The following is a 66,064-nucleotide window of genomic DNA, read 5'->3' as shown; positions in this document are numbered from 1 at the left end:
GGAAGGGCTTCTTGTAAAAGGTGGAATTTTAGCTGAGACTTGAAGGAAGCCAGGAAAACTGGAGGTAGAGATGAGGAAGAGCATTCTGGGTGTGGGGGACAGCCAATGAGAATGCAGAGTTGGGAGCACAGCAGGGACCGTGCTGTACTCTGATTATTCTTGGTCTATGTCATCACCTTTAATATTCAAAATTGAACACAAAGGCCTAAAATTAAGCTTAAAAAAATTAAAACCCTTCTTATTTTTTTTTTCAAGGCCTATCAGGCCAGCAGTTGGGATAAGGCAGAAGACTTTTGAAGAATTTGTTGAGAAACAATTTGAAATTGATTCTCAAAGAGCAGAAAACCAACTCCAGCAATGCAAGCGACTGGTACAGTATATTGTACACACACTGCTAATGTGTGTTTGTATGTTTTTTTTTTAGTGTATTAACTGGATACTTTTTTAAGTTTTAATTTAATTTAATTTTTTTTTTTTTTGCGGGGCAATTGGGGTTAAGTGACTTGCCTAGGGTCACACAGCTAGTAAGTGTCAAGTGTCTGGTCTGAGACCAGATTTGGACTCAGATCCTCCTGACTCCAGGGCTGGTCCTCTATCCATTGCGCTGCCCCATAACTGGATATATTTTAAAAATAGACTATAAATTTCTCAACAGCATTATGGTTCTTATTCATAACGGGAAATGGATGTATCAGAGTGGGAATAAACTATAAATGAATGAATCAGAAGCATTTATTAAATGCTTAGCGAGGTGGCTTAATGGATAGAGTGCTGGGCCTGAAGTCAGGAAGACCTGAGTTCAAAATCAGCTTCAGAGACTCACTAGCTGTGTGACCCTGGACAAACTGCTTAACCTCAGTTTGCCTAATCCAGGAGAGGAGGAAGTGGCGAACCACTCAAGTATGTTTGCCAAGAAAAATCCCATCTAGGGTCACAAAGAGGCCAACATTACAGAACAACTGACCGAGTTATAAACACTGTGCTAAGTACCAGAGATACAAATGCCAAGATGGTCCCTACCCTCAGGGGGCTTATATATTCTAATAAGGGATCCAACACATATAAAGGAGTGATGCCCAGGGACGAATATTTATTTGGAAAGCTACCAAAATGGTGAGTGGAGGCAGAGGGGAGTAGATTGACACACCCTTTCCAGAAACACTGATAGAAGTGATACGATGTTGGTTCCAGAGCTGGAAAGAGGGTTGGGGGTGAAAGGGGATATAGGAGAAATCTAGGAGTAAAACGCAGCATGGCTGGGGCCAGGTGTAGATGTAGTGGATAACTAAGGCAATTCTCAGGAATTGGCATAGTGGATAACTCAGGCAATTCTCAGGGAAGGGGAAATGGGAAGGTCGAGGAGTCCAGGTCAAGAGTTCTAGGCATGAAAAGGTTAAGTCTTCTGGGGCTTGGTTTCTGGCCCAGGGGACACTGACATTGATGCAGGGTATGGTTTCAATTTTAATGAAAATTTATTTGCCCATATCGTGCCTCTTCTTTTTACTGCCTAATCTTTCTGCCTCTTAAGTTGTGGATGGATCCCAGCACTTTATCTCAATTATTTTCTCGTATCACTTTACACTCAGTCCCTCAAGGAGCTAATCTATTCTCAAGGCTTCCCTGGTCACTTGACATCTATTCCAGTACCTCCAACAACCTAAAGGGAATCTCTACTTTCAATATTGTTGTTATCTCAAAATCATTATGCCCACAACCTAACTCATTATTTTCTCCCTAAATTGGTCTCAATGTCTGCCAATGACCAACTCATTTGTTTGAGAGCTTTGTGCTATGCTTTGAGGAAGATGGAAAGTTTAGATACGATGTCTCTGCCTTCAAGGAGTTTGTAGTCAAGAACAAGTGGGAGAAATGAATACAGATGTCTTTAATACACATGACTGGTACATTAGACAATTACAAAAATCTTGATTTGGTGACCAAGGTCATATATAACTAGGAAAAATGTGATCTCTCCCTTATAAAAATTCTCTTTGCACATACCTGTCTTGACTCCTAGCTTAATACTTAGATGTTATCTGATTATTTCACATTCATGAACTAACTGTTTCTTGAGAGCGGAGACTATGTCTTATATTTCTTTGTATTTCACAAAGTACTGAAGACAGGGCTGGATATATAATGGTGGATAAATTAATAAATAGATAGTAGATTAATTGATTCCCAAAGAATTACAATGTCAGTAAAATATACAACACCACAATCATGTTGAATATAATTTAATCTTTCCTTGATGAGCCCAAAGGCACAGAATTGAGCAACCTTTCAGGATCATTGTTATAAATATCAATCCTTACTACACTGCAAATATAAAGAAAAGACTGGTGAATTTAAGAACTCCAGTTAATAGAGTGACATATAACTGAGAGTCTACTATGAAAGGCTATATGTAGAAATTTTATACTAATGAGTCCTGGAAATAATTATGGAGTGAATAAAATGTAAATAATTTGGAAAGTGAGGAGAAAAAATCATCCAGGTGAGGCCCAGATACCACACCAAATGATATAATGGATCTGAACATTTTCAGTGTGATTATGCCTCTGCTATATATGTGTACATGAAAATATAGTAAAGTGTTATAATTTACAGGTATACTCTTAGTCAAACTAGTAAGCAATTCTCACTGAAAAAAATCCCTAATAGGCATCTCCAAACCTCCAGTGTTACTGGACTCATTGAATGGGACAATCAGATTTCATATACTATCTGAGAGCTTCCAAATGAAGAAATTTAGAGGCAAAACTCAGACTGATTCACTCATTCAAAGTTAGAAGCATACTTATGTATATAGAGGTATGGGTTCACTGGCTATTAGAACACACAGATACATAGTAAATCTCAGCTGTGTTCTATAAATTATTCCCCATAAAACTATAAAATTTTTTAGTTGAAGGGCGTTTTAGAGAGAGATAATCTATTTCACCCCTTCCCTTCCCCCATAGATGAGATACCTAAGTTCCTGAGAAATGTTGGAATAAACATTTTTTTGATTTAATTTTCATGTTTAATTTTGCCAAGTTCAGGGCTCTTTCAATGTCATGATACAGCCCAAATCCTGGCTTTATCATTGCACAATGACAAGTTTTGTCCAAAAAGGCTAATATATGAAATTTTAGTGTGGGGACACAGTCATGTGATTTAGTCCGATGCCCTCCAAGATAACGTAAACAGACCCACTATGTCTCCTTTGGCTGCGGGTACTTGTGCAGTGCGGCTATCCACAGAAGATGTCCTTGTTTAGCAATCACAGGGGGGAATAAATGAATTCAATAAAAAGCTTCTATGGATTTAAAGCCTCAGAGGGAAGTAATTAAATTTAATAGACTCTATGAAGATATACAGTGTTCTCTTTGCTGAACTGTTTTTCCAGTTTTCTTCATCACATCTGCACTTTCAAAGTAGATTAGCCTTTTATGCTTCATGTTCTCTTTTGTTCTCATTGCTGTAAGATTAAAAATTTTAAACCCTCTATTAACTTAACATTTTAGATGTTATCTACTCCATAGTCAAGAATCTAAAAAGTATATTTTCCCATTTCAGCTCTAACTCTGAATTCCTTGGTTCCTAGAACATACAGCAATTTTTATTCGTTTTAAAAATTAAACCTCAGTTGCTGTTTTTACCATAAATATTCACTGAAAAATTGCAGCCTAATTATCTTTATTGTGAAAAAAATTGGCATAAATTTTGCATTAATGTTCATGTTAATATTGCTTTAGAATAGAAAATCTTTTGTCAAGTGGATGAACTGATTGTAAATTCAGTGTAGTTCTTCCCTTAGTGAACTAAATTAACAAGTGAGATTCACCCGTAGTTAATGAAATATTTAAGTTCCTGCCCTCCACCCAAAAAAGCCCCAAATAACCTTTAGTTGTAAAGCTAATGTTGTTTATCCAGGGCTCTGCTCATCACTGCTTGTGGTACTCAAATTGAAGGTTTTTCCTACGTCCCCATGCTACTTGAATCATCACTTTATTAACTACTTAACTGTGTGACTCAATGAGGTTGGCAAAGGGAAACTCTATGCTCTTTTAAAAATTAGGTGCGTAAAAATGTGACATTTTATGTCATTAAAATATGTTGGACTTGAAAGCACACCCTCCAGTGTTTTTTATTTTAATCTCTGTGCTTACAATTTTTATTGTCATCGATTAGGTAGCAATTGTGCCTTCGGTTAGAGAGTACAAACTGAATGATGGGTCTCTCCTCTGGACATTAATGATTCAGGTATCAAAGAATCACAGAATTTTAGAGTTTGAAGGGATCTTAGCAGCTAACCCATGCTCCAAAGAATCCTCACTATAGCATACCTGATAAGAGGTCATCTAGCCTTTGCTTGAAGGCCTCTCATAAGGGTGAGCTAATTACCTTCATTCCAAATCCTGATGTGCGAAACATGATTAAACCAAGGATCCAGACACATAATTGGGCTAATTCCGGAAAATAAACTCATCATCATACTACTAATAAAGAGTAAAGACTGTACAGTGTAGTATGTGAATCCTCCACTGAATTCTAACCATGTGCCTCATCTTGGTGATCTCATGTACTATGCCGGTGGAGAGTAAGTTCTGGTCTGGTCTTACTAAACTGAAAAGCCTTTGTTTATACATCTGAGATGTTTTTTTAATCCAAAAGCAGAGATCATTAATAGAACATTATTTACCAGTTGGTCATAAAAAGGATTCAATGAAATGAAATCTTGGATCTTTTGAAGTATTTAGACAGAATAATTACATTCATTAATTTAATGAATTTATGGGAGTATATTTTGATGGGAATACATTTAATTAGGTTAATTATCTATGAAACAAAGAAAAAGATCTCTATGGTAGGATACAAAAGAAATAGAATTACTTAGACATAATGTAGTTCTAAATGCTATTTGCCCCAAATCTCTGGTTGCTTCGATCTTGATGTTTTCTAAGAATTTTTACTTTTTATATGTTCTTACCCACCAAGCTTCTAGAAATTGAAAAACTATCCTGGATCTTTCTTTTCTCATTTCTGATTTCCATAATCTTTTGTAGCTTTGGGTAAATCCTTCAGGCTGTGATTATCTAGTTGTTTGAAGGTCATCAGCTCCTTATTTTTGCAAAGTTGAATTGTTTATTAGGGCAGGGTAATACTTGGGGAGATTAACCTAGGATTAATATGGGTAACAAACAAGTCATATTATCCATATGGATAAAGTAAACAGTTGCGAATAGTCAGAAACAGAGTATTTCTTTTGTCCAGCACACATATCATTTTGGAAGTGTTCTTTTTAAAAGAGAATTTAAAATTACTAAACCTGAAGAAGGAAAATTCTTTGCTGCCACTTTTAAAAGAACAATATATAATTATCTGTCAGTTTCAGAGATTATAATGAAAGTAATTATGCATTTGCTTTGTTTTCACCTGCAGAACTCATGCCAGTCAAGGACATCTCTGAGAAAGTCATTTTTGAAATGCGGGGAAGGCATTGCAAGACATGAACAGAATAATAAGAGCCTTTTCAGAAAGAACCCCAAACAACCCAGCAATCAAATGACCAGGCAGATTAGCTTGGGCTGCCAGCCTCATTTCAGTTTGCCTCAATCACAGGACTGGGGAAAACAAAAGCAAGAAAACCATCCTTCACTGGAATGCCAAGCAAACACCCACATGGTCACCTTGAGTAAAGAGAAAGAGACAGCTGCCATCCCTTCTCAGGAGGAAGTAAAAGAGCCCATCGAAAGTTCCAAATCCAAAGAGAATAATCAACAGCTACAGGAAAGAAATGGCGGACATGTAAAGACAGAGACCACTCTTATACCAGGGGTGAATTGGCCTGATTTCATGCAACAGTATCATGGCCAAGAAAGTGAGTCAAAGTCTCAGACAGATGAGAAGAATGAGCCTCAGTTTCTTGATTGTCAAAATCATTTAGATAATAGAGAAGAACCCACATATAATCAGATTCAGCAACACTTTGACATACTGAGTCCACCTCCGATGCTGGAAAAGACTCCAGTAACTCCTGGGAATTCTGGTCTCCAGGACATTGTACAGAATCAGGAGAAACAAGCAGATAGGACTAATGAGAGCTATGTTCCACCAAAAGTGTGTTTTGTTTCCTGTCAGCCAAATGAAAAGCTTGTATCTTCTAGAGCTACCCCAGGGCACAGAACAAGAGCCAGTCCTGAATTTAAGAAAGTTAATGACAGAATAGTGAAGAATGTCCATCAGTTAAATAAGGGCACAGGAAAAGAAAAAAAGTATATGCTGGACTCTCACAAAAGAAAGCAGCAAGACAAAAGAGGGATAGTCAGCTTGGGGAATGATGAGTCACCATCTTCAGATAAGAAAAGCTCATTTTCTGACTCCACAACTTGTTACTGTGTATGTCCAAAAAGTGAGGATCTTCCAAATGTACACTATGCTAACCAAAATCTGGACCTTTCTGAACCTGACTATGCTAATGATGAGCCCAGTGGATCAGAGGAGATGGCCTTGAGAAGATCTAGCAAATTCTTTGTCAAGAAAAAGAGGTCTCAGAAGCTGTTAGGACTGAAAGATGACTCCTCCAGGGCTGGCAGCAGTGAATCAAGTACTGAAACTATTGAACTAAGAGGGAGCTGGACTCAGTCCTCTTTTCAGACGTCTCATGACCACCATGTTGGGCCAACAAGGCCCAAGAAAGAGCTGAAGCCCAAAAGTACCACCAGGAGCATCCAGATTCCAGACATGCAGCCACCAGCTTGTGAGCTTGTAACCAGTTTATTCCCTGTTTTGAAGGACAAAGTAAACTCACCTGAGCAAGAACCATATGAAACCTTCCATGAAGGTACATTAGGTAGAGTGTCAGTGTAATCATTGCATATATATTGGATTTTGCAGATTTGGTTATATTGCATTTCATCAGTGAATTTTCAGTAGGGAAGTAAGGTGGTAAAGTGAAAAATGGTGCTGGATATAGAATTAGAAGTCTAGGCTCTGCTCTTTGCTACCTGAATGGCTTTAGGCAAATCACTTCAGTTCTCTGGATCTCACTTTTCTTTTTTAATCTTTAAAATTGGGGCATTTGGATTAATCCTTTCCAACTCCAAGTACAAATTACGTACCATGAATGAATGACTGAACACATGAGTGAATGAATAAAAAAGCACTTATTAAGTCAACTAGCATGTATTTTTTAAAATAGTATTTTATTTTTCTCCAATTACATGTAAAGACAATTTTTAACATTCATTTTTATAAGATTTTTAATTCCAAATTTTTCTGCTACCCTCTTTCCCTTCCCTCCTCCCTAAAACTATAAGCAATCTGATATAGGTTATATATGTACAATCATGTAAAACATATTTCCATATTAGTCATGTTGTGAAAGAAGAAACAGAACAAAAGGAAAAAAAAACTGAAAAAATTAAGTAAAAATATCATGCTTTGGTCTGCATTCAGATTCCATCAGTTCTTTCTCTGGATGTGGATAGAATTTCGGAATTTTCTTAGATCATTGTACTGCTGAGAAGAGCTAAGTCAATCACATGAACTAGCATTTATTAAACATCTTCTGTGTGCCAGGGACTGTGCTAAGCAATGGGGATACGAAGAAAGGCTAAAGACAGTCCCTCTTCTCAAGGAGATGACAGCCTTAAAGGGGAGGCAACATGAAAACCATTATGTTCAGACAAGATATATACAGGATAAATTGGAGATAATCAACAGAGGGAAAGCACTCAGATTAAGGGACTTAAGCTGAGACTTGAAAGAAGCCAGGGAAACAAGAAAGCATTGATTATAAGACAGTTTAACAGCTAAGTGGAGGATGAACTGGAGGAGGGAGACTTGAGGCAGGGAAATTAACAGGCTATTGCAATAATCTAGTCATGAGGTAACAAGGGCTTGCATCAGGTGTCAGAGGAAAGAAGGGGATGTAAATGAGATGTGTTAAGGTAAAATTGACAGTATGGGAGAATTGTTTAGATATGGGAAGCTTGTAAGTGGGAATAAGTTTGGATGGAAAGATAAAGAGCTATTTTGTATGTGTTGAATTTATCATGCATATGGAACATCCAGTTTGAAATGTTAAATAATCAGTTGTTGATGTAGGATGAGAGCTCAAACTAGAGACTAGGGCTGGGTGCGTAGCTCCCAGTGTCATCTGAAGAGAGATGTTAATTAAACAAGTTGGATCTAATAAGATCACCAAATAAATGAGTGTAGAGAGAAAAGAGAAGTGGATCCAGGACAGAGCCTTGAGGGATACCAATTAGTAAGCATGACATAAATAAAGATCCAGTAAAGGGGAATGAGAAGGGATGGTAGGGTAGGTAATAGTGCCAAATGCTACAGAGAGGGCAAGAAGGATGAAAACTATGAAAAGACCATTAGATGTAACAATTTAAAAGATGTTTGGAGAGAGCATTTTCAGTTGAACGATAAGACCAGAAATCAGATTGTAGAGAGTTTGCAGAGAGTGGTGAAGAAGTAATGACACTAAGTGTAGAAAGCTTTTTCAAGGAATTTGGTTGAGTAGGAGGGGACACATATAATGGGTGGGGATTTTGTGGGGTAGTGGTTTTTTTTTAAGGGTAGGAGTATTTTGAATATGTTGGTAGGTTGGGAAGAACCAGTAGATAGGGAAAGATTGAAGATTACAAGGAGAGAAGGTATGGTAATGGAGGCCATCTTCTGGAAAAGATGGGAGTGGAAAGGACTGAAGGTACATAGGAGGTGGTTGACGAGAAGATGGAACTTGGCAAAGGGAAAGATCATGTCTTCATCAGAGAATGGAATAAAAGCAGAGATAGTGGGAAATGATGTTGGAAAGAATGTGAAGTGAGTTAAGATGTATCTGGAGACAAATAACCTCATTTTTTTTCAACGAAGTATAAGGTAAAGTCATCGACTGGGAAGGTAGGGGTGGGGTGCAAGGGTTGAGTAGAACCAAAAAGGTGGTGTAGAATAACTGACTGGTAATGAGTTGGGCAGATAATTGATTAGGGAAGAGTAGAAGGATTGCCTTGTTGCACTGAGGTCCCAACTGAAACGAGAAAGTATAAATTTGTAGTGGATTTATTCATGATTTTATGATTTATTTCTACTTTGTTAAGTAGCCCATGAAGCAAAGGAGACAGATGGTGGGAATAATCCAGGGTTGGGGTTTGTCAAGATATGAGTGGTGAGAAGACAAGGGAACAAGGGATTTAAGAGTAAAGGATAGAGTACAATTGAACTAGTTAACCAAAAGGCCAAGCTTGAGAAAGGAACAGAATGTAACCAGAACAGGAGTAATGGCCTGGCAAAGTACTGAGGGTTAATGACTAAGCATTGATCAAGTACCTATGATGTGGCCAGGTACCAAGCATATATAGACAAAAACCCAAACAGTCCTTTTCTTTTAGGAAATTATATTTTACCATATTATACCAGACTATACACAGATAAGTAAATGCAAATGGATTGAAATAGGGTCTCTTCATTTACAGGTGGATTGTGTTGTAAATGATAACAGTCACCTTGTGACTCATGGTATCTCTGAGTTTACCCAGCACTATTTGCTTTCAAATAAGACCCTACCATGTGGGCACTATGTCTCTTTCCAGGTCACATTGTACATACTCATTTTAAAATTTGCTTTGGAAAACTATCAGAAAAGGCTAGGTTTATTTGGGGCTGAAATTGAGACAGCTGAGCAGAAATAAGTTGGTTTTACTCATCTGCATCCTATTCCTTAATATTAATTGATTTAATTGAGGAACTCATAAGATTTTTGGGCTATTAATATTTCAGCTTAAAACAGGGATTCTTAACCTGGGGACCATGAACTTTAAAAATTAATAATTGATATTTTAATATAATTGGATTCCTTTGTGATACTATGTATTTTATTTTATGTATTTAAAAACATTATCCTAAGAAGGGGCACAGAGGCTTCACTGGACTGCCAAAAAGGTCCATGGCATATAAAAAGGTTAAGATCCCTAGCCAAGCCTAAAGGAGGAAACAGGTAGAATGGAAGTTCACCTATTAAGACTATTTGATACTCTTTAATGTCTGCCATAATTGAAATTAAGTTTTTATTAATGTGAACTTTTCTTTTTAATAGACGCTAAAAAAAGACCCACAGGGAAATTACAGGAACTTGAAGAAGAGATTGATGAGCTCCATGGAGAAAACCCTCTGCTTTCCCAGGTGAAAGCAAAGCAAGAGAAAGTAATACAATTTCTCAGGTAAATTAATTTTCCCTTTGAACACTAAAAGCTCAGAAAGCTCAGATACCAGATGCCCAAGTTTCATGTACCTCTCATTTACTGCAGCTCTGTATCTCTGCTGATCACTGCCATCAGAGGAAAAGCTGTGTGTCTTTAGGTACAGTTTTCTGTGTGACTCTCTCTTGGATGACTTCTTTAATGTGGAACATAAAAACCTGGGGGTTTGCCCTTGTGGTATCATTTTTAAGGACACTGGAGTTTTATGATATATGGGCATAGCAGAGGGATTGACGTGTGATTTATTGGTATGGGGAACTCTAGGATGAGGGAATTTATCCCTGGGAACTGGACAGGGGAATATATTCTCCAAGGAGGAAAGGTTGCTGAGTGATGGAGGGCAAGGGCAAGGTCTGGGAGTGTGTGGCATAGTGAGAAGTAAGGAGTGTTCATCCTCCTCCTCCTCCTCCTCCTCCTCCTCCTCCTCCTCCTCCTAAACAAACATGATGACAAGTATGAGAGATGTATACAATACTAGAGAGAACAGTCAAGGATGCAGTATCTTCTGGGGTGAGGCATGTTTCCCTGGGTTCAGGAAGATGGAAGGAGTATGAGAGTTCTAATATGAAGGACTGTTGGTTAACAATAGGACAGAATTCCAAAGAGTACAGTAAAAGGGAAATGCACTGGCAAATGGGAGTAGTAGGGCTAGGTGGAGTGGAAACATGGAGATGGGTGGCGCTTGAAAGAGAAGGGAGTTTTCACCTAGGCAGCCTTTGACTCTGAATTCCAGATTCTGAGAGGAGGAGCGAATGTGCTAGTCATAGGAAAATAGATTGCCACCTCCTTCCTAGTAGCCATGCATGGTATCTGTAGTCCAGGCTCCATTTTCTGAGAGTTGGGATCGGATGGTGGACTCTGGTCCTCAGATCTTCCATATAGCCTGGTTGCCTAATCTCCAAGAAGGATTCTGATTGGATCTTCACTGATTATGGTCAGCTATGTCACAATTAGTTTACTTGCCCTCCCTAGTCAGCAAGGGCAGCTGTGACCTAGGTATTAGGAGAACTGAGTTATACTGTAAAAGCAAACTATTTATTTTACATTTAATATAAACCCATTTCTTGTTTGTGGGTCTACACTCTCCTTTTTCTCTATTGCCAGTGTAGGCAGCTACATACAATTGATTCTGCTTTATCTTTCTGTAAGGTGGTTTACCGTGATCTTACAAAATAATCAAATTGCATCTTTTCGAACATCTTTAAGGATTTCCATTTGAGAGGCTTACTATTTTGTAATTTCTCTAAAGGAGGTAAAGAAAGGGGAGGGGTGTGGCCCTTTAAGACAAAGAGTCGATTTAGAACTTGGCTCTAGAACTTGGCTCCCTTTACTCAATTACAGAATGTTAAAGCTGGAAGGGACCTTAGAGATTGTCTGTCCAACCTCCTCTGATAGGACCAGGCACTCAGGAAGCTGGAAGAAACTGTTTGAAGAGATAGTGACAAGACGGGCTGTGAAGAAAATGCCAGAAATGTTAGTACAAGTATAGGAAACACTACCCTGGTGATTCTTGGGGACACACAGAGAGAGAGTGAGCATAATCAGTGTATTAGAAAAAGGGATTGGGAAAAGGCAAATAGAGTCGTGAGGAGTGAGGGGTTTAGGTTTATTCTGAAGGAAACTGATGTAACTAAAGCAAAGACAATTATAGAATCATAAAATAAGACTTTAATATGTTTAGATCTATTTGATTATTTCATACTAAAAATTCTCTCTTTAGAATTTCTTCTAATTAGCTTGTTAATCCATCAGTTCATTTATGATTTCTTATTAATATACATAATTCAAAGTTCATTACAAATCGCTTTCTTGAGGATAAGCAACATGTTGTACCGGATAAAGATTTGGCCTCAGAGGAGAAAGAACTGGGTTCAATCCCAGTTCTGACACAGATTGGCTTTCAGGCACTAGGCAAGTCTTCTCAGTGGCCCAGGTAACTATAAAATGACAAGTTGCCCAAGAAGGCACAGATCTTTATGGGTGCAAGAAGTTCCTCCTTGGGAGCTCTTAAAACTGAAGAAATCACAGATCTGTTTTTTAAAAGCTTATTAAAAATTAGGCTTAAGAATAAATGAATAATATCCTCTCTTTGATTAAACAATATCAGGAAATCTGAATCATGAGAGTTATTACCGATGAATTCAGGTTTCTCTACTGCAGCTCCCCTGTCCTTGACTTGCCTTGAGCCTCCGGTAGTTGTGACCACTGGGTGGCAGTATTGGGATGGAAACTTGTAATAGTTTCTCAGTTTATCTGGTTTAGAAATGTCACCCAACCAAAAAATGAGATTATTTTCAACAGCATTTTTTGTGTCCTCATATTTCTGTAGATTGACAGAAATGTGCCTAGCATTGCATAGACTGGTATTCCTCTGAAAGGCTGATTTCTTTCTGAGTCTTGAAAATCTGTCTGGGAATGAATTAAAATATTCTTAGGTAAGAACACTTTTGTACATGGCCAACAAAATAACAGCAAGAAAATGCCATTCAGATTTTCAGAGTTGTTTCAGTCTTCCTTTCAAGCTGTTCGGTGATATATTTGGAGTCCATTCAGATGCATCTTTCTTACCATCCAGCCTAATAACATGTGCCCTCAAAGGTTGCCACTTTCCCTGTTAGTTTGATGGAGTGGCATTTAAAAGTGAAATTTTGTCCTTGGAGTGAGGTTGAGTCAGTAAGTGGAAAAGGCCAGTCAGAGGAAATTTAGTGAGTAATAACATTGGACAAAGAAGAAGGAGACCTGATATTCTTTTCTGATAACTGATAACCATGTAACCTTCAGCAAGTCATAATTACTTCAAGGTCTCAGTTTCCTCATCTGCAAAATGGATCAGATGATTTCATGGTGTCCCTTCAAGCTCTAAGATTCTGTAATTTTCTGAGTTAGTGTTTACAAGAGCCATTTAATTCAGTGTTAATTGATTAACTCTAGGGAACTTTTATATTAAAAAAAGAACCTTAAGATCTTTTTTAATCATGCTGATTAGACAATAGGCTATAAATTCTTTAAAAACTTTAGAAAAGAAAGAAAAAGGAACAGTTCAACGATGTCAGAAGAACCATAGATACAGCAATACAATGCTTTAACTTTTGCGAAGTGCTTTACATACATTGTTGGTGTCTTATGATAATACTCTGAGACAGTTACTACATTATTATTTTCATTTTATAGACGAGGGGAAATTTCTTTGAGAGGTCAAGTGATTTACTGAAGAATATGCAGTTTAGTGTCAAGCACTGTGTTTGAACTCAGGTCTAGGATGACTCCAAATCTAGCAGTCTCTTCACTCTATTGCACCCTGGTGATTTTTTACTACAACAATTTTCTGGATTATTGAAATACTCAGGATCTGTTGAAAATGAGATGATGGCATATGTGGACCTATTCCATTTATTTTCCATTCAGTGGTTTCCAAATAAAGTAATTTTAGACGACAGGTAACTTGAGAACTTGTCCATCTTTCCTTGCATAATGATGGTTAGAGAGAGTAGAGAACTTTGTCCTTGGTTATTCAGGGTCTTCTTATAATCATAAGGTATATGGATAGACATATTCATATGGGCATGGCTATAGATATAGACATAGATATAGATATGTATCATGAGGCAAATAAACCTGTGATGTGTGTGATCCTGAACTTTCCTCTTGACTAGAGCACACATAAATCACTTCAAGGCAGAAAAGGTCAAAGAGGTGAGCTTTTCAGATGAACATTACAAAGAAGAAGATTCCCGAGCACAGCTTACAAAGGCAAACCTGGAAAAATGGACAAAGACCTCTGGAATCTCTAAAAAGGATGATGATACAAAGGAGAGGTTGGTGAGTTGAGCTCCATGATGTATGGGGAAGAGCAACAAACAAAATTATCTCTATTACAACCTTCACTTACCACCCACGCACAGTATTGGCACAATTTCTTTCTTTCTTTCTTTTTTTTTTTTTTGCTTTGTGTCATTGTATATTATTACCAAGATTCTCCTGAATTAAGTCTGACTCCATCTTTGCTTTCTCCAGTATTTATCATATTGGAAAATACCTTTGTGACACTTCAACACTGGATTTCAATGTTTAATTTATTTACTCCCTTGATACGATGATGGATAAGTTCTTGAGTTAGCTCTTACTTCAATTTACTGTATCTGGAATGCTTAGAGTGGTACAACAGATTGAATAGATATAAACATGAACCTTTTCAGTCATTTTATTTTGTTAAAATTTTGAACAGATATGAGTTGTACTTTGTAACACTTAGCTTTCTTTTTATCTTTTCATTTCCCCATTCTCTATATTTCATCACTATCATTGCTGACTTATTTTCTAGCTTTTCATCATTCCAATACCAGTTGAGCATGGGAAAAAGGAGTGAACTCAGCTGATATAGTCAGGCAAGAAGCTCTCTGAGCTGCTTCTGAAATATGGCTTATTGATCAACTCTTCCTGACCTGGAGCAACCCCAGCATTCTACCATGAATCAACCCAGAGTCCTTACACTCACCATGACAGACAAAGGAGGAAACTTATCTGTCTGACACCTCCTGCTTTTAAGACTGGTCTCTCTGTCTTTCTGCTCACTACTTGGTGTCTATTCACCAATAGGTGAATTTGATTGGTGATGGATAGGCTTGATTTCTGAAGCCTGAGTCTTTCACATACTACTATTAACTATAGGGGAATGGGTGAGGGAGTAAAACATTCAATCAGTGTACATATATCTCACTCCTGCTTTTCCCCCACAGCCTCATCAGGATGGAAATGTCTCAGAGAAGTCTCCAGACAAAGATACACGTATGATTCCTAGTACCATCCTCACATTTAAGCACATTATGTTTTGCTTTGACAGGTCCATTTTTATCATTTCCTAGACTTCTGGGGTCTGTATGTCACTTGGTCACTTGAATATCCACTTCTTATTTTATTTTGTTTTGAGTATGAGGATAATGATTTAGAGATCACAAAACCAAATTAATGCCCCTGACATCTTTGATCTATGTCTGGTGACCAGATGGAAGCATTGGGACATCAGGATAATTAATGATTTTTTCCTATAATAGGCTCTTTGACTCTCCCCATAACAAAGCTTGTTAGTGTCAACTGGCTATTTTAATCTCAGGCAACTGTAAGAAATATACCACAGTAGAAATTTAAATGCTCCATAAGTGTATTTAGTGTGCTGCTTACACACTAAATTCATTTCACTGCATGCCAAAGTCAACATCTTCTTTCTTCCTCCTTTAGAAAGGGACCTTAAAAATAAGGCACTAAGAAGCATGTAGTATCAGAGCCAAAAGGGACATTATTTCTGCTCCATCATTAAATAAATGTGAAATCAGAGGGATTACTTCCCCCTTCAAGGTCAAACGGCACACCAGGAATTGAACCTGGGTCTCACGGTTCCTAGTACACTCATCCTTCAGCTATGCCAGGCTGTGGCATGCAGTGCCTGGGATGGCAGAAAGGTGATTTGCTGTTTCTTCCCTGAATAACAAACAGATCTTAAAGAAACAAATCAATAGGCTACAAGAGCAGTTCAAGATAAATGAATCCCGGTGGTCCATGGCTCATATCAAACTCCAGAACCAGATAGAATTCCTAATGAAACAGAACCTGGAGCTCCAAGATGAACTTCGAACTTCGGAACATCAGTGGCTGGAAATCGCCAAGAAATCACTGGCTTTACATTCTGCAAGAAAGAAATCAGAATCTCTGGTACCTAAGGACACATTTTTGTTATTCATAATAAATAAGCATTATTCATCAAGGGGATGACTTTTTTCCCTCAGTGCCTATGGCATCTCCTCCCTCTTATCCTGTCAGGGACACCTTTAAAACATAGCAAGAGAACTCACCTTATTCAAATCAACTCCATGTTATACACAGAAGTGTCAAGGTTAGGGTCTCCCAAGGAGCCTCTTGTCAAAAAGCATAATCTCTCTACTGGCTTACACCCTTTCCATTTGTTATTTGACATAATCTATGGAAAGGCCACATGTAAGTTAAATATAAACTATTTTGTTATAAATCAAATTGGCAGTAGGATGTCATTTTAATGTGGGACAGTAATCATTCATGGTTTTAAGTAAACTATTCTCCTAAAATACTTTAGCCATTATGTATCTCCATGGATAGTGGTGTATATTCAAATAAGAATATACTAAAAGAGGATGAAAAAGATATGGCCATTATTTCTAGGATTGGCTGTCCTACTAAGTCAATTATATAACAAGTATACAGTCAGTATAGCAAACACAAGTGACCTTTTGTGGTCTAAAAGAGTTAATTCATGCAATTTCCAAACGGGCTTAACCTCTAGAGGAATCTGCTCTCATATATCTTGTTAAGTATAGATTAAAAAAAGGAGAGGTGGTGGGATGGGGTGGGGTGGTGGTAAGGGAATGCTTTGCATTTTACATGGAAAATTCTAATCACAGCCACATAAATGAAAAAACGGAATTTACCTCTGTTACTGTGCTTGTAACCATCTGAAATCTTTCCCTTGACATTTTGTTTTTGATTAACCATTCTTTAGGCATCAGAACCAATTCTTAAAGGATCTTCAAGCCTGTCAAAGAATGAGGGAACACCAATGCACTCTAGTCCAAAGAGTTGCGTAGGCCAGAGATTATCATCTGAAAAATGTACTTCTCTAGAGGTGATTACTAATGTTTATGCTCTTGGAAAGGAAATTCATGTGACAAATACATGACATGCATTTTTTTTTGTTTGTAGATTTTTTTTAGTCTGTCACTTCTTCTGTGTGACCGCTAAACATCCCTCCTTAACTCTTTACTGAAGCGATACTCTTTTAAAACACACTCACATAAATACCTACCCCCACCCAACCAAATCACCCAAATATACAAAAAAACCAGAAAAATCCCCCAAACCATGATATTTAATTAGTATTGACTCACCCTCTCTAAAGATTTGGGTTAAAAAGTAGATTATCATTGGAATGTATTTTTTTTTCTGGACCAGACCTGTAATTTCATAGTTATGGGGAATTCTCAATGAGGGGACTCTATCCACCATTGCAGATGGGCACATGATATGTAACTTGTAGTCTCAAAAAGTTGCATGGCCTACTGAGAAGTTAAATTTTTCAGTTCTGTCAGAGGCAGGATTTGAACCTAGGACTCTTTTAGAGGCCAGGACATGGAATCAGGAAGACTTAGAATCAAATCCTGCTTCACTATATATCTTCTATGACTCCAGTTATTTACATGTTGTCTCCCCTAATTAGATTATGAGCTCCTTGAAGATAAGGACTGTTTTTTTGCTTTTCTTTGTATCCCTAGGGCTTAAACACAGTGCCTGGCACATAATAAGCACTTGATAAATGCTTATTGACTGAATAGTGAACTTTTCCTCAAAGTAGTTATCAGGATCCCTAATTTCAAAGATGATACTGGGTTGTTGTTGTTTTTTTCAGTTTTAGAGAAAAGAAGATTTACATTGGGGCCAGGGGTCCAAAGAAAGAATTGTATTATTCTAGTTGTCACGGTCACTAGCATAATTCACTTACCAATGTTATGAGGGGAGGAGGAAGACATACACGGTTATTGTTAATATAAAAATCCATGATTATTTGTTTTTAGCCAGAAAGCAACAAAATAGAAAGAATGGAATCTAAGAAAGCAACATCAAGAGAACAGAGAGAAAAATCTATTTCCAGAAGCCTTCGAGTCAGAAGTCCTCCACCTATTGGAAAGAGATCTGACCTAGAACGAAGAATCCCACCATCTGATCCAGAAATGGTAAAAACAAACAAACAAACAAACAAAAAACAAACAAGAACAAAAACAAAAACAAAAAACAGGCACTTAGAATCATAGACTATTCCAGTAACATTTTAAGTTTCATATTGAACAAAAATTGTACTGAGGTAACAAGATCACTATTAGTTTACTGTTTTGGAGAAGTATCACGGTTTACTCAAAACAATCCATTTTCTATGTTCCCATCTATGGTTCAATTTTAGTTTCGATCTAACTTTTAAGAGCTAAACAATGAACTAATTATGTGTGACATTTTTCATTTCTTGTTTTAATGTGCTCTGTTTTGGTCAACTCTCATTCATTCACTAAAAAAAAAGTATTACTGCATTTTCACATTGTCCACCTCCCCCGACCCCCACCTCAGCACCTAGCACAGTGCTGATTACAGAGTAGACACTCAGAAATATGCATTAGCTCACGGATTACCAATGACCTCCTGGTTGCCCAGTCACCTGTTTCTACTCCTGATTCTTCTTGACTTCTCTACAGCATTTACCACTGTTGAATACCCTTTCCTCTTGGATCTTCCCTTATCTTTGCTCTTTCTCCGTCTCCTTTGCTGATCCCTGACCTGCCCCCTAATTTGGGGCATACCCCAAAGCTCTGTATTGGGTCCTCTTCTTTTCTCTTCTCCAACCTCTCATCAGCCTGGGTTATTGTAAGAGTCTCCTAATTGGTCTCCCATTGTCTAGCACTGAAACTGAAGGCAGGAAGAACTGAGTTCAAATTCAGCCTAAGACACACTACAAAGCAAGAATAACAATATAACCTGCCTTCCAAGGTTGTTGTGAGGAAAAAATGAGATAACACTTGCAGAGTGTTTTTCAAACCTTGAAGTGCTTCATTATTATTATTATTATTACTCCTGTTCATCCTCTATACAGCCACAATAGAGATTTTCCTAAAGTGCAGATTTTACTCTATGACACTCCCCTCACCCTCACACTCAATCAACTTCTATGGCTCCCTATTACCTCTAGGATTAAATATAAACTCCTCCAGCATTTAAAGCCCTTCACAGCCTGACCCCATTTCCCCTTTCCAGTCATAGTAACTGTATAGTAACTGCACATAGTAACTGTACCCCCACCCACCCACCCATGGTCCAACCAAATTGGCCTCCTTGGTTCCTTGTATATTTAATCTACCATCTCTTTACCTTTGTGCAGATTCCCTGCCATGCCTGGAACAGACTCTCTTCTCATGAACACTGCTTATATTACCTAGCTCCCCTCAAAGCTTAGCTCAAGTACCATCTCCTACATGAGGCTTTTCTTGATCTTTCAGCTGCTTCCCCTCCTCCTTCTCCTCCAAAATACTTTGTATTTAATTTGCATATATTTTATATGCATTTACTTATGTACATGTTTTCCTTAATGGCATGCAAACTTCTCAAGGACAGTGACTATTCCATGTTTCTCTTTGGATATCCCGCACTTACCACAGTGCCTGCTACACAATAAACATTTAATAAATGCCTATTGATTTATTGATCCATCTCTACTTGAGCTCTTAGGACAAATATTTAAAATATATCATTTTTATATTTTAATTATTGCCACATTTCCATGTTATCCCCATGGCACCTATCACAATACTGATTACAGTGTGCCAAGGATGGGGAACCTGTGGCCTAGGCCTCAAGGCCACATGTGGCCCTCTAGGTCCTCAAGGGCAGCCCTTTGACTGAATCCAAACTTCACAGAACAAATCTCCTCAATAAAAGGATTTGTTCTGTGAAACTTGGACTCAGTCAAAAGGCAACCCCCAAGGCCCCAGGTTCCCCACCCCTGGTATAGGCTCTGTGTCATGGTAACTCATGAGTTACTATGGATTACTATAACAATAAATGACTAATAGCTTTCTGGTGAATTAAAAAACAATAATTTTATATCCCCATGGTGTCTGGTACATAGTAGGTGCTTCAGAAATGTCAGTTGACTAACTGACTGGTGAATGTCATTTTTAAAAGAAGTCTATCTATTGGTACCTTAAGCCTGACACATATCTATATCTCATAGAGTAAACAATATTATCAAGTTCTTTTCAAATTAAAATAAATTTTTATTCTAAAGTTAACAAACACCAAGTAAAAAAAGCATTTCCATTTACAAGATTGGAACAGAAAAGTGGATTGTATATGAAATCCATTGCTTTAAAATCTCCTTATGTTAAGGATGTTATAAATTCAATGTGTAACTTTTAAAGCTGTCCTCCTCATAATAGTTTCTAGTTCACTGGGTATTGCTGCACCTTCAGGTCATCCATCGATTTCCAAGAAATCTGCAAAAAGCAAGTTCAAGAAAATCACCAGTGCCGATTTCCCCACTTGTCATGTATAATGAAAGCTTGGCAGCTTATGAAAATGGTAAGAGCTGTCAGAAGGATGCTTTCTGTCCCGTTTGAGTAACTCCCTAAAATGTGTTTTATTTTTGTTTTGGGGGGGCATATCTATCCCATGTATATGGTCATCTTGACCATATTTATTATTTATCATGATCATCTTAGGGAAAATACTCCCTCTCCTTGGTAGCCAGCATTTTTTTTTAAAAGGACTTTGTTATAACTTTGTGATTGTGATATCGTGTGGGACAATCTCACTGTCCTTTTGTAATCAAACTTATTTCCCTTCTAGACAGGTCTCCACTGACCTCTGGGAATTATGAAGATACACTCTTCCTTCGGGTTTGGAATGATGATCACAGGTCATCTGCCTTTCATCAGAATAAAAACACTCAGGTAGGCAAGGTCAGGCTCACTCCATAAATCTAGGCAGGCACAGTCATATCATGTCAATGCAGAGGTTTGCTCTTGGGCTAGAACACCTCTAAGATTTAAGCTCTAAATAAATGTTTCCAAGATCAGTAGATTTTCTAGGGGTGAGAGGTGAATGCCACCCTTTACATATCCTTTGGAGAACTAAAAAACAAAACAATCAAGTTAACCGATAGGCCACTGGGTAAATGTCCCCATTACCTTTTGGGCTCAGTCAGATGTTCCAGGAATAGATAAACTTAGTCATTTTCTAATTCTCAATTGTTTGACAATCAAGAAAGAGTTGAAAAAACAGACTATTTACATATATTAAAATTCTAAAATATTTTTTACCTTTCCCCTCAAGAAGTATGTTACTACGAATGAAACTTTCAATTTATGATTTTAGATCAAATTTGACAATGAAATCTGTGTAACAGAAGGATTTCCAAGACCCCAAGATTGGTCCACTTATTTCAAGCTGTATATCACATAATCAGAGAGGTGGAAGGAACTTTAGAAATAATGCAGTCCGGTCCCCTATCCAGTGAAGGAAACTGGCCAACCACATACCTGACAAGCGGTTGCTGGCATTTGCTCACACACTTATTGGGATCGTGAATCCGTTACTTCATGAGGTTGCACATTTAATTTCTGGAAGACTATAATTATTAGAAAATATTTCTGTATATTGAATGAAATCTGTCTCTATATAACTAAAACCTAGCTCTGAGCTCTGAAAGTACATAGGTTAAATCTAATTGTTCTTCGGTATGATGGCCTTTTAAATATTTGAAGGCTGGTCATACCTCCCATCCTCAGATCTTTTCTTTTTAATTAATCACATGCTTTATTAGAAACAACCTATTAAATATCATTGTGAATACTTGTCACTGCTTAGTAACTTCAAATTCAAATAAACTTGAAAAGCAGCATAGCATAGTGAAAGAGAGCTGGCTTTAGATCTAGGAAGACCTGGGGTCAAGTCTTGCCTCTGACACCTATGACTATGTGACCCAGACAAGTGACTTAACCTCTCAATGTTCTAGGCACCTTGCTAAGATGATCACTTACAGAAAAGGTACTGACCTGCCTTGGTAGAGGGATGTTCCTTATCTGGGACTTCCCTATGCCACTGAAATCACAGGTTTAGCCTCTTTCCCTATCAAATTTAATACACTCATGCAGTGGGAATATATCCTGAAAGTACTGTCAACCACAAAAAAACAGGGTTTTTTTGCCAACAATTTTTATAATACTGTTTTATGCAGTTGTGAAACAAAATAAAATAAAGCCAAAATATCCTGAATAGAGAAATGATCAATGGGTACATCTTCAGATTTTTCAGTTGTTTTTCCTACTATATAGTTTGGGGACTCTTCACAATCCTGATCACCATGATGTGGCTGGATCCAGTTTTCAGGTAGTTTGGTATCCAGAACAATAGTCTAGCTGCAGTCGAACAGTTTACAATGATTGTATCTCTTCCCTTGTTTCATGCTTCTGTTAATACATCCTGAAATTTCATTAACACTTTTGGTAGCCATATCACACTGTTGTACCACATTGAGTTTATAGTCTAAAAAAACAACTCCAAAAGCAGACTGTGGTTTTTTTCTCCCATGACAACTTAGTTGGGCCCTCTCCTGTCTTTTGCTTGTTGAGTTTTTGAACCCAGGCAAAGGACTTTCTTTGCTTTCCATGTTTCTTTGTTTTCTAAGATTCAGCCCATTATTCCATTCCATTGGGGTCTTTTGGATATGGATTCTGACACCCCTCCAACTTTATGTCACCTACAAATTTAATAAACATACTTTCTACACATTTATTAAAGTCATTAATAAAAATGTTATGAAGGACAGGATTAAGGTTAGAGTCACAGACTCATAGACTTGGGGAAAGAACTTTGGAGTTGACTGAGTCTAACCCGTACGCAAATGGGAATCCCCTCTAAAACATCCATGAGAAGTGGTCACCTGGCCATGCCTTACAGATGTCCAGGGACAGGCAATCCACTGATGCCTGAGGCAGCCCTTTCCATTTTTCAATAGCTCTAACTATTAGGAAGATTTTCCTTATGTGGAGCTAAAATTCGATTTTCTGCAACTCCCACCTCTTTCTTCTACTTCTAATCTCCATCGACTGACTGTATAACTTTTCAAATAAGTCTTCTCTTCTCCAGGAGAAATATTCACAGTTCCTCCAACTTATCCTTATATAGCATAGGTTCTAATCCTCTTGCAATTCTGGATGTTCCTGCTCTGGGTGCACTCTAGTTTGTCGGTGTCTTTCCTACCATGTTGTACCTAGAATCCAGAGTATTGTAGACGTGGTCTGACTGGGATGGAATGCAGTGGGATTACCAACTCTTTCATTCTGGATATGATGCTCTTATTAACCCATCCCAAGATCTCATGTTTCATTCATACTGGGTTGGCAATCCTATAAAACCTTCAGATCTTTACTCCAACTGTTAATGATCTATGTTGCCCCCATCTTGTATTTGTGCAGGTATTTTTGAGCCCAAGCATGGAACTTGACATTTATTCCTATTAAATTTCATTTATTAGCTTCCATCTATTATTATAGCATATTGCGATTTTTTAATCCTGTCTCTGTCATCTGATAGTTCAGCTTTCTCTCTTGGCTTTGTACCATCTACATATTTGATAATCATGCCATCTGTGCTTTCATAAAAGCCACTGATAAAAATGATGAACAGAGCAGGGTCCTGGGCAGATCTCTGAGACACTCCCCTGGAGATTTCTCTCCAAACCAACACTGACTCATTATTACTGCTCCGGCTTCAGTCCTTCAACCTGTTCCAAATTCACCCATCCATACATATGCTATATTATCACCTAGCCAACATCTTTCTATATCCTACACCAAAGTACTAGAGGCAAAGTTGTCAAATAGTTTATTAAAATAAGGTTCATTTAGTTATGACATTTCTCTGATATACCAGTCTGATAATTTTGTCAAAACAAAGGAATAAGGTTAATCTAGAATTGTGTTCTTCATGAAGCTCTATGTGATCACTGCTTCTGTTTCCAAATCATCCCTTTACCAATATGTTCTAGCATTTTGCCAGCAATTGAAGTCAAGCTCACTAGCCCATAATTTCTGGAATCCTGCTCAATGTTTTTTTAAATTGGAACAACATTTGCTCATCTTCAGACTTGAAGTATCTATTTTGTTCGCTTTTTTAAAAAAATGACATAGTGTTTTAGTAATCCTTTCTGGGCTGTAGTTTGTCCAGGCCTGGTTAATAATAGATTAATTATGATAATAGGTTGATAGATTAATAATAGTTGATAAAGTCCTCTCTTACTATAGTCCTGGTTATCCTGATTTTCAGCTGGTTCAGTGGCCAGAGTGCTGGGACTGGAGTCAGGAAAACCTGAGTCCATAAAGCTCCTCAGACAGTTGCTAGCTATGCGAATCTGGGCAGTTGCTTAACCTCTCTCAGCTGCTCATCTGTAAAGTGAGGGGATTGAGCTGGGTAGCCCATAAGGCCTCTTCTAGTTCTGCATCTATGATCCTGTGAACCATTTTTATTTATACTTAGCATTCTGAAGACTGTTTTCTTTAGTAGAGAAAACAAAATCAAAATAACTGCTGGATAGCTCTGCTTCCTGCAGCAAGCCAGCAGGGCCCTTCCTCCCAGATGGATAGGAATCCAGCAGTCAACATCGATTTGCATAGTTATGAATCCCTTTCATTGTGCAAGGGAACTGATTTTACTTTTCTCCATTTTGTTCAGAAGGGTAGGTTTTTTTTTCTTTTCAGAAGGACTACGTTGACAAACAATGCTTCCCCTGATCTATCATCTGATAAGGGAAGGCATTGGACTTGTGATTCCATGAGAATGAGGAATTCCCTGGTAAGGAAACTCCCCCTGCCAAGGCAGGTTGGTACCTTCTCTACAACCTGTAGTCTTGGAAAGTTGCCTAGAGCATCTAGAGGTTAAGTGACTTGCCCATGGTCACATAGCCAGTATGTGTCAGAGTCAGAACTTTAACCCCACATCTTCCTGGTGCTGAAGCTGGCCCTTTATTCACTATGCCACACTGCCTCTCTAATAGTCCTATCACAGAAGGAAATGAAATGAGTCCAGCATTTCCTTTTCTTTGTGAACAGAATAGGTTGCTTCCTCTTGGACCCCAATACCCTTTCTAAGTCTCTCCAAACAGGCACCTCAAGATTTCATTTATTTATTTCTTTCCTACTACAGGGCATCTACTGCTTCCTACTATAGTGAAGTATCTTCCTCTTAGAAAACTTGAGCCGTCTCTCCCTTATCACATAAAGTGATAAAACAAGAAAAAATGTTTAGAAAAGTGGGGTGGTGGGTGAAGACAGATGGATCCACAGAGTTAGCACTTAACTGAATTCTTGTTCACTGATTGATTGGGTTGGGGTTAGGAGATGGGAGGCTTTCTCCTGGTTCTGCCTTTCGCTAGCTGCGTAACTTTGGACAAATCCCTTATTACCTTTGGGTCTTAGTTTCATTATTAGTAAAAAGAGGGCTTTTGATCAAGTGATTTCCAAGCTTCCAACTCTAAGAGGATATGATTAATATGTGGAACCAACAGTTTCATAACATATTCTAAAATTTCACAGACATCAACATGAAGGTTGTTTGTGTATAATTTATAAAATTCACTTCCCTTTGCCTTTTGAATATTGGGACATCATTTTTCTACCCATCTCTATTTTTCTAATATGTTTCTCTTCTAGTTATTCAAAGATTACCAACAACAGCTAAGAGATAACACCTGAAAGTTATATAAGTACTATATTGGAAGGATATAGGATTTTTTCAGTTGTTTGTTTTTTTTTTGTTTTGTTTTTGGCAAAGATACTAGAGTGATTTGCCATTTCCTTCTCTAGCTCGTTTTAAAGATGAAGAAGCTGAGGTTAACAAGGTTAGGTGACTTTCCCAGGGCCACACAGCTACTAAGTGTCTGAGGTCAGACATGAACTCAGGTCTTTCTGACTCCAGGCCTGGTGCTCCATGCACTGAGGCACCTAGCTGTTCCTCAGGTTATACACCTATTCCTAAACATCAGGTGATCATTTCTTTTATAATGTGGAGTATGTTAACTGGTGTGGAATTCTCCCCAGTTCAGACCTAAAAGAAATGAATAAACGAGAGAGTAAAAGTCTTGATTTAAAAAAAAAAAGTCACAGAGGACTAGGGTAGGGACCTGTGATTTCATTGCTAATGAATACTCTAGATAAGAAAATTCCTTCTATCAAGGCAGGCCAGCCCCTTCCCTGTAACTTTAATACTGTCAGAGAGTAGTTTGGGGCATTGAGGGGTTAAGGGCTTTGCTCAGGATTCCATCACCAGCATGTGTCAGAGGCAGGCCTTAAACTCAGATCATCCTAGCTTCAAGGCTAGATCCCCATCAACTATGTAGATTTGCCTCAAAAAATGTAAGAAATTAAATGATTACAGCACACTAGAAACATAGTACATGGTCTTGAGTGCCAAATCGGTTACCAATTATGGGCCGGCACCATCTCCCAATGTATTATTTCACCTGTTATTTCCTCTCCTGCAGATGCCGTGAGGCCGCCCTTCATATACTTTATTTTTTTGTTTTTGAGAGGCAATCAGGGTTAAGTGACTAAGGTCACACAGCTAGTAAGTGCGTGAGGTTGGATTTGAACTCAGGCCCTCCTGACTCCAGTGCTGGCGCACTATCCACTGCTCCATCTAGCTGCCCTCCCCCCCCCCAACTTCATATACTTTAGAGGAAAGGGTAGGAGGGAGGGAGAAAAATTTGGAACTCAATATTTTGTAAAAATGAGTGTTAAAAATTGTCTTTACATATAATTGGAAAAATAAAATGCTATTTTAAAACAAAAAAAACATATCCAAAGCACCGCTAATATACTTCCTCAGGGTATTCATGCTCTATAATAAATGAAATAATAAATGAATATTAGTTGCCACTCAATTCCTCTCCCTTCCCTAAAAAACAACAAAAAAAACCCTATGATGGTTTTTGCCTGTTATCACTCTCTATGCCTGTTGAGAAGCATTTTTGTCAAATATTAAGAGGTGATGGGAGGTTGACTGTATTATATCATAGTAACTATCATCGAGGCTCCATCATCCTATAGCAAATGGCTGCAATGTTTTATAGAGTTATTCTTCCAAGTTGGCAACATCCAGAAAATTATTGCTGTCTATGAAAAGTAAGAAAAATGAAGAGGAAATACAAAAAGAAACAAAGCACCCAGATGGCAAGGTAGGAAACTGGAACCACCATTCCTCATCTGTTTGTGTGTGCGTGCGTGCGTGCGTGCGTGCATGTGTGTATGTGTTGTCATTCTACTTCATTCAGGTTGTCATGAGGACAGAAATTCAGAGCCAGCAAGTGTCTTCCAGCAGAAAAAAGGTTCCAGCATCATTACCTGCTCGCCTTTCTGTTACCAGAAAATCAGGCAGTCCCTTTTTTCAACAGGAAAACAATTTTCTTTTCTTTCTGCATTTACTTAATCTGCATTACTTGGTTCTAATTCTGCCCTCTCCACCACAATCACCCACATTCTCTACTGATCATTTAGAAGAGGATTTCAGTACCTGAAATAAAGTCCAATTTAATACTCTTGGATGCTGGAATCTCTCTCTCTCTCTCTCTCTCTCTCTCTCTCTCTCTCTCTCTCTCTGTCTGTCTCTCTCTCTCTCCCTCCCTCTCCTTCTCCCTCCCCCCCCATCTCATTTTTTCTCCCAACAAAGGGACAGACAGTTCATACAGCAGGAGCAGGGTATCTACACTGCTCCATATGCACTGGTGACTTCAGTGAGGGAACTCACTCTTAGCATAATAATTTTTCACATTTCTATAGCTAGCTGTTTGGAGTCTAAAACTCTTCCTCTTCACATCTGCCCTGTGAGAGGAAGTAGTAGCTAACATTCTCTAGCCCAGTGTTCATTCTTTCAATATTCTTGATCTTTAGCCTCTTGTCCGAACTTACAATGGCACAGCTCCAGTACTGGAAGGGAGCCTAGAGGTTCAATACAAATCCTGCCCTCCTCTCCCTTCTCATTTTATAGAAGAAGAAGCTGAGGTTCATGAAGGATAAATGACTTGTCCAAGATCACAAAATACTAAGTGGCAGTGGCACTCAGGTCTTCTGACTCCAAAACTAGTCTTTCCACTGTACCAAGCTTCCCTATAAAACAGAGGTTCTTAGGTTGTGTGTGGTCAATGTACTTATTTAAAAAAAATATTCTGATAACTGCAATTCAATGTAATTTTAAAAATCTTACATAGTTTAGTTTATGCTTTAAAATACTATTCTGAGAAGGGAGTCTTTTGACATCACTAGACTGCCAAAAGGACATAAAAATGGTTAAGAAATCTTTCTCTAGGTCACTGCTTCCATGCTATTTCCCATCCGTACTCCTCCCACTCTCCCCAGTTCCCCTGAGTCACCTCACCTGCTCTTCTCCTTACCTGCTATGACTTACTGTCTGTAGGTCTCCCCCTTTCCCATTGCTTTACATCTCCTAGATCATTTCCCTTTACTCCTCAACCCTGCCCCCACTTCTCCATCATTCTGTAGAAGAGAGATTAAGCTGTTTACTTGTTTCAGAGAATCTGAGAAATGGGTCACTGCCCTTATTTTATGCGGCCCTCATGTACCATAAGGGAGAAGTTATTAACGTCCGCTCAGAATCAACACTGGTTGAGCCCGTTCATCTTTGACAGAGATGAATACTGATAATTAAAAAACAATTTCTCTAGAACAGCACTAAACTAAATGTTGCTTAATGTATTTGGCATTCAGTTTGGGTTATTGGGGAGGGGACAGAAGGGAGGAGGAAGAAAGGAGGATTGGTCAGGATCCCAAGGTGATCATTTGTGAAACCATTGGGTTGGCCAGCAGGTGGTGCAAGTGGGCAAGTTTTGTTCCAAGACTGGTGGCTGACTTTTGGAGCAATTCGTAAGATTTTTATTTTATTATTTTTTTATTTTTTTGACTCCTTGTACATTTTCTCAGTTTCTACCAGAATTAACTTCTAAATTGCTAAATTGAAACTCAGGGAATCACATGATATACAGTGGAATTTAATTACCATGAACATGTCTCATCTCTGAGTTGGTCATTATGGGCCAGTGTAGCATAATTGGCATTAACTCTGAGTGGACCCTAGTCTGAGTCCTACTAATGATGTGTGTGACCTTGGTTGGGCAAAGGACCTAACCTCCACGAGTCTCAGTTTCCTCATATGTAAAATAGGAATACTAGTACTTCATATTACCTACCCCTGCAGAGCTGTTATGGAGAAAATATTTTGTTGGACTTCAAAATAATATATTGGTGTGACTTATTGTTATACTTCTAAAATTTGAAGTGACTTGAACTTGTGCATTAGTTCTAGTGACTATAATATTCTTTTCTTTCTATCTAAATTTCTTCTTGATGTGCAAAGATACCCTTAAGTAAAATCCTACAATAGGGAATTTGTTGTGATTGCTAAGTCAAACTCTGTGACTATTGTCCAGCGTAAATTCCTAGTATAACCCTAACTGCAGTTGAAGGCCCAGAGCAATGCTTGTATTTGTTTAATGTGATTAGTTTAACTTTGGACCAAAAAAAAGAAAAAGAGTACCAAAAGTAGCAAAAGAAAAATACATAAAGAGAAAGAAAAGATGGTCAGGGCAATATATGATGGTGGACCTTCCAACACCTTGACTTTCCAGTTCATCATTCTCCTGTGACTTCCATTTTGATTCTACTTCAGTGACCTACAAGAATTATTGATCACCTCTTAAACGCTGGTTTAATTGGAAACTGCTCTAAGATCCTGAACCCTGAAATTCCCCTTTCTGATTGTCATTTTGTGTCCTTGTGAAGTAACATGGTATAGTTGCTAGAATGCTGACATTGTAATCAGGAAGACCTGAGTTCAAATCCTGCCTCTGACTTTCAAGCTGACAAGTACTTCTGGGGGCCTGAAACATTGTAGAATCATTCTATCAATCTTTGATCAACTTTCTATCATATTCTTTCTTCCCACTTTATCTTTCACACGTCCAAAGCCATCTCTGTCATAATGCATCCTACCCTTCTTGCCAATTCTAATCTCTTCCCTTGATACTATTGCCTCAGTTTCCTCCAGGACCTTCCTCCATCATTCATTCTTATTCTGTCTCTCACTCCATCTCTCTTTGTCTCTCTCTGTCTCTCTTTCTGTCTCGCTCTGTGTATGTGTCTTCTGTCTGTCTGTCTGTCTCTCTTTCTTTCTTTCCTCCCTTCCTTCCTTCTTTGTTTCTTTCTTTGTTTCTTTGTCTTTCTTTGTCTCTGTCTCTGTCTCTCTGTCCTTCTGTCTCTCTTCCCCTCCTCTCTCTCTCCCCTCCTTCCCTCATTTTCTCCTCCTCTTCTCTTTCCCTCTACTTTTCTCTCCCTTCTTTTCCTTCACTCCTTCCTCACCACCTACTATAGATTCTCATATTCTTAGGCAACCTTCCTTTGAACTTGTTTTCCTTTGTGTTATTGTTCAAGATTTTTCCTCCTTTTCACTACTAAACCAGGTTGTCTGCCTCCATGTTCAGTGCTCTTTCCAGTAAGTCCCACTGGCCACACTGACTCAGGGCCTTTATTTCTGCATGAACACCTCCCATCCCCGGCTGTCTGGCTCCTCTTCTCACCACTCTGGTGAAGCTTCTTTCTCCAAGATTATCTGTCACTCTTTAATTTTCAAATCTAATAGCTTTTTCAGTCACTGGATAAAGGGTTTAGAGCTGGAAGGGACTTTGAAGGGTTATCTAGTCCAACCCCCTAATTTTATAGATGAGCAAACTAAGTTTAAATCCTTTTCCCCATGATTTTGCTGAAACATTTGACACTGCGGGTTCTGTCTTTCCTGACTCTATTTATGCAACACTCCTTTTACCTGGTATCCTCCTTCTGATCTGATCATTTCTCTTCCAGATCTATCCCTGGCTCATCTTCTTTCTCCTTTCCACGAGGCAAGGATATCCCCAGGGCTCTGTCTTCCACCCTCTCCCTACTCTCTATCTTTGCAGCCTTATCTGCTCTCATGGCATCACTATGAATTCAGATGACTCACAAACACACATATACACACACATGCACACACCTGTATATACAAATATACACACATGTATATGTACATGTTCACATCCTTAATACTTCAAGGACCCATGATGTCATCAGTGTAGGTACTCCTTTTGCTGCCACAAAAATCACAACCTCACTATAACAATAAAGGGTTGACAAGAGTTTCTGTGCCTAGGAAATTCATCACCCTATGGCCAATCTCGTGGTGAATCTCTCCAAATTGGTTTGGCTGATCATAAGACAATGGGCTTGTCCCTGAAACCATGTAATTTGGTGGGACCTACCTACACACATACACGCACATGTCGAGAGGATAAGTATATGTGTATATTTATATATACATATCTATACATCTATATATGACAGTGTTGTATAATAAATAGAGTGATACACTTGGAATTAGAAAGACCTGGTTTCAAATCCCATTTTTGACATTTATTACCTGTGTGACCTTGGGTCAATTATTTAAATTATCTGAGCCAGAGGTGACAATTAAGTTCCAGATGTAGATCTGTATCAGAGGAGGGAGTTCCCATACCAAGGACATCATGGGTCCTTGGCATGTATGAGTATGTCTGTGTGTATGCACACATGTACACACACACATATATATATATAAAACACATACGTATGTAGACACATATGTTTACCTTAAAGCCAATAGGTCCAGAATTAAGCTTATTATTTTCCCTGTAAAACTTAGCCTCTTCCCAACTTCTCCCTTTCTATTGATGGTAGTACAATTTTCCTAGTCACCTAGGTTTGAAACTTCAGTTATCTTTGACTCTCCCTCTCTAGCCCCTCCTTCCCCAAACTTCCAAATACTTAAATCCGATTCACTTGCAAGTCACGGCATCACCTTCCTGATGTCATGGTCCTCTTCAAGAATGAAGGACAAAACAACCATTAGTTGCCAAGTTCTACTGATTCTTCCTTTTAAATAGCTCTTGAATTTATCATTTTCTCTCCATCATACTATGGGAAAGGGAAGGAAGGAGGAGAAAATAAGCATTTTTATAGTGTCTGCTCTGTGCCAGGCACTGTGCCACGTGCTTCACAAATATTATCTCAGTTGATCCTCTCAACCTGGGAAGTAGGTGCTATTGTGAGTCCCATTTTACATTTGAGGAAATTGAAGCAAACAATCAGAAGTTTTAAGTGACTTGCCAAGGGTCACACAATTAGTAAGTGTTTGAAGCCAGATTTGAACTCAGGTCTTCCTCACTCCAGACCCAACATTCCATCCACTGCATTACCAGCTTCATCCCATCCTGGCACCACCTGAGTTCAATTCTTTATTATCTCTTGCCTGAACTATAAAAACAATCAAATGTTTAACTGGTCTTCCAGCCTGTACTTCTATATGAACAATATGCACACACACAGACACATAATTACAAATGAAGTATAATATAGTTATAGAAAGATACAATCACCATCTGCCATTTAAGATTTTTCACTGTCTGGTTTCAGCCTGCTCTTCCTGCCTCATTTCGTGCTACTTTCCACTATATAACAATCATATATGTTCTCACCATATTGGACTGTTAGCTGTTCCTCGATTTCTTTCTTTTGAAGTCTTCTTCCTTCAAGGCTTAGTCACTTCCTCCATGAAGCTTCCCCTGATCCTTCATCTCCACCATCAGGAAATTTTCTCTTCACCCAGTTTTTCTTGCAGTACTTTACTTGTATCTCTCCTTTGTCCTTACCATATTCTCCTTTGTATCACATCAAATTGTTTGTTGTAACACCCCCCCCCTCCAATAGCATATAAGCACCTTTAAGCAAGGAACTAGGTTTTTCGTCTTTGTATCTCCAATGCTTGGCACAGTGCCTTGAATATTGAGTAGGGTACTTAATAAGTGTTGATTTGGCTTGAATTGGTTCACCAGAATTCAATGATCACACATTTTCTAGGTTACATAGAAACCAGAACGGACAAATATCTTGTGGGGAAAAAACCCCCATAAAAAATTAGTCAGACATACTGACCTTTTCTCATTGTGTGTCAGCCACATTTAGTGATACATGTTTTGAATTAATGCATTTAATGAGTATGTCCTTGGTGTTACATATTCATGCTGCTATCACACAGCTACTAAGTTCTGACAGTACTATGCATGTAGTAGGTACTTGGCAAATGTTTGTTGAATAAATTAATGGGTGAGTCAAGTTGCAAAAGCCTCCTCCTGCACTGGTTTCCATGTGTCAGCTTTCTTTTTTCCCCACAAAGGTGGAATGGAAATTTTCAGATGGACGGAAAACAATCGCTTTCCCCAATGGTACCAAGAAGGAGATCAGTGCTGATAAGAAAACAACTATTGTGACGTTTCCAAATGGAGACCTGCAGAAGTTCATGCCTGAGCAGAGAGTGGTATGTAAATGTTTTTGTTTTTTAATGATCTTTTCAAAACTTGAGGAAAAACAAACAAACTCTATACATAGTCTAGCTAGGTAGCGTTGTAGACAGAGTGTCAGGCCTGAAGTCAGGAAGACTCATCTTCATGAGTTCAAACTCAACCTTAGACACTAGCTGTGTGACCCTGGCAAGTCACTTAACCCTGTTTGCCTCAGTTTCTTCATCTGTAAAATGAACTGAAGAAGGAAGTGGTAAACCACTCCATTAAATTTGCTAAGAAAACCCCAAATGGGGTCACAGAGAGTTGCATGTGACTGAAAATGACTGAACAACAACAAATACATAGACCAATTCTTTTCTCAAACTTCAGTTTGGTTTCTAACTCTCTTTTTGAATATGCTTTTCTTTTTTCTTCTAAGGATGTCCCTGTTTTCCAGTCCCTCAGGTTTTTTTCATTTCTACTTGTTCTACCCTTCAGCTGATTGGCTGATCTCTTCCCTTTTCTAGCAGGGAGGGCTAAAGGTTAACGCAAGATTCACCTGGTGCAAGACTTTGGGAAGATGTACTGTGTTGTATGCAATAGATTTGGAGTCAAAGGACCTAGTTGCAAATGCTGACCTTGCCACTCATTACCTTTGCAATCTTGGGCAGGTCATCTTTGTGAGTTCCAGTTTCCTCTCTGTATAACAGAGCCATTAAAACTTACATTTACTACTTATCTTACTAGGGTATTATGAGGACCAAATGAAATAATCACGGAAAGCATGATGTCAACATGAAGCATTAAATTATTATGATTACTTGTATAGCTTCTGAAATCTAAGCTCTGGCTTTTTGGTTTTTCATTCATGCCACAGGACCGGAAAATGTAGGGAAGTATTAGGAAGAAAGACCAGTGAGATATGAAGCCAAAAACGCTATTTCATTTCAGGAGAGCTTAAAATCACCCTCTTATTTATTTATTTGTTTATTGTGCATCTTGAACAAGACATTTCCTCTTTCTCTACCTTAGCTGCTTCATCTTAAAATGAGGGGGTTGGACTATGAAATTACCTCCAAGCTCCCTTTCAGATTTAACAATGTCCATTGCCCATACCAGTTTGAAACTACCATGGTTGACTGATTACATCCTTGTTGTCTTTTCCCTTTTAAATGTGATCAATTCATACTATCCTCTTCATTTGGTATATTTTTGAAGAAAAAATCTTGTGATTAGTTGAAGTCACTCATGAGCACTAGCAGAGAAAAAAAATGGAAATGACCAAAAAAGGGGCTATGAGTGACATTGCAGTGAGATTTAGTGTTAACGACTTCTCTCTGACATGTTATAGCACTTTTTATCATATAATCATCATATTTCATCATCATCATCATCAAATAAACTACCTTTATTAGAAATTCAAATATGAGAAATTCTCTTTGTATCTCTACAATGATCATTTCAATTCGTGTGCAGGTGTTGTCTAATTAGAATGCAATTAGAATCCTGTTGGCAATGACTTAATAGGGAAAAGAATCATCATTTCTCCCTATCCCAATGAGGTTTGTAGGCTGGTTGAACTGGATTTAATTTTTATTTCATTTTTGAATCAGGAAGAGATGCTATGTGTTTGTACTTCTTATTTCTTACTGTACTAGACTCAGGGATGGGGAACCTGCAGCCTCGTGGCCACATGTGACTTTTTGGGTTCTCAAGTGCAGCCCTTTGACTGAATCCAAACTTCACAGAACAAATCCCCTTAGTAAAAGGATTTGTTCTGTAAAACTTGGATTCAGTTAAAGAGCCCCATCCAAGGACCTAGAAGGCCACATGTGGCCTCAAGACCTCAGGTTCCCCACCCCTGGTCTAACCTGATGGTTTCTGGCCTTAGGAATCTCGCTCCATCTCTTGGTGCTTTCCTTCAGAAAAGAGGAGCCTGGTTCTGAAAGATGTGCATAAGTTCAGACACATTTTGAAAGAGTGTCAGGCTCTGCCTTGTTCTAGTTTCATTTGAGTTGCCCAGGAACCATAATCAGGAACCATGAACTTCTATAGCTTCATCAACTTGACTGGCAAGGTCTGGATTGGTCACTCAAGTGCCATGTTTGGAGCTTCTTTTCCTATCATGCACATCTCTAGGGAATGATGGTCAAAACTTAGAGGTGCCAGGATCATGGATTGAGAGCTGGAAAGAACCTTGGAAGCCACTGAGACCAACCCATTCATCTTACAGATAAGGAAACTGAGGCCAGCAGAGCTTAAGTCACCTGAGCAGGGTCAAACATCTGGTAAATATCTGAGGCAGCATTCAATCTTGTCCCTTTCTGAACTCCACGTCCAGTTTTCTATCCATCATGCCGGCTGAGACAGCACCTAGTCCTGTCTTCAAATTTTACAGATGAGGAGATCAAGATTGAGAAAGCTGCAGCAACTTGTTTATGGTCACACAGCTAGTTATAGGAGGAGCCAGGACTATCACTCAAGACTTGGGACTTCCAGTTTATTATAGGATGCTGTTTCCTCTCTTTAGACCTGGTTGCCTGCATGGAGATTATAATGGGAACCTGCAGGGAAAGCATTTGTCCCTTTGAATGGATGAAGCCCAGAATTAAAACAAATACTCTCAAAACCTTCTTGTAACACATGTGTTGTACTTTCAGCTTTATTATTATGCAGATGCTCAAACAACCCACACCACTTATCCTGATGGTCTGGAAGTGCTACAATTTCCTAATAAGCAGATTGGTAAGTGATAGACTGACCCTTGAGGTCAAGGTTACTTTATTAATATATTTTTTCTTAGATTCTTTTTCCTGTTGGCTTATCCTGAAAATATTCCTTATAGAATGTTTATAGAAAGGGGGAGGAATTGCCGTGTGTTTTCTTGTAATGGGAAAAAATAGTCATTTAGCAAAAAAAAAAAAAGCAGCAGAGGGTAAAAAATATATGAATAGTACATGTGGGCATGATAGGGCTGGCTGAGCATATGGACAGCAGAAATAGAGGTATCTAGGCCAGGTCTACAAAATTGTAATGATGGAAATAGATTTGACCTTTATCAACTGAGACAATTAAGCGAAAAAATAAGTTTGAGGTCCTCAGTTATTCTAATGACTTCAAATTTCTTAAATGACTGCTCAGCTCTCTGTTTTACTTCGGATGCACAGAGGTAGACAGATGACAGTGTTGTGGCAGAGGCACTTGAGGAGATGGTGTTATCATGGCATCAGCTTTCATGTGGCATGGTACATAGGCTCTTCACCAATGGGCTCAATTTAGAGGTATCATATGCAAAATACACCAAGGAAATGGTGCTTGCTGCCAGCATTTGCAAATAATATAATTCACTGTACATCTGCAGAAGTGACCTTTAAAGCCATCTTTCTTTACCCCTTATAAATTCAAAGCCATCTGTAGCACAGGCCCTGGGACTTAGTCTTCCAAACCCTACTTGCACTGGCCATGTGGCCAACCCCCAGAGCATGGTTTCTACTTTTCACCTCAGAGTTCTAGGAGTAGCCCTAAGGGGTTAGGGGATGTGTTTTTCTAAGAAAGACTCATGAGCTCCCTCCCATCAGTGTGTTTCCCACCTTGTGATTATTATTTGTTATCAGTCACCTGGCAGAATTACTTTTTAAAAAGGGGTATTCACTGAAGTGGGTATAGTTAGAACAACTGGTACAAAACATTCCCTCCCCCCAAACTCCAAAACTCTAGCACTCTCTCCTACTAGTACATATGAAGTACAGGGCATAAGGCTCAAGTTTAGAAGGTATGAAGAGTCAAAATGCTTTGGTCCTTGAAGTTCAAAGATGGGAGACAGGAGACTGAGGCCAACCCAAAGGTCAAGGCTGGGGTTCTTTTTCTCCATCGTCCCATCCTCCAGGGATTTGTTCTTGGGGGTTTGGCTGGAATGTTCTCTCTCAACTACCCACTCACTTGAATCCTTGATATCCAACCATCTCACTGGTCTTACATAAGCCCCACTGGGCTTGACTAAGTCCCTCAACCATTCTAAACGATGCCAACATACAGCTCTCCCATCTATACATTGATTCATTTCATAGAATCATAAATTTAGAACTGGACTGGACTGGAAACTGGACTGGAGACCATTGAGTCCAAACCCCTCATTTTTACAGATGAGGAAAGTGAAGCATAGGGAGAAGGAAGGAAAGAAGAACAAGGGAAGTGAGCAAGCATTTATTAAGTGCCTACTATGTGCCAGGCACTTTACTGATATTATCTCATTTGATCCTCCCAGCAATCCTGGGAGGTAGGTGCTATTATTGTCCCTATTTTACAGTTGAGGAAACTGAGGCAAACAGACGTCAAGTGACTTTTCCAAAGGTGCACAATTAACGTCTGAGGTGGAGTTGTACCTCAGGTCTTCTTGACTTCAGGTCCAGCACTCTATCTACTGTGCCACCCAATCGCCTAGGCATAGAGGGTTTCAGTGACTTGCCCAGAGTTCATTATAATCACCAGTCGGTCATCTGCCAGTAGTTTAGCACCTCTATTTGATTTAAGGAATTTTTTTTAAAGCACATTCATAGAAAAAAATACATTTCAAGTCTTCTTCATTGGGTTCCCCTTGTAGCTATTCCTTTATTACATTGAATCTAATGAGGGCATAATCTTACACTTAACTTTTAATTTTTAAGAAAGCATCTGCTTGGTTCCAGAGACAGTGGCCACAGTGAAAAAGTCATGTATTTCTTCTTGGTTTAAATGAGTCCATGGAAAGCTCACTGGATGCAGAGTGAGGTCAGCACTGGATCATGTGTTTACCATTGTGTTTACTTCCTCTGCCTGGACCACACTTCAGTGTTACAGAGAAAATGGGTACTTCCAAAGTACGAACTCTATGGGGCAATTGTGGCTGGTGGGGAGGTGATCTATTCTCTCACTACATCTGATGACAAAAATACATTTTCCCTCATGGTAACTTTGGCGCTAAAACACTGACCAATTAAAAAGAAAAACTATGCAGTGCAGCTAATTAGAGTGAACATGAGATTTCATTTCTTTGCTGCTTTGGTATTCAGTTCCTAGTATTAAAACAAACGAACAAACAAAAAATCTTTAATGCCACTAATAATAATTGCCATTATTATTAAGGCTGACATTTATGTGGCATTTTAAGGTACCTAAGGCACTTTCCGTAAGTTATTGAAATGGATCTTTAAGAACAACTGTGAGAGTGGTTCTACAGGTCACTTTAATCTCTATTTCATGGATAAAGGAATGACAAATAGCAGCAGCAGAAGGCGTCAGTTTTTAATGAGAATAGAAATGCAGGAAGAACTTGATTTAGGGCCGTAGGATGTCCCAAGAGCATGTGACAAGTTATTTCTGAGGAAAATACTGCTGAAAACAAGAGCAGATCCTGCTTCTTGAATTCTCATTTTCTTTAAGTAAAAATCATAATCATAATCAAAATCATAGTTAACATTTAAATACTGTCTACTATTATCTCATTTTATCCTCAAAACAACCCTAGGAGATAAATACTACCATTATTCCCATTTTACAGATGAGGAAACTGAAGTAAACAGAGGTTGAGTCACTTGCCAAGGGTTACACAGCTAGTAGTGGAGATGTTGGAGGCTCCAAACTCTAGACCCAACTCTCCAGTACCTGTACAGGTTGGATAAATACTTGCCAGGGCCTATAGAGTTCCTGATTAAGCCTGAGTAAGACTGGATAACCTCTCAGGTCCATTCCAACTTCAAGTTAGCATTCATTTGAATGTGTAAATTCTGTTACATTTGCTCAAGTATGCATCTTCTTCCTTCCCAATCACACCTTGGAGACAGAATTTTGGGCTCGCCATATGCTTCACAGTTTTGAGGTGTATTGGTTTTGGTCATCCCATTCTTCAAGTGAGAAAACTTAGATTTAAACAAGTGCTTTTTCTTCTTCATGAAAATCCTGATGCCTCACTAGGATATGGAGGTGACCTCCGGGGTCTTGAAGCCTTTGTTAGGGGGTTCCAAACTCTGGCAGGCCCCACCAAACCGAAAATATTTTCAGCTGGTGACCCATGGACTGCATGTCTGTTGTCTAAGACCGGCCTAGATAGGTTTGGACAGGTTTACTTCTGAGTGATTTGTTTTTGTTTTTGTTTTCAGCCAAGACATTCCAGCTAGGACCATCATGAGGTTATGATCTATGTTGGTGGAAGGAGTGTCTGTGCCAACAAAATCATAGATTCTTGAAATGTTGGAAGTTAAAAAAATGTATAAGACTTGGATAAACTCACACAGTGAAACCCTTTGTGTGTCACATTCATTGTGTGAATCTCAGTGGCTCTTGGCCTAAGCATGTTTCTTTGTGTTTGAGCCACCTGAAGTCATAACCTGTTGTTAACTCCTCCCTCTGCATTTCTAAATTTTTGAATGCTGTTTATTTATTTATTACAAAAAAAGAACCATTCTGTACCTGTTGACTTGCTTGTTGCATGTAACTGCTAGAGAAAGCAGTAAGAGAAAGCTCTGTGGCTCTAGATTTTATGCTAAATCCTTTCTAGCCATTATACTGTATATGCTGTTCAGGCCATCCTTACTGTAAATAATGTGCATGTAAACTTTTTTTTTTTTCTGACATTGGCAAATCCAGTAGAGGAATGAAGCCTTTCTCATTGTCTTCTTCAAAACAAGAACCATGAACTTGTTTTCTTTGTTTCTGCCCTTCCTGTCATTTCTTTCTCCTTCCTGTCCTTAACTTTCAGCCTATGTGGTTATGTGCCTGATTCAACTTTTAACTCTGGCAGTATGTCACATATGGGGTGGGCCAAACTCAGAAGAAGGCATGAGAAACGTTTCAGCCTCCATCAGAGTCAAGGCAAAGGACTCCTCTTAGTGATCTTAAGCAAATCACTGAAAATGAAGGATTAGACTTCCTGGCTCACAGCTGCCATGGAGGATGATTGATTAACGTTAATTCAGTTCTCTTGAAAATGATAAGTACTTTATAGACCTAGATTTTCTTTCTGTCACTGAACCTTTTAAACTGTCTGAGTCTTAGCTTATCCAGCTGTAAAATTGTCGCCAAATTACTCCATAGGAATTTTAAGTGGTGTTACTGTTCTTTGGCGAATTTTAGGAGGGAAAGTCACGGGGATGATGAATAGAAAACCAGGGCAGTCAGTTGACATGCCTTTTTTGAAGCAATGGTAATGCTGAGTTGATTATAATTCCCAGGGCAAGAGGTAAAGGGAATGGTATACGTGCTCAAAGGCAGTTTGGAAAATGACTGAGTTGGAAAAGCATGCTTATACCTGGAACTGCAGGGATACAGGGAATCCCCAGTGTGTAAACTCTCTATACTAATACAGATTAGCATTTGTCTTTCACTTAAAGTCTTAGAGAATCACCTAGGGGGCACTAATAGATTAAATTATCTGACCATGGCAACATTTCCATTACGCGTCAAAGGAAAACCTTGAATGTAGGTCTTAGCTCTAAGACCAGTCTTCTACCACTATGTCACACTGCCTCTATTTCTTCTCCTGATTGAGGTTGGTATTAGAAACATGGATTTAGAATCAAGAGAGACCTCAGAGGATATCTAGTCCAATTTATTTTGCAGATAAGAAAAATGGGATCCAGAGATATTAAGCGATGCCTCTTCTGTCACATAAGATGTAAAAGACAGATTGCCTAACTCCAAATCCAGTCATTTACCTTGCACTATGCTGCTTCCCTATGCTTATCTCTGTCAAGCCTTCTTCAAAACTAAATTTGAGGGGGCAGCTAGGTGGCGTAGTAGATAGAGCACCAGCCCTGAAGTCAGGAGGTCCTGAGTTCAAATCTGACCTCAGACCAAACTCTTGACACTTACTAGCTGTGTGACCCTGGGCAATTGCCTAAAAAAATAAAAAAAAAAATAAAACTGAATCTGATCATTTGCCCTAAGTAATTCTTGACATGAGAGATAACAAAGTGGATAGCGGCAATCAATTGACATGCTGTTTCCAGAACCAATACTAGTGTTGATTTGATTACAGTTCACAGAGCAAGAGGTGGAGGGGGTAGTGTCAACCTGCCTAATGGCAGGTTGGAAAATAGCTGGGGTGAAGGAACTTCATGGTTTGGGAAGGCCCAGGCAAAAGTTGGCTGCTTATGACTTGTTCAACCTCACACAACTAGTTAGTGGCAGAGATAGGATTTAACCTCCAGTCTCCTGACTTCTGGTGCAGTGCTCATCCTCCCAAACCACACTGCCTATAAGTAGCACAGGGGCTGAGAGAGAAAACTGACCAGGGTAGGCAATGAGGGTTTTACAGAGCAGTTGAATTGGACTGGAACTTAATGGACAAATTAGATTTTAGCAGGAGAAAAGTTAGGACGTTTCGGATGAGTATAAAATATCAGTAGAGGAAATAGGTCTGGTGTTATGGAAAGATGTTGGATCTGGAAGTGGAATATGAGCTTTGCCACCTGTATCATTTGAAAGAAGTCATTTAGCTTTTTGGGACTTCAGTTTCCTCACTTGTCACACAAGGGGGTTGGAGTGGATAATCCTTCAGGTGGACTTCTGATGATGCAGGAGAGTTTGAGGTGTGATTTGGGGTGGGTAAGTATTTCATTTGGCAGGACTGGCAGGTCGCCTGTGGAGATAAGGAGAGGCAAGGTGGGATTGGAGACTAAAACAAAAAAAAAATAGGTTGGATCTGGATTTTGGAGGAATTTGAAAGCCACATTTAAGAATTTGGGCTGCATCATATAGGCATTGGGAATTGATTAGAGATTTTTAAGTTGGAGTGACTCCACGAGAGTATAAATTTACTATGTTTTACATGAGTTCACATGTATAATGGGTATCACATTAGAGAACGTGGAACTCAAAATTTTAAAAAAGAACATTTACAAAAAAAAAAAAGAAAAAAGGGTATAAATTTAGGATATGTCTCATGCAGGAATTCCTGGCTAATTACATTGCAATACTACAAGCATGCTCTTTAATTCTAAAGCATTTTTTAAAATGGTAAATTTTGTGCTTTTCAAGATACATGCCCTTCAACTTTTTCTTAGAGGCAGTCAAACTATAAATCAATCCCTCTGTTCCTGACAATGTCCTAAAAAGTACAATTCATGAAATTGCTCAAGAAAAAATGGACTCAATTTAATATACTTACACTGTTTAAAAAATTGCTTCCTGTAGAAAAACACCATCCCAACGGCACTAAGGAGATTGTGTTTCCAGATGGGACAGTGAAACACCTCGGTGTCACCCATGAGAAGACAGTGTTCCCCGATGGCACATTGGTGAAAGTAGAAAGGTTAGCATTGTGAGTTTATGGAAATCTAAGGCACCATTTTCTGTTTTCCTTCTACTCTTTTTTCTTTTTATTCCCTTAGGTATTGGTGGAAAATTCAAATTAGCAATCATTCAAAAAGCATTTATCAAGTGCTTACTATGTACCAGGCACTGTATATGGTGGGGATACAAAAAAAGATTAACAGTCCCTGCCTTCAAGTGGCATACATTCTAATGAGGGAGACAGAATGTAAATTGCTAAGGATGAGACATATACTGGAGAAGGAAGTGGCAAGCTGCTCTGGTATCCTTGCCAAGAAAACACCTTGGACAAATTGGTCCATGGGGTCACAAAGAGTCGAACATGACTGAGTGACTGAACAGCAATAGGAGTAGGTAAAAATGCCTCCCTAAGGGGTGTGAGGGGACTGGGGAAAAGTCTCCTATAGAAGACGAGATTTGAACTGAGATTTGAAGGAAGCCAGGAAAACTAAGAGGACAAGGTAGAGTGGCTGAGCATTTCAGGTGAAGAAAGTATCATTTTTCATGGGTGTAACCAGGACTATCCATTGTGCAGGGGATCAAAACAAGGCTGTCACAGGCCAGTTCCTGTTACCTGGCTAAGAGCAAAGGTAGAGAAAAAGTAACATGAATTCTGGAGGATTTCTTTTATTCTGTTGTTCGTGTGCTATTGTGGACCTTGTCTGAGTCACTCAACACCCATTTAGAAAATGGGTGTTCAGTAAATATTATCTAACATTTATTTCATTGTCGATTGCCATGTTTAAAGTTTCTTCAATGAAAAGTAAAGCCAGATTTTAAACCATTACCTACCTGAAGCATATCTGAGAAAATCTGTGATCAGTTTTGGTTAAATTCATTAAATGTGATTAATAAGTATGATTAATAATATAAATGTATTGTTGTTGTTAAATTTGTTTTTGTGTCTGACTCTTTGTGACCCCATTTGTGGTTTTCTTGGCAAAGATACTGGAGTGGTTTGCCATTTCTTTCTCTAGATTATTTTACAGATGAGGAAACTGAGGCAAATAGGGTGAAGTGACTTGCCCAGGGTCACACAGTTAGTAAGTACCTGAGGCCTGATTTGAACTTAGGAAGATGAGTCTTCCTGACTCCAGGCTAAGCACTATCCGCTGTACCATCTAGCTACCCCATTTATATAAATTAAATACCTATAATAAATATGGTTAATTTTTTAAAATATGCAGTGAAAGAATTGATCATTTTCAATTTGATGATGTGACAATTTTTAACACCAAATGATTCTGTGAGCTCCTAAGAACACCTAAGATACTGTATGAGGAAAGCAGGTCTATGTAGCAGTGATATCTCCCACCTATTTCTGTATAGTTTTAGTATTGGCTACTATACCAAGCATTTTATAAGACTAATTTTCTCCCATTAGGAATGGAGATAAAACCATTATATTCAGTAATGGGCAGAAGGAGATCCACACTTCACAATTCAAGAGGAGGGAATTCCCTGATGGTACCGTCAAGACTGTATATAACACTGGCCATCAGGAAACGAAGTATATGTCGGGCAGGGTTCGAATCAAAGATGAAACAGGAAAGACCATCCTTGACAAGAAGTGATTTGCCTCTTCTGCGTGTAAAATTATGTAGGCAATTCAGATTACTTTTTATTCAGATTTTCTTTCATTTTTTTTTTAGCCGTCTGACCAGAGAGGAGACATAGGTAAGGGCCTATCAGGAGAGGGGTATGAGAGATCTCAAACCCAATTAATTATGTAGAAATTTTTAAAAGAAAAAATGATTCCCTTAGTTCTCCATTTGGAAGGAAAAAAAAAGGTGGTTAAAATAACGCTCTTGAGTCAACTTCTTGTTCCCAAGGCAATCGCTCCTGGTCCACTCTAGGTCATTTATTCTTTGGTGACCAGATGCGCCTGCTGTTGGAACACCTTGCTGAGCTCCCTTCTTCTGCCATGCTTTACTTGGACTCACCACTTCTGTTTACTTTGTTCATTCATCCCAAAACAAGTGAATTTAGCCTTTTTCAAATCCTGCCTCGTTAGGAGCTGTCTAAACAGCAATGCCTGTCTTATTTCCAGAGCTACATTTTTGTACTTGGCTCCAAACACAGTGAACAGATTGAAGGAGCTTTAAACAGTCTTGTAGCAACACCTGTCAGGAGCTCCAGGCTTAACCACCTCTCGCACTTTACCTTTAATTCTCTGGCAGCCATTTATCCTCTTAGCAACTTCATTCTTAATCCCAAGTGTGAAAATGATTGCATGATTTTTACTAACCTTACAATTTTGATTCCATTTTAAGCAACGCATAGAATGCAGAAATAAACTACTTTTTTTTTTTCTGAAACAATTAGAGCCCAGAAAATGTAGGAAATGAATAACTTCCTGTAAATGTCATCACCGATGACAGGATGTGGCCAGACATGAGTTGCTGAATATGCACTCTTGTATATTTTTATGTGAAACCAGATGTGATAATGTATTTTCATGACGATAATCATCTTGGCCCTGGGTGTATATTGTGTCCATACTGCTGTGTTCTTTTAAGATACTCTTGTATTATTTAAAGAAACTAAAAATCAACCTTCTGTCTTGTTATGAGAAATAGAATTCTTGTTTTATTGGTGCAAGGTTACTGCCATGTCGTTGTAGGTGGATGCTGAGAGTTCATTTGTCAGAAATAACAGGCACAAATAATTCTAAAAACCTTTTTGCATTTGAACTGAGATAATACTTTGATTAGTCAGAAATCAGCCCTTTTTTCAAATTGTCCTTCAAAAAGGCACAAGGAGCTCTCGTGAATCACCTGATTTCTAATTGTCTTGTAGCATGCTAAGAGTTGAAAACCCAAGTGTGGTTTAACCAGAAAGCCACATTCAACCCTCATGGAATCTACCTGAGTGACAGGGCTCATCAAATACGATCTCCACCACCCTGCAGAATGTATAAAACCTCTCCTGGAGATGAAAATGGCCCAATAGAAGCATTCTGTTTTCAAACATATGCTGGTTAGAAATCTTTAAAAAAATTGTAAAAGCTTCCATTTGTTTAGTATCATCCTGAATTCTTGATTTTGGCTCACATATGTAAAAATGAGCTTGGAAGGGGCTTCTGTGCATATATGCTGATGAACTGTAGACTATAAGATTTTGAGTCATCAGAAGAGAGCCATTACATTAATTACAGACAAAAATTATCCTGGTTTGGAGAGAGAAATAATGTTACATATTCACCAATAAAGAGACATTGATAATCTAGGGGAAGGAGCAATAGCCTTGGAGGAGACCCTGGCAAAAGCTTGACCAAACCCAGCTAAGTGTGCAATCTTGGGAAAGTTTCTTACCTGCTCTATACTTCACTTCCCCTGTTTTTAAAAGACTGAGGTCATACTTGTTTCACAGGGATAAAGGGAGGATGAATGGTAGCTTCGTGAACACTTTTTGAAGAAAAGGCATCACATTTAATCAAGTTATCTACTTTATTTGGCCCTGAAAGGATGAGATAGTTGCAGTCAACCCTAAGAGTGGTTTCTATGACAACAACAACAACAACAACAACAACAATAAAACTCGTAGCTCCCCCTTGCCCATATCTTTGACATGGCACTTCAAGCCAGTGAAACTTGCCATGTAGCCTGGAAAGAGGGTATTGGGGACTACACAATATCAAGGAGCAGTAACCTTCCATTATAAACAGATTTACCACCTGTTTTCATTCAGTTCAATTCCATGAGCATGCTCATTCCATGAGCATGTATATATGCACAGAAACATATATATGTGTATATATATATATATATATATACATGTGTGAGTGTGTGTGTGTGTGTGTGTGTGTTTGGCACTGTGTTAGGCTGTGAGAAGCAAAGACAAAATTGAAACAGTCCGTGCCCTCAAGGAGCTTGTATTCTATTGGAGGGGCACACACAGATAAGCAAAAGCAAAATATATATGCAAAATAAATATGAAGTATTTGGGCAGGCGAAAAACAAGTAGAGTCAGGGAAGATATTTTGTAACAGGTGATCCTCAAGCTGAGTCTTGAATTGCAAAAAAAATCAGGGGCTCCAAGATGTGGAGCTGAAGAAGGAGAACATTCTGGGTATGAGGGATAGTCTGTACTATAACAAGGAGTACGGAATGTCACAAATCAGGAACACATAGATTGCCAGTTCTAGCACTTTCTTGCAAAGTAAGTTCAGATCCAGCGGAGAAGCCAGGACAACAGCACCAAGAGGAAGGGTAAGGATGTTCTCCCTTCCTCAGATGGAAGATCGCCAATCTCATCATGACCTGATTCCAACCTTTTTTCCTCTGATGTTATTTTTCACTACTACTCTTTTTTTCACTTTTTTTATTTTTAACATGTGTTTTTAAAACTTTGGGTTACAAATTTTCTCCCTTCCTCCCTCCCCACCCACCCTCATTGAAAAGGCAAGCATCTCGATACAGGTTATAGATGTGTAGTCATGCAATACACTTCCATAATAGTCTTGTGAAAAACTAAGTATATTTCCCTTCATCCTATCCTACACCCCATTTATTCTATTCTCTTTTGACCCTGTCCCTCCTCAGAAGTGTTTGCTTTTGATTATCCCCTCCTCCAATCTGCCCTCCCCTCCATCATCCCCCTGCTCTCTTGTTCCCTTCCCCCCTTATTTTCCTGTAGGGTAAGATAGATTTCCATACCCCATTGTGCATGTTATTCCCTCCTTAAGCCAAATCCTATGAGAATAAGATTCACTCATTCCCTCTCACCTTCCCCGATTTCCCCTCCACTGTAAAAGCCTTTTCTTGTCTGTTTCATGTGAGATATTTTACCTCATTCTACTACTCCCTTTGTTCTTCTCTCAGTATAATCCTCTCTCACCCCTTAATTTTATTTTCCAGATGTCACCCTTCATCTTTAACTCACCCTGTGCCCTCTATCTATCTATCTATCTATACATACATATAATTTTTCCCTCCCACTACCCTAATACTGATAAAGGACTCATGAGTTACAAATATCATCTTTCCCTGCAGGAATGTAAACAGTTCAACTTTAATAAGTCTCTTATGATTTCTCTTTCCTGTTTACCTCTTCCATGTTTCACTTCAGTCTTGTATTTGAAGGTCAAATTTTCTATTCAGCTCTGGTCTTTCCCACAGGAATGTTTGAAAGTCTCCTATTTCATTGAATTACCATTTTTTATCCTGAAGGATTATACTCAGTTTTGCTGGGTAGGTAGTTCTTGGTTGTAATCCTATCACCTTTGCCCTCCGGAATATCATACTCCATGTCTTTCCGACCGTAATGTAGAATCTGTTAAATCTTGTGTTATGCTGATTGTGTTTCCACAATACTTGAATTGTTTCCTTCTGGCTGCTTGCAATATCTTCTCCTTGACCTGGGAATTCTGGAATTTGGCTACAACATTCCTAGGAGTTTTCCTTTGGGGATCTCTTTCAGGAGGTGATTGATGGATTCTTTCGATTTCTATTTTGCCCTCTGGTTCTAAAATATCAGGGCAGTTTTCCTGGATAATTTCTTGAAAGATGATGTCTAGGTTCTTTTTTTAATCATGGTTTTCAGATAGTCCAATAATTTTTAAGTTCTCTCTCCTGGATCTATTTTCCAGGTCAGTTGTTTTTCCAATGAGATATTTCACATCTTCTATTTTTTCATTCCTTTTGATTAGTGTTACAGTGCTTTGATTTCTCAAACTGTTACTAGCTTCTAATTTCTCCATTCTAATTTTTAAGGAGGTATTTTCTTCAGTAAGCTTTTGGACTTCCTTTTCCATTTGGCCAATTTTGCTTTGTAGGGCATTCTTCTCCTCATTGGCTTTTTGGACTTCTTTTGCCATTTGGGTTAGGCTATTTTTTAAGGTGTTATTTTCTTCAGTACTTTTTTGGGTCTCCTTTAGCATCACTCTCAAATTTTCCTCTAATTCTCTTTCTTGCTTCTCAAAATCCTTTTTGAGCTCTTCCATGGCCTGGGACCAATTCATATTTTTCTTGGAGGCTTTGGATGTAGGAGCTTTGGCTTCATTGTCTTGTTCTGGTTGCATGTTTTGATCTTCTTTGTCACCAAAGAACAATTTTATGGTCTGACTCTTTTTGCGCTGCTTGCTCATGATATCAGCCAATTACTTGAGTTATAAACTCTTTGTTAAGGTAGGAGTCTGTTTGCAGTGTGGAGAATGGACTGTCCCAAGCTTTGGGGGTTTTGTGCAGCTGTTTTCAGAGATACTTCTAGGGACCTGTAAATTTTCAGTTCTTCCAAGGTGCTATGATCAAGGGTGAGATGTTTACTCCTTTCCTGGCCTGTGCTCTGGTCTATGAGCACTCTTTTCTGTCTTGGAACTGTGAGGAGGGTTTCCTCTCCACAGCCACTACCAGCTCCACCACACCAGTGCTCCTCCTCGCCCTAGGACCGCCACCCAGAACTGTGACCCAGATCCAAGCATGGGCAAAGCAAGAGGATCCTGAACCAGCAGAGAGATCCCTGCAATCTGTGACTGTGAGCAGTCACTTGATTCCTCCTCAGTGTGTGGGCCAGAAGTTCAGGAAGCAGCCACCACCCTCAGGGAATGGGGCTGAGACCTAGCTTCTCTTTTAGCACCAGAAACAGACTTTCCCACTCCGCCACAGCTGCCCGCAATTCAGCCCCCTGAGGCCTGCTCCAGGTTTGCTGCAGCCTGCGCACCCACACCGCACTGCACTCCCCTCCCAGCCCGGCACAATATACCTTTCCAATCAACCATCCAGGCTGTGTTTGGCTGGAAATTTGTTTCACTCTGTCTTTTTGTGGGTTCTGCTGCTTTAGAATTTGTTTAGAGCCATTTTTTATAGGTATTTGGAGGGGTTTGGGGGAGAGCTCAAGCAAGTCACTGCTTTTACTCAGCCATCTTGACTCCACCCCTCACTACTATTCTTTACCATCCTATTGTGCAGCCAAAGTATTATATTCCTATCCATTGAACATTCTTACATATTTTTACCTTTGCCTGGAATCCCTTTCCCCAACCTCCACCTGGCATGATCCTAACCCTTTGTAAGAGCCAGTCTAATTGCTACTCTCTCAATGAAGTCTTCCTCTCTCACCCCACTCCTCCTTTAATCCCTCCCCATCAACCAAAAGTGGCTCCCCCACTCTTTGAATTTCTAATATAGTAGTTATCCTTTCCTAGTCACTAAATCATTCTAATTTGTATTATAGCTATTTAAGCATGTCTTATCTCTCCCACTAGACCATAGGCACCGTGAAGGCATGAACCAACTTTGTCTTTCATCTTCGTACCCTTCCACACATCCAACATTACATTAAAAGACTCAGCAAATGTTTTTTGAATAAATGAATGAGTGAGTGAAGTAATAGGCTCAAAGATAATTTATGATAACCAGAATTGTCCTGAAGCAAAATTTTGAAGCAGATGAAGCCTCTACCCTTTCCTCTAACTTGTATGACATTCTCTTCCCCTTTCTTGGCTGTCTAGTCTCTTGTTCCATATTCAAAAATCACCATTGTCTTCATTCCCATTAAAGTATAAATAACTGATAACAGATCTTGGCATTAATGACATTTTGAGGTTGAAATATTAAGTTATATGAAAGAAGTTCTAATGGTGGACTTCCAAACATCAAACAGCATTGCATGAAATCATATCAGTAGGTGGTCAGCTAGTCCCCCTACCTAAAAGCAGCCCTATGACATCTAAAGTGGGTATGTGCTTCAGTTTCCCAACATTTTTATTTACCTACCAGTATATTTGTAATGAGATTTATTACCTAAAGAAAACTCATCAAGTTTCCAGGGTAGCTTAAGATCTGGTTTCAGGCTGGGTTCAGTTGTGTGACCCTGGGTAATTCTTGAACATTTTTGTGCCTCATTTTCTTCATCTGAAAAAGAAGGGGTTGGAATTAATGTTTTCTGCATCCCCTTCCCATTATAATCTATGATCCTGTGTAGCAATGTTGGAATACTTTTAAGTAGAGTTCACATGGTAAGTTCCAAGGGGTAAACCATTTTGAGTTTTGATAACAAAAATACTTAGGTATGCTCTAGACATTTGTAAGTGTTTTAGACATGAGGTACCTTTTAAAAATCTCTTTACATATTGTCTTGGACAGAGGAGTATAAACAAATATAAAGAAATCCAATTGATATGAGCATAAAAATACATTTAAACAACTCAATGAAAAATGAAATAGGCATTTTGTAAACATTTGTTGAATTGAATCTTCATATTTGAAGATTAAACTAACAATGATTACTTTCTTTAGGGTGAACCTGAAAAGAATAGTGCATGCCTGGTGGTCTTGGAATACTGTACACATAGGAGAATTGCTCTTAACATGTTTTAAACAATAGTTTAAAGAAAAGCTCCTAAGGAACAGGGATAATTAGGTATTGGATGTGATAAACCAGCCACCTCTATTAAGTACCCCACCCCCCAAAAAAGTAGGGGATATCCTCTCAGCCAAAGTCGTGGTACTGGTTTCCCATTCTTTCTGGTTCCTCTGGCAATATATCTTCTGCTTCAAAACTATCTTCTTCAAAAGAATTTAACATCAAAGAAAACTTAATTCCCATGTGGTAATATACTTCCTTTAAAATAACCCTAAAAGCCCTGTCCTTATTGGTAGGTCTGAATGTTCCATAAAACAACTCCCTGAGAAGAATAATTTAAGCTGAAATTATGCCATGCAATTGTGAGATTTTATTTTTTAAAATAGCTTGTATTTGCTTTTCTTATTTAAGTGACCAAGTTTAACCATTCTTGGAGATGATATGTGGTTTCATAAAGATAAAATGTATTTCTAAAACCCTTGGAGGTCCTCGAAGACCCTTTCACCAGATTCCAAAAGAGCTGAGTATTTTGTAATTATTACATCAGTTAATAGACTCAAACTAGAATAAGAGATATGCACCACACTGTCTAAAGCACCACCACTCATTTGCCCACCTCCTCAAGTTCTCCTTCTGAAATACAAACCAAGAGAGCTTAGGTGATCATGATTCACAGGCATTGGGCAGAATGGAATCTGATTTTCTAGCCTTTCATCATTGTTCACTCCATACAGGTATATACTGAGGGTGAGTTTAAGCAACCAGGTCACATCTCTATTCCCGTGCACAATCCTTCTCATCTCATACCACTCAGGGCACTACCAAAAGGCATCACAGCTACTCAGTTACATTCCCACTTATTTACCAAGACTCAGACTCATTATGGTAGCTCTCAAATTCCATATCCATTCATACTTCTTCCATTAACTTTCACATCTCATGCAAATGAGAACATATCCACCACAACCAAGTAGCAATTGAACTCAGCTTTGAAGGGAACTAAGAAACAAGGGATTCAATGAGTCTGAGGTGAGGAGGGGAACATTCCAGGCCTGGAGACACCTTGGGCTAGGGCACAGAGATGGGAGATAGATAGTTGTGAAGAAGGAATGGCAAGAAGTGTCGTTTGGCTGGACCATATATAGTGTGGAAAGTGGAGTAATATATAATAATATATAATAAACAATTGGTCATTTAGACTTTACTTGAAGACTCCTAGTAAGGAAAAACCCAATTACTTTTAAGGCAACCTTTCACTTTTGAATAGTACAGATAATTAAAAAGTGTTTTCTTACTTGAATCCTAAATTTGCCTCTTTGAAATCCCCACCCATTGTCAAACCCCACAGAAACTCAATTTGAAATAGAATCAGCTCTAAGAAAGAGACAAATGAAATTGGGGTGCATGGGTCCATGGTTTAATTTCTCTCAAGCTTGCTTGATTTGCATTGCATGGGAGTTTAGTCCAAAACTGGGCCCCCCTAAAGGGGTCAGTTCAGAACTGACTCAAATTGGGATTTTTTTTGGGGGGTATGGATTATATGCCCTTTGAAGAGTAGGTGTTCCCAAGGGATGCCAATAAACTGTGGGGGGGGGCTATATTAAAATGAAGGTCTTTCAGTATGTGACCCAGGTCCCTCAATCCTGGTCAAAGAGATATCAATTTCCATATTCACCTGTCTTCACAATAGGAAGGAATCAACATTCTCCCAGACCTGTCTATGCAACATAATGACCAGGAATAGACCCATTTTGATTACATTTTAATGTCCTTTTGAAGAAGGACTGAACTTAGAAAGAAAGGGAAATGGGGAAGCTCTGAGTTTCCAAGATAATGATTAGTAAGAAAAATCATTTTTCACACTGTTGTTACTAATTCTGTTACCTGGGTCCAATTGCAAGAAGTCTAACCCTTCTTCCATCTAACAGTCCTTCACCAACCTGAAAACAATTGTTAGATCTATCAAAGTTTTCTCCAAGTTAAATATCCCTTGTTCTTTCACTTGATTCATATATGGCAGGAATTTGAGGTCTCTCACTACCTTTGTCCCATATGTATGAACCCTCTTCAGATCACTCATATTCTTTCAAAATGGGGCCTTGAGCACCAGGCATAATGCCTATATGTTCTGACAAGTCCTGGATGCTTGGTATTTTGTTGTCAAGCTTAACATTTTGTTACCTTTTTGAATGCCATATCACACTTTTGACTGAAATGGGACTTGCTTAGTAAACTCAATCCCCAGATTTTTTCCAGACAAATTATTGTCAATTCATAAAGCTCCCATAATGTTGTGGTGAAAAGGCTCTCCTTTTAATCCAAGTGTAAGTGTATTTATTGATTATTTAGTGTTATTAGATTCAATACAATTTCTGAGGTTGTTGAAACTTTTCTGGATCCTGTCATCAATACACTATTTCTCCCAGCTATTTGTCACTTGTAAGTTTAAAGAGGCCATTTGTGCCTTTTTTTTTAAACTTTTAAAAAAATTTTTAATTAATTTATTTTGAATTATCAACAATCACTTCCATAAGCTTTTGAGTTTTAAATTTTTCTCTCCCTCCCTAAGATGGTGCACAGTCTGATATAGGCTATACATATATATTTGTATTAAACATATTTTCACATTAGTGATGTTGTAGGTAAGAATTAGAACCAATAAGAGGAACCACCAAAAAGAGGAAACAAAACACAACAGAGGAAAAAAATAGCAAATGGTATGCTTCGATCTGCATTCAAACTCCATAGTTCTTTCTTTGGATGTGGATAGCATTTTCCATCATGAGGCCTTTGGAGATGTCTTAGATCCTTGTATTGCTGAGAAGGGTTAAGTCTATCAATATTAGTCATTGCACAGTGTGGATGTGACTATGTACAACATTCTCCTGGTTCTGCTTATTTCACTCAGCATCCGACTATACAAGTCTTTCCAGGTTTTTCTGAAGTCAGCCTGTTCATCATGTCTTTCTTTTTTTTAATTAGTTTATTTTGATTTATGAACAATCACTTCCATATGCTTTTGAGTTTAAAATTTTTCTCCCCCTTCCTCCCCACCACCCTCCCAAGACAGCGCACAATCTGATATAGGCTATATATATACATTCCTATTAAACATATTTTCATATTAGTGATGTTGCAAGAAAGAATTAGAACCAATAGGAGGAACCACCAGAAAGAGAAAACAAAACTCAACAGAAGAAAAAAAAATAGCAAATAGTATGCTTCGATCTGCATTCAAACTTCATAGTTCTTTCTTTGGATGTGGATAGCATTTTTCATCACGAGGCCTTTGGAGATATCTTAGATCCTTGTATTGCTGGGAAGGGTTAAGTTTATTAATATTACTCATTGCACAATGTGGTTGTTATTGTGTACAATTTTCTCTTGGTTCTGCTCACTTCAGTCAGCATCAGACCATATAAGTCTTTCCAGGTTTTTCCGAAGTCAGCCTGTTCATTATTTCTTATAGCACAATAGTATTACATTACATTCATATACCACAACTTGTTCAGCCATTCCCCAATTGATAGGCATCCTCTCAATTTCCAGTACTTTGCCACCAGAAAAAGAGATGCTATAAATATTTTTGTACATGTGGGTCCTTTTCCCATTTGTGTGATCTCTTTGGGATATAGCCCTAGAAGTGCTATTGCTGAGTCAAAGGGTATGCACATTTTTATAGCCCTTTGGGCATAGTTCCAAAATGCTTTCCAAAATAATTGGATCATTTCACAACTCCACCAACAATGCATTAGTGTTCCAATTTTCCCACATCTTCTCCAACATTTATCATTTTCCTGTTTCGTCACATTGGCCATTCTGATAGGCATGATGTGGTACCTCAGAGTTGTTTTGATTTGCATTTCTCTAATCAATAGTGATATAGAGTACATTTTTCATGTGACTATAGATGGCTTTAATTTCTTCATCTGAGAACTGCCTGTTCATATCCTTTGACCATTTATTAATTGGGGAATTACTTGTATTCTTATAAATTTGACTTGATTCTCTATATGTTTTAGAAATGAGGCCCTTATCAGAGAGACTAATTGTAAAAATTCTTTCCCAATTTTCTACCTTCCTTCTAATCTTGGTTGCATTGGTTCTTCATAAATATGAAAGTAAACTATTCCTTGCTCTCCCAATTTGCTATAGTACCAGCTTTTATATCTAAATCATGTACCCATTTTGACTTTATTTTGGCATATGGTGTGGGATTTTGATCTATGCCTAGTTTCTGCCATACTCTTTTCCAGTTTTCCTAGCAGTTTTTGTCAAAGAGGGAGTTCTTATCCCAGAAGCTGGGGTCTTTAGGTTTATCAAATAATAGATTACTATAGTCATTGACTACTGTATCTTGCATGCTTAACCTATTCCATTGATCCACCACTCTATTTCTTAGCCAGTACTAAACAGTTTTGATGATTGCTGCTTTATAATACAATTTAAGATCTGGAATGTCTAGGCCATCTTCCCCTTTATTTCTTTTCATTAATTCCCTTGATATTCTGGACCTTTTGTTATTCCAAATGAATCTTGTCATTATTTTTTCTAACTCTATAATATAATTTTTGGTAGTTTGGTATGGCACAGAAAAAGTAAATTAATTCAGGTAGAATTGTCATTTTTATTATATTAGCTCAGCCTACCCATGAGCAACTGCTGTTTTTCCAATTATTTAGATCTGCCTTCATTTGTATGAAAAGAGTTTTGTAATTGTGTTCATATAGTTCCTGGGTTTGTTTTGTCAGACTCCTAAATATTTTGTAATGTCTACAGTAAGTGTAAATGGAATTTCTCTTTCTATCTCTTGCTCTTGGGCTTTGTTGGTAATATATAGAAATGTTGATGATTTATGTGGATTTATTTTATAGCCTGCCACTTTGCTAAAGTTGTTTATTATTTCAAGTAGTTTTTATTTGATTCTCTAGAATTCTCTAGGTATATCACCATGTCATCTGCAAAGAGTGGTAGCTTTGTTTCTTCTTTGCCTATTCTAATACCTTCAATTTTTTTTTCTTCTCATTGCTAAAACTAACGTTTCCAGTATGATATTGAACAACAGTGGTGATGATGGACATCCTTGTTTCAGACCTGATCTTATTGGAAATGCTTCTAGCTTATCTCCATTACATATGATGCTTGCTGAAGGCTTTAGGTAGATGCTATTTATTATTTTAAGGAAGACTCCATTTATTCCTATGCTTTCTAATGTTTTAACAGGAATGAGTGTTATATTTCGTCAAAAGCTTTTTCTGCATCTGTTGAGATGATCATGTGGTTTCTGCTAGTTTTGTTGTTGATATGATCAATTATGCTGATAGTTTTCCTAATATTGAACCAGTCCTGCATTCCTGGTATAAATCCTATCTGGTCATAGTATATTATTCTTGTGGTAAGTTGCTGTAATCTATTTGCTAATATTTTATTTGAAACTTTTACATCTACATTCATTAGGGAAATTGGTCAATAATTTTCTTTTTCTGTTCTGACTCTTCCCGGTTTAGGTATCAGGGCCATATTTGTATCATAAAAAGAATTTGGTAAGACTCTTTCTTCACCTATTTTCTGAAACAGTCTATATAGTATTGGAATTAATTGTTCTTTAAATGTTTGATAGAATTTGCTTGTAAATCTATCTGGCCCTGGAGATTTTTTCCTAGAGAGTTCATCAATGGCTTGTTCAATTTCTTTTTCTGAGATGGGGTTATTTAAGTATTTTACTTCCTCTTCTGTTAATCTGGGCAATTTTTATTTTTGTAAATATTTATCCATTTCACTAAGATTGTCAAATTTATTGGCATACAATTGGGCAAAATAGTTCCTAATTATTGTTTTAATTTTCTCTTCCTTGGTGGTGGCTTCACCCTTTTCATTTTTGATGCTGGCAATTTGGTTTTCTTCTTTCTTTTTTTAATTAAATTAACCAAAGGTTTATCTATTTTATTGGTTTTTTCATAAAACCATCTCTTAGTTTTATTATTAGTTCGATAGTTTTCTTAATTTTAATTTTATTAATTTCTCCTTTGGTTTTCAATATTTCTAATTTGGTGTTTAATTGAGAAGTTTTAATTTGCTCTTTTTCTGGTTCTTTTAGTTGTATACCCAATTCATTGATCTTCTCTTTTTCTATTTTATTCATGTAAGCATTTAGAGATATAAAACTTCCCCTAAGAACTGCTTTTGCTGCATTCCATAAGTTTTTGGTATGTTGTCTCATATTGTAAATTTGTCTCATATTGTAAATTCACTTGTAAATATGAAGAGGTCATTTGTGTTTTTACCAAATTATTGAAAAAAACATATTAAATGACACAGAATCAAGCCCAGATTGTTGGGGGCAGTCTCCTACCAGTACCTATTAATGATTATTGTTTGGGTCTGCCTAGTTAACTAGATCCAAATTGTACTACAGCCTAACTCATCTTAATTCCTAATTGGTAATAAGTATATCCTTTATAGTCTTTGTAATATACCCACATCTTTCTCTACTATCTAAAAAGAATAGCATGGCAAATTATTCAATGCTTTGCTGAAATCTAGGGAAACTCTTAACCATAGCCTTCTCTCATCTACTGGATTTACCCTGTCAAAAAAGGAGAGGCTAGCTCTTGGTTCTTTATGATCATTGCTAGATAAGGGAGTTGAAGAAACTCAAAGAATGCTCGACACCTTGGGAGTGTGGTCTTGGGAGACGGGGTGGCAAATTAATTCTTAAAATTTTTGCATCTCTTGGACTAATTGCTGCTGCTGAATGATTCTGGCTGCCTTTGACTCCTTTGAAGTCTTCTCTCCAGAACTCTGGGATATATATTAAAATCTATGTCTCTGTCTCTGTCTCTCTGTCTCCTTCTATCTCTTCTCTATCTCTGCCATTCCTCCTCCTCCCTTCCTCTCTTTGTTTCTGTCTCTTCTCTCTCCTTTTCCCATTCTCTTCCCCCCCTTCTCTCTCCTCTCCTCCCCTCCCACTACATTTCTGTCTCTTCCTCTTCCTCTCCCTCCCTCCCTCTCTTTTCTCTGTTTCTATATCTCTCTGTCACACACATACACACACATCTGATGGCACCTGCGAATACAGATCACCATTCCTTAGAGAATGAAAAGATGTTTCCTCCTCAGCTGGTCCAATTCCACTCCTCAGTTTTCCTCTATGTGTATCAGCCATGATTTAGATCACCATTTAAGTTCTTGTGGCTCATTGCACCAGGGAGGTGACCCAGGGGTCTTGAAGGCTATGCTAGGGAAAGGCAAGGTCTGGCTAATCCTATAGTACACTACAAAGATTTTGCACATGGGCCCAGGCAGAGATTGTATGTCTATGGCCTGAGACAAGTCCAGGTAAATTTTGAGAGGCCCATCAGCAGGGTGAACTCAAGACCATTTTGGTTTTTGACCACTACAACTGTCCCAGACCGTCTGCTAAGTTCCAGAGGGATTATGATCTTCATTAGTTGACAAAATTACATATTCTTAAAGTGTTTCTTTTATACACTCTGCAACATATCTAGTTTCTGTCACCTCAGATTTGAAAAGATGCTGCCTTCAGCTTCTTCACAATCTTTTGGGCCAAACTATCTGTTGTTTGGCTATTTAAAGTCTTGAGGGCCCTTTGTTTTCATTTCTGCTCATTAAATTACTTCAAAGGCTTTGCAGGCACAGTTTCCTCACTACATCTTGGAATTTGGAGAGATTCAAATTATTGTGTTTCTAACTAAGTTCAATCTCCTTTTCTCTAGGTTCTTGTTTCTGTCCATTATCATGGTCTTTTTCTCTCTCATCCCTTCATTCGTTCCATTTTTGGGCCCTAAATTATTTTATTCATGGCTGATACACATAAAATAGTTTTTAGTGCTATACCTATATCAAGAGAAAGAAAAGCTCTAATTTTAATGAAATTAAACCTTAGATCTAGAACTAGACTTTGAAACCCCTCTTTGGTATCCATAAAAGTAGTCATTTACCACCTTACCCTACTTTAATTGAACTTGTTTTTGTCAAATACCAGTATATTCAAGAGAAATAATTTATTATATTTCATTCTTTTTTTGTTGTTTAGTTACTAACATTGCAATCCTTCAATCCTTCAATCCTTCAATTTAACTTGCTGGTGATAAACCTCTGGATGCTTGGCTAGATTGGTCCCCCAACACCATATACAGATTGCCCCTAGGGCCATATTTGAAGGCTTTCCAGCATGGTAGAACCTATGAAAGCTTGTCCTTCCCTGGAAAAGCACTAGAAAATCCTAGATGCATTTCCATGGCGAGATGAGCCATTGTAATAAGAATTAATGGAAGCTACCCTGTCCTATCTCTCCTAATAGACTATAAGTCCTTTCAAGAGAGGGACCATGTCTCATTCACCTTTGCAGTCCCTCAGTGCTTAGCATAATGCCTTTCATATGAGAGACCCATAAATAATAGTTAAATTTAGATCAATTTTATAACATACATTGACATCCATCATCCTCTCAACAGTAGTGGAAAATTTATATGTTAGGCCAGAAGCAAGCATACCATATTTCATGAAACTTCATACTCTCATGTGAAGTACAAAAATACCTAAAACGTGATGATATCCAGAGGAAGCTATACCTGAATAGATGAAAAGTCATAGCTTATCCATAAATTTTAGCCACTAATGATGCTTGAATTTTATAAGGTCCAATTAAGCATGTTCTGGTAAATGTTTAACCACCGGCAAAATACATGCAGGGCAGATAGACTTTTAAGTTTAATCTTCATTATTAATGTTTTCTCCATGACTTTCTTAAGTTTAGACAATTAACAAAAAATAAAGCCCCAATTGGTAACAAATTATTTTTGATCATTCCTTTTCTCTCACCCTCCACTTAAATCCTATCAATCCTGACATTTTAGCCTTCAGTAAAATTATCTCCTCCTTCCCTGTTCTGGCCCATCTGGCCAGAAACTCTGAGGGTCTTCCCTTCCCAGACTAGTTCTTTTGTGAAGGCAAACTAGGCCTACCTTTTCCCTCAATTCTTACCTAGCCTTCAATTACTGAATGGGTGTTGCCTCAGACAAACTGAGACCTGGGAAAGACCTTAGCTTAAAAAGGCCAAGGTCTTCCACTGCATCTGGGGCCATCTCCAGTTGTCCTGACCTATGTGTTGCTACTGGATTCTGATGACTCTGGAGGAGAGGGTGAGGCTGATGACTTTGCACAGCCCTGCCCCATTTAAATCCAATTCACTTGCAAGTCAAGATATCGTTCTCATGCCATCAGTCCTCTTCAAGTACAAAGGACAAACAACAACCTCATCCTTCCCATTCTAAGTGCTACCATTCTACTTCAGCCATTTATTGCCTTTCATCAGGATTATCGCAATTGCCTTTCATCACAAATCCATTTCACTTCCTGCTGCCTAATTTGTCCTCCGACAAAATAGTTATAATCATGTCACCCTTACATAAATCATTTTCAATGGTTCTTCATTACCTACTGAACAAAGCTTGGTGTTCACAACCCTCTAAGATGTGACCTTGATTTACATGTCCAGTCTTTCACACCTCTCCATTTCCCATACCCAATTCTGTGACAAACTCAGCTACTTTCTAGTCCCTGAGCATTCCCCATGACATCCAAGTTCTATGCATGAAACCCGTTTCCTATCCTGAAGTTTCACCTGTCCAATTTTTGCTTATCCTTCTAGGCCCAGTTCAAATGCTATCTCTTTCATAAACACTTTTTTTGCGTCCCTGACCAGGATGGATTATCTTTTCTTGAATTCACTTGATAGTTTGGTAAAAACCCTGGATTTGGAGTCAGAGGGCCTTGGTTCAAATTATGCCTTTTACTATTTACTTATGTGACTTTGGACCAGCCATGTCACCTCTCTAGGCTTCCATTTCTTCATTTGTAAAGTGAGAAGGTTGAACCAGGTGATCTTCAAGGTGCCTTCCAACTCTAAACTCATCATCCTATGATCTTATGATCTCTCATTTTCCACTTGTATAACTTAGTGAATTACAGCTCTTTATGCTTGTCTTATGTCCCATATTAGAATGTCCATTCTGTAATGGTAGAAGCCATGACTTATCTCTCTTTGTCTCCCCTACAAGGCCCAGCATAGTGTTACTAATGGTAGATCTTAAATAAATATTGGTTGAATAGGTTAATGCATAAATGCTTTCAATCAAATTGTATAAACACCATAGCTAGCTTTCAGCATATAGATGCTATTTGCTCCTAAATGAGATGTAATAGGATATAATGGAAAAATGATTTGCCTATTTCTTATCTTTGGTAAGGCTGGGGACAGGGAATCTTTCGGTGTCCTCTTTTCCTTAGTTTTACACTAATCATTTGTTTAGGGAAAATCTTTGACCTGTTATAGGATGTTAGAGGTGGAAGAAACCTTTGAAGTCAGAGAATCCAATTCCTTCATTTTTTAGATGAGGAAATTGAGTGCACAAAAGGAGAAACGACTTACCCAACATCACAATGTAGTAGTATTGGGTATTCATTAGGAAGCATTCATTATGAAGAAACTGGTCATTAATATACTCCCATGAAAAGATCTACTGAAATATGACTTGTATAGGATGTTTACTCCTGACCTTTTAGTCTTCTTCCCCTCTTCTAAGATCCTTTAACATGTTAGCTTAATCAGTAAACAATCATTTTTATTTAAAAAAAAAAACAACTACATAGATTCACTGCAGAAAGTCGTGTTCAAATGCATGTAGGCACCACTTTCCCAGAGTGAAAACCTTAGACAAGTAATAAAACATGATTTAAATATATCAAAATTTAAACATTATCATTCCTAATGAGATTGTCCTTTTTTCTGATCTTGATAGTTTTAGGCAGTAGCTAAAAAGCAAATACAACTTAGTATTGTCATGATTCATGTAATAAATGGAAATTTCAGGGATTTGCATTCAGGTGGTCCCTAAGTCATCGAAATCCCTGGTCACGTTTTCTTAGTTTTATCCTCTGCCTCGGTTGTTGGTTGTTTATTTACAAGTTTCTGGAGTTCATGGATGACCTTTTTGAGATCCAGTCCATTCTTGGTAGCTGCAAGAGTAGCTTCATTGAAAGGGAAAATGAGAGCAAAATCACCTACGTGGGAGCATGGCCTCATACCTATATCTGACAGGAAATATGGGGTGATGTTTTTCTTCTTCTTACATGATTCAGAAGACGGGAAGAGATGGAATGACTTGAATGTAGTCTGTCTGTTTCTTATCTTTGGAAAAGCTGGGGGTACAGAATCTTTTGAAACCTTCTTTTCTCTTAGTTTTTCAGTAGATATTTCTTTAGGAAAAACTTTGACTTTTTTTTGTAAGGCAATTAAATCATTGGTATAGGCCTTTCCTTGTAATAAAGAGAAAATATTAGAAGAGATGCAAGTCTCCTTGTTATGAGATGTGTATCTAGACAAGGCATGAATTGTGCTTTTTTGTCCAAACTGAGAAATGTTTATCCATTGCCCTGAAGTTTCATGGTCTCTATCTTTCTTACCTTCTGCCCAGGAAATTTTACACCAATGCTTTGAAGTTTCACAGACTCTATCTTTATCACTTCCAGTCCAGGAAACATGAGGCTGGAGGCCTGAAGCTTCACGAGATTCCTTTTTGGTTTTCCTCAGGCGAGTTTGGTTGAAATGCATCAATTCAATGATATCATGGATAAGCTTTCTCTTCACTGACACATCGGTGGAACAGTCTAAAGATAAGCCAGGACTAAAGTTCACTTCTAAAAGCCATGGTTTGAACTGGTCATCAATCAAAATGTCAAATCCAAAGAGCTCAAAGCAATTGGAAGCTAAGGGGACAGAGGGGGCAATGGAGAGAATTGTGAGGATGACCAAGTGGTTGATTCTTTGCCACAGAAGCAAGTCATCCACATCCTGACTGCGAAGATAAGCGAAGAACTTGCTCAAGGTCCATTTACAACCTCGGCCAACCCCTTCTTTATTCTTCTTGTAGGAGGCCCCGGTTTTATTGACACTGCTGTTGGTCAGGTGGGAGCAATCATTCTTCAGGTTATTGAGATCAAACTTTTCAGTGGCAAACCGTACCAGTCCTTCTTGATAGAGGTAGATGGTTAAGGGCTGGAAACCAGCAACACACACATAAATACGCAGATCACATTTATACCTAGCAATGAGGAAGGGGTTGGTGATATATTTCTGTACAATCGTTGCACAATCAAAGATCAAGTCTTTAAGGTCACTGAAAATCATTATGCCCCTTCCACGAGACAGTTCTGCTGGCTTGCATATCCAATAGCTTGGCTTGGTGCCAAGGGCCTCTTTCTCCCTGGAGTATTCAGCTACAAACTTAATATAGTCATTGGGCATGATAAACGTTAGTGGAGAGAATGCATAAAGAGATGCTCCATAAATTCCTTTCATGTGCTTCAAATGTCTTGCCAAGTAGTCCTTCCTAGTAAGCCTGGTGGTCCCTGGGTGATGATTAAGTCGTTGCCATGGCTTAACATTGCTATGGTCAATCATACGGAAAGCTGAGGTCCGCCAATACAAGTTCCAATCTGCTACGTCCTTCACATCTTCATTATATTTATTCCAGCCACGTTCTAGAAGAACATTTTTAACTAGTTCAGGAGTATTTTCATCTACACGAAAGACTAATGGCTTTAATATAGTCTCTGAATTTTCATCTTCTGTCATCATGTGATTTTTCTTTCCTAAAAGATGGATAATTAGAAAGGGGTTAATACAATGAATTCAGCATGTCATTATCACAATCTAGTAGAATATCTAGGCATAATAGTAATTCAAGCTATTTTACTTTGATATTCTATGCCTGCTGCACTCCAAGCCAAATTAAAGGAAACAAATGAGCCCATTTCTATAGTTTTTACCCAAACAAGTCCACCTATAATTGAACATTCCTTAGAACTCAAATGAGTTGCCAAAAAGGATAGACTAACTTTGCTATTGGGTATAAGTGGGAACATATGAGTAATGTGGCTAAAGGGGTCAGACTAACTTTGCTGTTGGGCATGAGTGGTGACATGTTCTTGACTTACAGCAGTGTTGCTTTCAAGGCCAGCCATGTACATTATTTCCCATTGGTGTAAAAGTGAGGGACCATTATTCAGAGCAAAGAATTAAGATGGCATTTAATGTGAAATTAGATAAATTAATAAGGGAGACATCTGATGTTGTTAAAAAGAAGATTCTTAGGATGACAAGATTACAAGAGCAACATTTTTTTCAATTAGCAAAAAAGGTATAAAAAAAGTAGGGAAGAGGTTCAAGATGATGCAGTGAGTGGTTTTCTAACCACCAACAGGACTGAAGAAATTTATGAAAAAGTAAGAGATATATTTGCTTTCAATAGAAGGCTCATTATCAGGAAAAACTCTTAATAACATTATTCAAAAGTGGAATGAAGCAGTCTTCAGGAAGTTAGTACAAGGCCTCTTTTTGCCTTACAGTAAGAGTTTTACAATTCAGAGATGATTTTTGACTTGGAACAGTATAATGCAATGACTTTATTCAATCAAACATCGTTCTAAATTACTTTTGTATATTTCCAAAAAATTAAGTCCCTTTTCAATGGATATAGTGAAAGTTGACTGGAGAGTCATTAATCTTTTTTTGTGGCATGGACCCCTATAGCAGTCAGTTGAAGCCTATGGATCTCTTCTTAGAAGAATATTTCTAAATGGATGGACAAGTCATTTACCTCTCGGGTCCTGTTTCCATATCTGTAAAATGGGGATAATAATACTTATAGTACCTATTGCATAATTTATTGCAAGAAGCAAATGAATTAAGGGGCAAGGAGAGGGTATAGGGATTTATATAGAGCCAGGCACTCTGCTCAGGGCTTTTACAAATATCAGCTCATTTGATCCTCACAACAGCCCTGAGAAGCAGCACTGTTATTATCATCCTCATTTTACAATTGAGGAAACTAAGGCAAACAAAGGACACATGACTTGCTTTAGTCACACAGCTAGTAAGTAGCTGAGGCTGGATTTGAACTCAAATCTTCCAGACTCCAGATTCAGTGCTCTATTTACTGTGTCCCCAACTGCTATCTAGGCCTTCATCTGAGGTATTGATAAAAATCACTTAGATAAAGCTATGGATGGCATGCTGAGCAAATTACACAATGATAGAAGGAATGGTTTATATAGTAGATACTAAATTAAAAATTCAAAAAGATTTTGACAGAATGGAATATTGGGGTGAATCTAATAAGATAGAATTTAACAGAGATAAATATAGAGTCTTATATTTGGGACAAAAAAAATCAAAGATGGCAGTTCCTACAAGGGGGTGTGTGTGGAAAGAACTTGTGATTTCATTGGAATAAAATGAATCGATGGTGTAATGTAGAGGCCAAGAATATTAACGTAATATTAAGCTGTGTTGATTTCATGGCATAGTGTCAGGACTAGGGAAGTGATAGCAACACTACAATCTGTCCTGTCAGATACCGTACCTGAAGAATTGTGTTCAGTCCTTGGTACCATGTTTTTCAGAAAGGATGTCAAGATGGAAAGCTTTTGAAGGATAGAATTCAGTGTAGTGAAAAGCCTTGAGATCATGACATACCAGTGTATGTTGAAGGAACTAGGGATGAAATGGCCTACAGGGAACATGATAGCAGTCTTCAAGCATCCAAATGACTGTCATGTGGAAAGACAATTAATATTTTTCTGTTTGGCCTTAGAGAGCATAACAAGGAATAATGGACAGACATTTCAGAGAGGCATATTTAGATTTAATACAAGGAAAAACTTCCTAATCCTTAGAGTTACCCCACAGTGAAATGGGCTTCCTTGGCCAGTAATTATCCTTCCCTTAATGAAGAAATTTAAGCAAAAACTGGATAACCATTTGTTTAGGTATTGGTGGTACTAAACGGCCACTGGAATCCCCTCCAATTTTGCCATTCTGTAATGTATCTAAAGAGCTATATAAATACTGGTTATTATCATATATGCTGACTTCAAGTTCTAAGTGGGAATCTCCAGAAGATATGACTAATTAAAATCATTGGCTCAAGTTCTGTGTATGCTTTGAGGCCCCTGAGTAACATTGTGGTGGAATGAGACTGGTAGAACTTGGAAGTGAAGGGGGTGGCGTAGTTGCACAAATAGTTGTTAAAAAAGATTTTCTATATATATGTATATATACACATATATATGTGTATGTATGTATATGAGTGTATATACATACAATTTATTAACACATCCCTCACCACCACTACTA

The 66,064-nt window shown here is 38.2% G+C and overlaps 3 protein-coding genes across 4 annotated transcripts in view; 2 read left to right on the top strand and 1 right to left on the bottom strand.

The window, feature by feature from the left end:
* LOC114029208 (centromere protein J-like) overlaps positions 1-3,281 on the top strand; it is a 41,750-nt gene extending 38,469 nt beyond the window's left edge. Inside the window, exons 6-7 of the mRNA XM_027843568.1 lie at positions 256-370; positions 3,231-3,281. Coding sequence (XP_027699369.1) covers positions 256-370; positions 3,231-3,281 — 166 coding nt within the window. The remainder of the gene's footprint in view (positions 1-255; positions 371-3,230) is intronic.
* Positions 3,282-5,815: 2,534 nt separating this feature from the next.
* Positions 5,816-45,082, top strand: TCP10L2 (t-complex 10 like 2). 2 transcript variants are annotated; one of them, XM_027843557.1, is made up of 13 exons: positions 5,816-6,829; positions 10,094-10,217; positions 13,910-14,075; positions 15,747-15,962; positions 16,783-16,905; positions 17,852-18,010; positions 20,291-20,399; positions 20,667-20,770; positions 26,947-27,051; positions 33,129-33,269; positions 35,895-35,979; positions 42,403-42,520; positions 43,925-45,082. In XM_027843557.1, the coding sequence occupies exons 1-13, from the start codon at positions 5,842-5,844 to the stop codon at positions 44,112-44,114; spliced, it is 2,628 nt and encodes an 875-aa protein (XP_027699358.1). In that variant the 5' UTR covers positions 5,816-5,841; the 3' UTR covers positions 44,115-45,082. The 2 variants fall into 2 exon arrangements, with proteins under 2 accessions (XP_027699358.1, XP_027699357.1); XM_027843556.1 differs by having other exon boundaries at positions 42,403-42,529.
* Positions 45,083-61,780: 16,698 nt separating this feature from the next.
* TTLL2 (tubulin tyrosine ligase like 2) lies at positions 61,781-63,511 on the bottom strand. The gene has a single exon (XM_027843567.1). It carries the CDS (start codon positions 63,503-63,505, stop codon positions 61,781-61,783), a length of 1,725 nt encoding a protein of 574 aa, XP_027699368.1. The 5' UTR covers positions 63,506-63,511.
* Between the last annotated feature and the right edge of the window lie 2,553 nt (positions 63,512-66,064).

The sequence above is a fragment of the Vombatus ursinus genome, unplaced genomic scaffold (assembly GCF_900497805.2).
Source record: "Vombatus ursinus unplaced genomic scaffold, bare-nosed wombat genome assembly UNPS02014923.1, whole genome shotgun sequence".
Lineage (NCBI taxonomy): Eukaryota > Metazoa > Chordata > Mammalia > Diprotodontia > Vombatidae > Vombatus > Vombatus ursinus.
Note: the sequence above shows the minus strand (reverse complement) of the source record. Positions and strands in the feature narration are given on the sequence as shown.

Excerpts from the sequence above, each read along its gene's own strand:
- TCP10L2 (XM_027843556.1), top strand. The coding sequence starts at position 5,842 with ATGCAACAGTATCATGGCCAAGAAAGTGAGTCAAAGTCTCAGACAGAT. Across the intron at positions 20,400-20,666 it reads CTTGGCAGCTTATGAAAATG|ACAGGTCTCCACTGACCTCT; the intron begins GTAAGAGCTGTC and ends TTTCCCTTCTAG. Across the intron at positions 27,052-33,128 it reads CAAAGCACCCAGATGGCAAG|GTGGAATGGAAATTTTCAGA; the intron begins GTAGGAAACTGG and ends TTCCCCACAAAG.
- TTLL2 (XM_027843567.1), bottom strand. The coding sequence starts at position 63,505 with ATGATGACAGAAGATGAAAATTCAGAGACTATATTAAAGCCATTAGTC.